The following is a 71276-nucleotide window of genomic DNA, read 5'->3' as shown; positions in this document are numbered from 1 at the left end:
GCAATCATTCTGCATATAAAGGGAAGCTAGGAGGCCATTGAGTGCTGATGTATCCTACAGACACACCTGAAGATCCTGACACCCCTTGACACGCACAGCTGGCGTGAGACCTGAAGAGAGAGACATGATTCTCAGCAGTACCGGCATCACTTGTTACCTTAACCTTAACCGAAACAGTAATGATAATAATACTTACACTTATTCTCTCATTTGATTCGTGTCATTAAGCTCATTTACAGCTGAGGAAGTTGAGACAGACAGAGGTTGAGTGACTTGCACAAGGTCACCCAGCTAGTAAGTGTTTCAGGCAGGATTCGAGCTCAGGTCTTCTTGACTCCAAGTCCAGGACTCTATCTGTTGTGCCATCTGACAATCACTCTGTTTCTGCTATACCCTGGCCCCAGGCTCATATATGGACACAATTAAGATGTGTTGACTGACTGATGAACCGATTCCTGGAAAGACAAGCCAGCTGCAGGAAGGACATAAAGAGAAGCTCTGAGAACAGTTCCTAAGAGCATGAGCACTTTCAGATCGTGCTAAGGAGCAGCCCCTGCTCCCTGCTGATCTGCAGCTTCCTGAGGCTGAAGGGGGCAGGAAAACCACCCCCTCATGGGCTACCTGTGGACATGATTGGAAACTTTCCCAAGCAGAGAAATGCCCTGAGCTATGCTAGGTCATTTTTTCAAGCTTCTAGAATGGGAGCTAGAAGGAACCCTTAGAACAGGGAATGATGGGGCTTAGAATAGGGAATGTCAGAACTGGGAGGGGCCTCAGAACAGGGGATGTCAGGGCTGGGAGGGGCCTCAGAACAGGGGATGTCAGGGCTGGGAGGGGCCTTAGAACAGGGGATGTCAGGGCTGGGAGGGGCCTCAGAACAGGGGATGTCAGGGCTGGGAGGGGCCTCAGAACAGGGGATGTCAGGGCTGGGAGGGGCCTCAGAACAGGGGATGTCAGGGCTGGGAGGGGCCTTAGAATAGGGGATGTCAGAGCTAGGATTGTCTGGAAGCTTAAACTGAGATAATGGATATAAGCATATTGCAAACTTCTAAGTGCTATAAAAATGCCTGTTGTTATTGTTAGCGTGCAGTCACCTGGCCCACAGCAAATACTTCACACCTTTTTCCTCACTCCTACTGAGTTCAAGCCATGTTTATAGGGCAATGGAAGGGTCGGGAGGGGGAAGGGGAGCAGCTATTGTCAATGTTTACTAGGTTTGGGGGTGGAGAGAAATGGATACAAACATAATGTAATCTACATTATTAACACCTTCTTAGATCTAGACAATCAACAAAATAATTAATCACGCCTGATTTATAGTGCTTGCCATTTCCAAGGTATGTCTGCTCACACTGAAAATTTAACAATCGGCTCTCAAGAGCCAGTTAGGGCTGGAGACAGCTGGCTCCCACATACCCACAGCTGAAAGGGACCTTAGAAAGGAGGGCATCACAGTTTGAAGAGACCTCAGGATAATCTAGTCCAACATTTTTCATTTTACAGAAGAAAGAAGTAAGGGTCAGAATTAGTAGGGCCTATGGAAGTGAGAAGGAATAGAGAGGAGAAAAATCAAGAATGAGGATTTTCAAGGATCAATAAAAATATTATAAAAATGATAAAAACTGCTGGAGACGAGTCAGCCACAGGGAGTTCATGTGAGTGTAAACTGTAATAAATAATTCCAATTTTTATAGCTGTTTAAAGTTCATAGCATTTCCCTCACAACAACCCTATGAGGTACAGAGTGTGAAAGCTAAGAATATGACTATTTTGTAATTCTGGGTTTGAGAAAAGAGGCTTGGCACAGTTTTATAAACAAGAAACTGGAAGTTTCAAATCCCAGCTCCCCTGCTTCATGTGTGACCTTGGGCAAGTCATCACCTCTCTGACTTATATGTCATTTTCTATAAAATGAGAGTCTTGAACTAAACATTCTCCCTTTTTAATTATATTTAATTTTTTAAAACTAGCAAAAAACTTTTTTTCTCTGACTCACCTCTCCATTCTCCACCATTAAAAAAAAAACTAGTAACCAATAAACAACCCTTGTAACAAATATCCTTAAGCAAGTAAAATAAAGTCCCACATTAGCCATGTCCAAAAAGCATGTCTGGGGGCAGCTAGGTGGCTCAGTGGATAAAACACCAGGATATGGCCTCAGACCCTTGACATTTACTAGCTGTGTGACCCTGAGGAAGTCACTTAAACCTCATTGCCCCGAAAAAAAAAAGCATGTCTCCTTCTGCCCCCTGAGCAGTCCTATCTCCGGCAGGAGGTGGGTGGCATGCTTAATCAGCATGGGTCCTCTGGAATTGGGACCAGTCGTTACATTGATCAGGGTTATTCTTGAGTCTTTCAAAGTTGTTTGACTTTATAAAGTTGTTATTGGGAGGTCTTTAAGCATGCCTGGCTCTCCTAAGTTGGAGGCACCCATGTGGGAGATGGCAGGGATGCCCTTCTGCCTTCCTTTTGGGATAAATTGTTCTCCCGCTTCTCTGGTGCATCCAAACCATCCATCTGTCATATCCCCTCAGTGCTCTGAGCCCCCATTATCAATGATGGCCCTCTGACTTCTAGGTCCTTTCTGTCTCTAACTACTCTGTTCCAGACAAAGCGAGGGACAAAGTCAGTGGGCTTTATCCTTTGACTTCTCGGACTGCCCATGGTTCCTTCCCAACTTGGAAACATAAAACTGTTATTTGCCCCCAGCTCCAGTTGTGACCCCAGCCAAGTCGCCCTGCTCCATTTCAGTTGGAGGCTATAAAAGCCCGCACAAGACATTTAGCCTTCCATCCCCAGCTGGATGGGGTGAAATGTCAAATATTGCAGGTGTTCAGGCCAGCACGGAGGGATCATGGTGATAACTGAGACTGGAAGGGCCATGGACAGGGCTCCCTCGGCCCCTTAAAGCTCCTCTGGCTTTATCTATGTCTATCCACGTGGGAAAATTTGAGGGAGTTAGCAGTTGGTGACAAACTAAGGCTAGTGAGGGAGGGCAGCACCCTTCAGAAAAGACCAGCGTGTCTGCTAGAAAGATGCTTCACCATTTCGATGGACTTGAGACCTTGTGGGCCTGCCCTGCACTGGAAGAGCTCCCAACCCAGCCAATTGTTCTCATCATATCCCTGCCCAACGATAAAGTCTCCCATACACTCGATGCGGATGGTCCTTTTGGGGCTGTGGGGGCAGCAACAAAGCTCTCAGACTGTCCATCTGTTATTCCTCACTCTCCCTACATGAGTAGTCCACCCCCTTTGTCAAGCATATACATCCTCACTGTCTCTCTGTCTCTCTCTGTCTCTTTGTCTCTGTCTCTCTGTCTCTGTCTGTCTGTCTCTCTGTCTCTCTCTTTCTCTCCCCTCTCTCTCCTCTCTCCATATGTATTTCATTGTCACTCTCTGTCTCTGTGTCTGTCTTTGTTTCTCTGTCTCTGTTTCTGTCTTCTCAATCTATCTCTATCACTCTGTCTTTGTCTCACTCTGTCTCTGTCTCCCTGTCTGTCTCTCAGTCTACGTCTCTGTCTCTGTTTCTCGATGTCTCTTTGTCTGTCTTTGTCTCTAAATCCATCTTTCTGTCTCTGTCTCCTTGTCTTTCTCCCTGTCTCTCTGTCTCTGTCTCTCTTTTCCCCTCTCTCTCCGCTCCCTGCCTCCACAATCCACAAAACTCCCAATCACTCTAAACCTGAATTTGCTTGATATTTTATAGACATCATCTAGGGTGTGACCAACTTTCCTCGGCCAAGATAAAAACATTTCCCATGAAACATAATTCCAGTTTATCAAGGACTTTTTTCACACTTAAAGGCTTTGATTGATTGAGACTCATTCTCACCTCATTGACATATCACTTACATAAAATGGAGTACGGTGATTTGATTTACTCAATCACAACCCACCACCCTTACGTATCTAAATGCTTTCTTAATAATAACTAGCATTCTCTTCACACAAATCAAATCAGATCTAAATAATTGGAAAGATATCAATTGCTCATGGATAGGCAGAGCTAATATAGTAAAAATGACAATACTGCCTAAATTAATTTACTTATTCAGTGCCATACCAATCAGACTACCTAAAAACTATTTTATAGAGCTAAAAAGAATAATAACAAAATTCATCTGGAAAAACAAAAAATCAAGAATAATAACTAGCATTTCTGTAGTGCCTGAAGGATAGGCCTGTGAGGAAGGCAATACAAGGATTTTTCTACCCATTTTACATATCAATCAAATGTCGAAGACATTTTGTGTGCCACAGATTTGTGTGGGGAGTGTTTTATATCAACTATACAACTGCAGTAAATATCCATTTCTAATAGCTAATTAAGTCTGGCTAATTGATATGATAATTATGAAAAAGAAACACACCCGTGGGGTTCATGAACTATAGCATTAGAAAGCCAGCCCCAATTCCTCCAGGCTACCCATAAAACACTGAGAGGCTGTGGTAACTGAACTTTGGGATGCACCCAGTCACTTCGAGTGGGGACTGGGAGAGTGAGTTCCAAAGCATGTACCATGCAAACAATGCCACCTCTTGGCTTAAAATAAAAGCTTTTGATCATTTTAAATAAAGGGTTTTCTATGCTTATGCTTTTAAAAAGATTTTTAACACAGATGAGTGTCATATTTTGTTAAATACTTCTTGTGCATCTTTTGAAATGATCATTTAATCTTTATTTTCATTCAATTAATTATAATAATATTTCCCTAATGTTGAGCCATTCTTCTATCCCACTATGAATCCAATTTGGTCATAGTGAATTATTTTCTGAATATATTGCTATAGTCTCTTTTTTAAGTTTTATTAAAATATTTGCACAGTATTTATTAGTGACATTGGTCTAGAGTTCTTTCTCTGCTTTGTCTCTCCCTGGTTTAGATCATATGTGCCTCTCATGGGGGCAGCTAGGTGGTGCAATGGATAGAACACCAGCCCTGGATTCAGGAGGACCTGAGTTCAAATCCAACCTCAGACACTTAACACTTACTAGCTGTGTGACCCTGGGCAAGTCACTTAACCCCAATTGCCTCACCCAAAAAAAATGCCTCTCATTTAATGTAATCTAATCCAAGAGACAGTTTTCTTATTTCAATGTCCCCAATGGTAGAAGAAGGACTATGCTGACACAGCCTAAAATGGCCCTACCTGAAACTCTGGGCTTGACTACACCATTAACTCAGTCATCTTGGGCAAGTCATTTCCCCTCCTCTGACATTCACTTTCTTCATCTGTAAAATGAGGAATCTAAAGGAAAGGCTGTAGAGTGTATTGGAAAACCACCATAACTTTGAACTCATTAACATAATATTATTATGTAACATTAAGCAAAAGCCTTCACTTCTCTCTAGACTGTAGCTTCCTCCTCTAAAGGAAAAGAGAATTGACCTAGGGAGTCTATAAATTATTTTTTTTTGTGGGGCAATGAGGGTAAAGTGACTTGCCCAGGGTCACACAGTACGTATCAAGTGTCTGAGGCTGGATTTGAACTCGGGTCCTCCTCAATCCAGGGCTGATGTTTTATCCACTACTCCGAGTATATCAATTCTTTCCAGCTCTGGCATTCTATTTTCTGTAGTACCTAACAGTTCCAATCTTTAATTTTCTAAGGTCTCTTCCAGCTCTGAAATTCATTGTTATATGGATCAAATAAGATAATAATTGAAAAAGCACTTTGCACAGCGCCTAGTAGATTTTAAGTCATAGAAAATAATTAAAATATATAAGTAACAATATATAATAAATAATCTATTATTATTATTATTATTGCCATGTGGTATAACTGACAGATTTTAGAGGCATGGATTTTAATCCTGCCACAGGTATATATTGGTTGTGTGATCTTAGACAAGTCACAGCACAATAACTGACATGTCTATAGAGCTTTCAAGTTTGAAAAGCATTTTACAAGTTTAGTAGGAACCCTAGACCAATTGATTCCCTGAATCCACTTGATGAAATTACCACCGACTTTCAGGGACCCCATTTGCCAGATATAAGGCTAAGATAACAGGAGATGAAAGTATATGCCCCTCTCAGACATTGAGTGTCAAAATTTGTTTGATATAAAGAGCTTGAAACTTTCATGTCTATTTGCATATGAAAGGGCAAGGAGATTCAACTAAGGCTTGAAAGAGACAATAGGCATAGCCTTGGGATAGCCACAAGGAGAATTTTAAAACAGGGCTCATGACCTCTTCCCTTGTGTAAAGCAAGGTCAAGGAGAGAATTTCACTCTCTTCCCTCTCCATCCCACCCCTCACACACACACACACACACACACACCCTTCTGCAATAGCATATTGCTGGGGCAGCCCAAGTCCTATAAAGGACGGGCCAGCTTTGGATTCTGAGTGACCCATTTGCAGACTTTGAGGCTGCACATTTGTTTGTGAAAGGTCAGGAAATACAGCGGAGAATTGGCAGGGGCAATTGATGTACCCTTCGGCATGGGTCATTTTAAAACCAGGGATCAGTCTCTGATGGAACAAATCAAGACAATCAATCATATCCAAAGAGGGCTTTTAGGAAAGGAAGATCAGTGGGAGAAGGGATTTCTCTCCCCTCCATCCTCTATCTAGGACTGTGCTTGGAATCTTGTAGGAGCTCAATAAATGTTTGATTGCAGCCGGGTGGTGCCGAAGATAGCATACCACGCCTGGAGTCTGAGAAGATTAATCTTCCTTAGTTCGAGTCTGGCCTCAGACACATGACCCTGGGCAAGTCATTTAACCCTATTTGCCTCAGTTTCCTCATCGGTCAAATAAGCTGTGTGAATGTTGGTGATTATTTTGTTTTGTTTTGTTTTATTTTTTAGTGAGGCAATGGGGGTTAAGTGACTTGCCCAGGGTCACACAGCTAGTAAGTGTTAAGTGTCTGAGGCCAGATTTGAACTCAGGTACTCCTGATTCCAGGGCCGGTGCTCTATCCACTGTGCCACCTAGCTGCCCAATGTTGGTGATTATTAAGGGACTCCTGTCCCCTCCCCACTCCCCCCAAAACTCTAACTGATCTCAATGTCACCCAAAGCCCCTAAAACCTCTCTCTTCTTATAACTTCCTAATGGGAGACAATGTGACGGAATGGGTATAGCCTTGGACTAGGAACCAGGAAGATGTGGGTTCAAATCCTTCCTCAAACATTTACTGTGTGACAGTGAGAAAGTGATTTAACTGCTGTCTGCCTCAGTTTCCTCATTTGTAAAATAGATCATTAGGCCCTTAGCCCCTGTGTCATCAGGTTAAACTAGCTGCTTTGTGTGTTGTTCCTTCTCTGTGCTAATGCCTTCCCTCTGTTAATTATCTCTCATTTTTCCTGTCTTTAGCTTGCTTGTCCTCCCCCATTAGATTGTAAGGTCCTTGCAGGCAGAGACTGTCTTTTGTCCCTTTTTGTACCCCCAGCCTGGCTCATAGTAGGTGCTAATAAATGCTTATTGACTGATTTATAAACATTAAAGTTCTCTATAAATGTCCATTGTTATTGGGGTTTTGGTTTTGTTTTAAGCATTTCCTGAGTATCTAAGATACAGCTTTTGATGTCTGTCCAAAGCCACTTGGGGATTTTGCCCATTTAAGTAAATGGATGCTTATAGAAGGCTCTGCTCTCTGTGCCACCCAATACTCATGTTCCTTTCCATCTCTCTGGGTTTCCATGGCAACAGAGAACTTCGGCTAACACATTTTTAAGGTTATGAATGCATTTTAAAATCTGGCCTCAACTCTGATCTCTACCTCCACCCACCTCCTTTCCAGTCCCAGCAGCATCTATGGCTCCAGGCCAGAATCTGAGCAGCCACCATGTGCACCAGACCCAGCCAGGATGGCCACTGGGTAAACACACGAATCCAGGGTGACCACATCAAGCCCCCTTCTTCAGTAGGTGAGACAGCCCCTGGAAAAGGACAGGGAGAGACAGTGTAAATCACATGTGGGCCAGTATTGCCAGGTCATAGACCCAGGGCCTTTTTAAAAGGGACAACCCACCTCTCCAGTCTCATTTGACATGTCCCCTCCAACCTGCTTATGAGTTCCAGCCAGATTGGAAACTGGACACACCATCTCCTACCTCCAAGCATTGCTATAAGATGTACCCATGCCAGGTACATAGTGTTATACATGGCTCCATGACCAGAACTCTATCTACTGAGCCACCCAGCTGCCTCTAAGAAAACAGAATGGCATGTCCTGCAGGCAGCAGGTAAGTCTACATGACTAGAACACAGAGTACATGAGGAGAAGCCATGAATGCCAAATCAGTCTGGAGAGTTAGGCTGGAGCCAGCTTGCAAGAGGCTTTCAATGCCAGCATTTCTGTTTTATCCTAGGGGCCATAGAGATCCACTGAAGGAATGAGAAGGAGAGAAACAGAAACAGAGACAAAGAGAGACAGATGGAGAGAGACAGAGAGAGAGAAACAGAGATGGAGAGAGACAGAGAGATGGAGAGAGAAACACAGAGATAAACTGAGAGGGAAACAGAGAGTGAGAGAGACAGAGAGAGGAACAGAGAGAGAGAGCAAGAAAGAGAGAAACAGAAATGGAGAGAAAAACAGAATGAGAGAGACAGGGAGAAACAGAGAGATGGAGAAAAAACAGAGAGAGAGAGAAACAGAAACAGATAGAGACAAAGCACAGAGAGATCATAGAGAGAGAAGAGAGGATAGTCCAGGACAGAGTCCTAGGGAACACCCACAAAGAGGGGTGGGACACTGCCCATGCTTCAGCAAAGGAAACAGAGAAGGGGATAGTGAAGGGGAGTTCGTACAGACAGGAGGAGAACCAGGAGAGAGAGAAGTCTCCCAACAGCCTAGGAAAGAGAGAGAATCCAGGACAAGAGGGTGATTCGCAGTGTCAAAGGCTATGTGCAGAGAGGCTAAGGACCGAGAAAAGCCCATTGGGCTTCTTTATTCAGAGATCATTGGTGGGTTCTGGGTTTATAGAATTTCGCCTTCACTGTGTTAATGTGTTGGTTGGGCTTGATGACTTTTTTTCTCTTCCTTATTCTTTGTTACAGGGGACGGCACTGTGGGTAAGGAGTGGGAGGGAGGTATATAGATATGGATATATGTGTCTGTATATACATACATATGGAAATGAAAGTGATATCAAAACAAGATAAGTGATTTTTTTAAAGAACGTTGGGTAACTTTGGAGAGAACAGATTCAGGCAAGAGGTGCTGTCAGAAGCAAGAAGTTGGGAAATGAGGGGGATGTGCGGAATGAAGGCAATGTGTGTAGACAGCTCTTCCAAGGCTGTGAAAGGGAGGGCCTCACTTGAGGGGATGCCAGGGTTAAATGAGTGGGTTTTTTTAAGGATGAAGGAGACGTTGGGCATGTTTGTAAGGCATCAGGAAGGGACCCAATGGGTAAGAAGAGATGGAAGATTAGAATGAAGAAGGGGTAGTCCAAAGGGATCTTTCTAGAGGAAATGGGAGGGGAGGAGATACAGAGCCCAGTGGTAGAAGGTTCTGCCTTCGCCAAGAAGAAGATCCAGTCTTCCTCTCAAACTAGAGCATGGGGGATGATGCTGAGAGGAACCAATCACTATTATTGTCTTGTATCTCCAGTGCCTAGAATAGTACTGGGCATATAGTAGGCACTTAATAATTGCTTGTTAGGGGGCAGCTAGGTGGCACAGTGGATAAAGCACTGGCCTTGGATTCAGGAGGACCCAAATTCAAATGTAGTCGCAGACACTTGACACTAGCCTGTGTGACCCTGGTCAAGTCACTTAAACCTCATTGCCCTGCCCCCCCCAAAAAAAAGAGTTGAACAAAAGCAAGAATTTCCTAAGAATGATATCTATCCAACAATAATTGCTTGTTGATTAGCTGGTGGATTGCCATTACTGTCACCTCCTTCAGGGCACCTACTCGTTTTCATTTTTGACTCTGCAAACACACCTGGGGCCACCTACACAGGAGGCCCATAGCAAGGGCCCCTTGTTGTTCCTTCCCATGTATTGAGTCTGGTACATCTTCCAGGAAGCGGGGGATTATTTCCTGTCAGTCTTTATATTCCCAGCCCCTACTATAGGAGCTGGAAATAAGTAAGAATTTAATAAAGGTAAATTGAGTTAAATTGATCCGAACAAAAATCAGAAAACCAGAGGTTAACCCCATCCCACTTCTGGTGCCTATTGACTCTGTGACCTTGTCTAAATCCCTAAATCTCTCTGGTTCTGTTTCATCATCTACAAAATGATCTCTAAGGTCTCTCCCAGCTCTGACATTTCCTATTCTAAGACTCCTCCCAGCCCTGATATTCCCTATTCTAAGTCCCCTCCCAACTCTGACATCCCCAGTTCTAAGACCTCTCTCAGCTCTGACATTCCCTGTTCTGAGGGCCCTCCCAGCCCTGACATTTCTTGTTCTAAGGTCCCTTCCAGCTCTGAATTCCTTGTTCTAAGGCCCCTCCCTCCCCCCAGCTCTGACTTGCTATGTTCTTTCTGGCTCTATATTCTATATTCCTTGGACCCTCTCTGGGCCTCAGAGGCCACTTCCATAAAATGAGGCAGTTACTCTTGAAGATATATAAGGTTTCCATCAGCTCCATGATTCTCTGAGTCTCTGAATCCCCATTGTTCAGTCATCTTAGCAACCATCCTGGATCAATGATGACCAATCAGATCAGATGTATAGCTGAGGAGACCAGGCAGCCAATGACAAGGTGGGGGGAAGGGAGGGGCCACAGGGACAGGAAGTCTCTTCTAAAGCCCACTCCAGACCCAAAGGCTGGCCAGATGAAGGCAGGGTTGGCCCAGCTGCAAATGGGCAAGCCCAGATGAGATCAGCAATGCCAGGCCTTTGGACCAAGTTACCCAGGGTGTAAGCCACTGCATCCCCTCATGCCAGGTTCATTCCCCTGGTTCTCAAATAAAAGTCTATCTGGTTCTTGAGATGGTCTGATGCTCAATGAAGTCCCAAAGGGAAAGATTTCAGAACTGGAAACCAGGAAGAAAAAGAAGAGAATCCCTACATTTCCTTCATCCCAAAGCATGTTCAAATAAAGAAACACAGGGTTTAGTGGATATTTGGGAATCAGTCTCAGCTCTGGCACAAACTTGCCTTTTGACTTAAACTGTCTGAGTCTCAGTTTCCTCATCTGTAAGATGAGAGCTTACCTCAAGAAATTAATCAATGAGAATTCATTATGTTCCTGTCACGTACCAGGCACTAGGAATAGAATGACAAGAATGCCATCTACCTGCCCTCAAGAAGTTTATATGCTATAGGGGGAGGAGATAGAGACATATAAACACATACATACATATATCTCTCTCAATGTAACTGGGGTAGCATATAATAGTAACAGGGGAGGAGGGGTCACTCAGGAGAGGTTTCACAGAGAAGGTGGCATGGATGAGTGGGAGATGGGTCATATATAAGAAACAGCAAGCAAGCCGGTTCGGCTGGATTGGAGTATGAATGGAAGAGATTAATGTATAATCACCCTAGAAAGGCTACCTGAAACTGGATTAAGAAGGATTATAAACAGCAAACAAAAATTTCTATATTTGATCCTCAAGATAAGAGGGACTCATGGGTGTTTATTGAGTGAGGGTGTGACATGATCAATTAATCAATCAATAAACATTTATTAACTGCCTACTATGTATACCAGGCAGTATACTAAGCCCTAGATCAGAAATGAGCTTTAGCAATACCTCAAAGGGATGCTACAATGAGAGAGCAGATGGGGATGAAGGAGAATGTTTTGAAAAATAAAACATCCCGCTGTATGAGACACCCACAGAACTCAATCTCATTACTTTTCATTTTGACCAAGATTGGAGATCCCCAGCTTGACTCATCCCCCACCTTCTCCTCCAGATTTGATTCTGAACAACTTGTGGCTGATTTTTAAAAATCCCATCCAGCAAAGATAAGAAAGGACACCCACCTCCTGACAGAGAAGTCATAGACTCAGTATATAAAATGAGACATGACTAATTAATTTTCCTTAACTAGGCATGTTTATTAGAAGGGGTTTTTTTCCTTCTCATGGCAAGGGGACTTGGTGGTGAGAGAAAGGAAAAATACTTGTTAATTGACCAAAAATAATAATTTTAGAGAAAAAATATTATGTTCCCCTTGGAACATGGAGATGATGTCGTTTTTTCTCCTGGGTTCTTTATAGAGGCCTGAATCTTTGTCCAGTTTATGGCACAGTCGATAGAGTGTTGGACAGGGAGTTAGGAAAACCTGAGTTCAAAGCTCTGTCTGCCTCAGCTTCCCCATCTGAAAAATTAGAATGATCATAATAGCACCTCTCTCCCAAGATTGTTGTGAGGATAAAATGAGATAATGTTTGAAAAGCACTTTACAAACCTTAAAGCCCTCCATAAAAACTAGTTACCATGATGCTGATCTTGAGACCATTCACCCTGACCAGTCACTAGAGAATAAAAGCAGAGGTGCTTACTACTTGTGACCTTGGGCAAATCCCTGCCCCAATCCATACCTCAGTTCCCTCATCTGTAAAATGAGGGAATTTAACTAGCAGACCTCTGAGATGCCATGAGGGCAGCTAGGTGGTGCCACAATGCATACAACGTCAGGCCTGGAGTCAGGAAGATATGGGTTCAAATCTGACCTCCAACACTTACTAGCTGTGTGACCCTGGGCAAGTCACTTCACCCTGTTTGCCTCAGTTTCCTTATTTGTAAAATGAGCTGGAGAAGGAAATGGTGAATATTTCTGCCAAGAAAACCCCAGATGGAGTCACAACTGAACAACGAAAGAGGTTCCATCCAGCTCTTTGTCTATGATTCTGTGATCCATGGTGGTATTCATGCCCTGCATTTTTCCAGTCCCTTTTGAAGGGATCAGTCCTGGTCTGCCCTGTGAAGGACTCCCACCTTCTGCAAGAAATCTTTCCCAGTACTCTTCAGTCATAGAACCTTCTCTCTGGGATTATCTCCAATTTTTCCTGCCTATATCTTATTTGTACTCAATTATTTGTATGTTTCTTCCATTAGACTGTGAGCTCCCTGAGGACAGGGACTCTCTTTGGCCTTTCTTTGTGTCCCCAGAACCTGGCACACAGTGGGTGCTTAATAAATGCTAGTTTACTGACTCACTAGAACTTCCCTTGTCTCATTGAAAGGGAATCATTGTGTTGCCCTATAACCCTTCTCTTGGGTGCCTGCAGGTAAGTCACATGACCTTCCCTTAAACACCAAAAAGGACCAGTCGTTTTAAGCCTTGGACAGCCCTTTGATTCTTCTGCAAAACCGTCTTAGGCCCATCAGTGGATGATGACAAGAATGAAAAGGGCAGGGCAAGTCTCCCAGATCATGGACTTAGAGTTGAAAGGTAGAAATTATTGAATCTGACTCCATCTTTTTAGAAATGAGCAAAATGATGCTCAGCGGGACCAAGTAGCTTGCCTGAGGTTGCTCAGGTGGTCCTATGTACTAAAACTAGGGTTAGAGCTCAGGTCATAAGAACATAGATTTAGGGCCAAAGAGGAACTTGGAGGCCATCCAGCCCAAGCCCCTCATGTTACAGTAAGGGAAACTGAGGCCTAGGGAAATTAAAAGACTCACCCAAAGTAACACAGTTATTAGACTGCAGAGGGAAGATTTGAACTCTGATCACTGGACTCCAGGGCCAGCTTATTTCCTGCTGTTCCACAAAATTCCTTTTTCTATATTGCCTTAAGTGTGTCACACACCATCTCATTTGAGCCTGATATCAGCCTTGTGGCTAGGGTAATATGGGTATTATTAGCATCCTCATACGGATGAGGAAAATGAGGCTAAAGTAACTTACCCAGGGTCACACAGCTAATTATCAAGCAACCAGCATTTATTTTCTTAAATTTATTTATTTTTGTATTTTAATAGTATTTTATTTTTTCCAATCACATATAAAGACAAATTTTGACATTCATTTATTATAAAATTTTTAGTTCCAAAATTTTCCCTCCTTCCTCCCCCTCCCTGTTCCTTAAGAAGGTAAGCAATTTGGCCTAGGTTATATATGGACAATCATGTAAAACATACTTGCATATTAGTCATGTTATGAAAGAAGAAACAGAACAAAAGGAAAAAAATCAAGAAAAAAGTGAAAAATAGTATTCAGATTACATCAGTTCTTTCTCTAGATGTTCATAGAATTTCCTGTCATGCATCTTTTGGAATTGTCTTAGATCATTGTATTGCTGTGAAGAGCTAAGTCTATCACTGTTGATTTTCCCACAATGTTGCTGTTACTGTGTCCAATGCTCTCCTGGTTCTGCTCACTTCACTTTGCTTCAGTTCGTGCAACTCCTTCCAGGTTTTTCTGATAATCCACCTGCTCATCATTTCTTTCTTTCTTTTTTTTTTTTTTTTTTTTTGGTGAGGCAATTGGGGTTAAGTGACTTGCCTAGGGTCACACAGCTAGTAAGTGTTAAGCGTCTGAGGCCAGATTTGAACTCAGGTCCTCCTGACTCTAGGGCCGGTATTCTATCCACTGCGCCACCTAGCTTCCCCTCATCATTTCTTATAACACAAGAGTATTCCATTCTATTCATATGCCACAGCTTGTTCAGCCATTCCCCAATTGATGAGCATCCCCTCATTTTCTAATTCTTTGCCACCACAAAAAGAGCTGCTATAAATATTTTTGTATAATTAAGTCCTTTTCCCTTTCTTAAGATCTCTTTGAGACACAGACCTAGTAGTACAACCAGGATTTCTTAAGCTCCTAAGATATTGTACTAGGCATTGGAGACACAAAGGCAAAAGGAAAACCTGCCCTCAAGGTGCTTACATTCTATTAGGGGAGACAATAGGTATGTTTGCCAATATACAACAAGGATCATTTGGGGGGAGGCACCAAAAGCTAGGGGCGGGGAGGGAGGGAGATTGGAATCCCAGTCTTCCTGACTCCCACTCTACCTTGCCACCTTTCTACAAGAGGCAGTGTGGGACAAAAGAAATAGAGCTGGATTTGGGGTCCAAAACCTTTGAATCCCATCTCTGCCACATTACTCTGTGTGTCTCAGTTTCCTGTATCTTTAAAAATGAAAGTTGGCGATAGACATAGCTCTTCTCAATAATACGATGATCCAAGATCACACCAAAAGATTCGTGATGGAAAATGCTCTCCTCATTCAGCAAAAGAACTATGGAGTAGTCTGAATGCAGATTGAAGCATACTATTTTCACTCTTGTTAGCGATGGGCTTTTTGTTTCTTCTTTCTTATGTTTTTGTTTTGTTTTGTTCTGATTCTTCGCTTACAACATGACTAATGTGGAAATATGTTTAACATGATTGTAATGTATAACCTATAACAGATTACTTGCTGTTGTGGGGAGGGGGGGAGAAAAATTTGGAATTCAAAATCTTACAAAAATGAAAGTTGAAAACTATCTTTACCTGTAATTGGAAAGAAATAAAATAAAATACTATTTTCAAATTTTTTAAAATAAATTTCCAGGAGTAAAATAACTAAAGATGTTAACATGAAAAAATAATGAGTTGGACTGGCTGATCTCTGAGGTTTCTTGTGAATTCCAGGGAGTACAGCGAAAGGGTTTAGTTTCTTCTTAAAATGGATGCTCACCAAGCCCAGAGACTTGACAAGGCAGTGGGAATGTCGGGGCTGTTTTTTTGTGTAGGATGAGGAGATTAAGTCATCTCTCCTCAGGAAAAGGCTGGGGAGAGGGGAGATCCTTAAAGATGCTCCAAGTTTGCCCAGAGGAAACTCTCAGAAACCCCTCCTCCAAAGAGGGAGACAATTTCCCCGCAGTCCAGGGAGTCTGGGTAAATAAAAGAAAGCTTTTCTTTTGGGGGGCAATGGGGATTAAGTGACTTGCCCAGGGTCACACAGCTAGTAAGTGTCAAGTGTCTGAGGCCTGATTTGAACTCAGGTACTCCTGAATCCAGGGCCAGTGCTTTATCCACTGCTCCACCTAGCTGCCCCCAAAAGGAGGCTTTTCAACGTTGCTTTCAGGTCTTCTCTTTCACCCTCCACACCAAAAGATGCAGATAGAGTCAGGGAGAAAAATTAGAAGGTAATTGATTTGTGACAGAGGGCAGGGAGGTTGAGGGGAGCAAAACTCGGGTAAAGGCTGCCATCTAGTGTCTAAAGCCTGCAAGTGTCCATCTGGGCCACCCCTTGCAGTTCAGTCATGTCTGACTCTTCCTGACCCCATCTGGGGTTTTCTTGGCAGAGTTACTGGAGTGGTTTGCCATCTCCTTCTCCAGCTCATTTGACATATGAGGAAACTGAGGAAAACAGGGTGAAGGACTTCCCCAGGGTCACACAGCTAGTAAGTATCTGAGGTCAGGTTTGAACATAGTTTTTTAAAAGTTTATTTTTTCTTACATTTCAAGTTCCAAACTGTCCCTCCCTCCCCACACCACACTAGAAAAGGCCACCATTGGGGGCAGCTAGGTGGCGCAGTGAATAAAGCACCGGCCCTGGATTCAGGAGTTCCTGAGTTCAAATCCGGCCTCTGACACTTGACACTTACTAGCTGTGTGACCCTGGGCAAGTCACTTAACCCCCATTGCCCCGCAAAAAAAAAAAAAAAAACAAAAACAAAACAAAAAACAAACAGAAAAGGCCACCATTCCACACATATATACACATGTACACACATACGAGCATGCATATGTGCACACACACATATACATAATAACCATGCCATGCAAAATTTTATTTAAAAGTTTTTTCTCTGGAGGTGGGTCGCATCTTCTTTTCATAGGTCATTGATAGTCGATCTGAGCATTTATAATACTTAGTTGTTCACAGTTATTCTTCAAACAATATTGCTATTATTATATACAATGTTCTCTTGGTTCTGCTCATTTCACTTTTCAATATTTCAGGTAAATCTTTCCAAGTTTTTCTAAACATCAACCTACAGCACAGTAGTATTCCATCCTATCATATCCTACACTTGCTCAGTCATTCCCCAAAGGGTGGGCATCCCCTCAATTTCTTTTTTTTTCCCTTAATTTCTAATTCTTTGCCACCACAAAGAAAGCTGCTATAAATATTTTAGAACATGGGTTCTTTTTCTTTTTTCCTGATCACCTTGGGAAACAGACCTAATAGTGGTGTTGCTGAGTCAAAGAGTATAAGTAGTTTAATAACTCTTTGGGCATAATTGCAGATTGCTCTCCAAAATGGTTGGATCAGTTCACAGTTCCACCAACAGTATAGTGTCCCCTGATGCCCTTCTTTAAAGTTAGCTGAGGGGCAGCTAGGTGGCGCAGTGGATAGAGCACCGGCCCTGGAGTCAAGAGTACCTGAGTTCAAATTCGGCCTCAGACACTTAACACTTACTAGCTGTGTGACCCTGGGCAAGTCACTTAACCCCAATTGCCTCATTTAAAAAAAAAAAAAAGTTAGCTGAGTTGGTCTATGGGCAGCAAGCACATAGCCCATCTAACCTGTGCTCAAAGCCCTTCCTGCATAGCCAGACCTACCAGACCTTGTATTTAATGGTATAGCTTTGTAAATTCCAGGATCACCTCCATGCTATCAAGGCTAAAAAAGGAGGGCCTATGTAATGGTGATATACTACTCCCATCTCCCTTAATTTGTTTTTTTTTGGGGGGGGGGTTTGTTTTGTTTTTTTTTTAGTGAGGCAATTGGGGTTAAGTGACTTGCCCAGGGTCACACAGCTAGTAAGTGTTAAGTGTCTGAGGCCGGACCTGAACCCAGGTACTCCTGAATCCAGGGCCAGTGCTTTACCACTGCGCCATCTAGCTGCCCCCATCTCCCTTAATTTAATGGCAGAATGTACGAGCACAAGAAATGAATCAGTTAATCAATCAACAGAGTAGTCACTGTTAAGGAATTTCCCTACAATCCCACAATGTTCGAATAAATCCTTAAACAACTCCAAGGATTACAGGGCTTTGGTCACTGGATAAAAAATACAGGCAACATTTTGTGATTGCTTGAGAGAATCCTTAAATACTTTCAGGCTTGTGTAAATAAACAGCAAGTCAGTGAGCCAGTGGAAAAGTTTTGTATGAATCCAGGATTTGTGCAAATTTTTAAAATTTGTATAAAATTGTGTAAATTTATGTAAATTTACTTCTTAATTTCTTCTATGGAATCATAGCACCCTCTGTATGGTGCTCTTACAACTGCCATCCCAACTGATAATTTGAACATTCAGAGCCGATGACTATTCTCAGAGTTCTAGAGGGAATCTTGTTATACTTCTAACACTGCAGCTTCTGAGCCCACACCAACGTGCTTCCCATGAACAATCAGCCAGTAGCCAGTCATTTCAGCAAAGGAATTCACCAAGATAGTATAGTAAGAATAATCAGTATAAAATATAGAAAATATCAATAGAAATAATCAAGGAGAAGAGTACCAGTTTGGGATCTGTAACCAGAAGTGAAAGAGAAGAAAGAAATTCTTAAAAGGGACTTCTCCTTCTCCATTGACTGATGGTCAATGACTGATGCAAGGGAAATGTCTGCATCAAGAATGGAAAGATGTGGGGCAGCTAGGTGGCGCAGTGAATAAAGCACTGGCCCTGGATTCAGAAGGACCTGAGTTCAAATCCGGCCTCAGACACTTGACACTTACTAGCTGTGTGACACTGGGCAAGTCACTTAACCCTCATTGTGCTACCCCCCACACACAAAAAAAAGAATGGAAAGATGCTCCAAGGACAGATAAATTGGATAGAGTCAGTCACCCAAGCAAAGAACAAGCATAACTTCTCATGGAGGAGAGAATCTGCCAACTATAGATTCATGAAATCAACTGATCTTTGGAGTTCAGCTGAGTGGCCTTCCTAGTAGAGAGCTATACCTAAGGGGAGTTATGTGAGGGCTATATGAAGAGAAAAAGGAATCCTAGCACTAGGAGTCATCAGTTACCACACATGCATAATGTGTGGCAATTCATACTACATGTATTCCTCACTAACATTGCACTCTAGGTTTGAGCCCACTCTTCCCATGGACCTTTGTTTATTTCTGGGAAATGAATCCCTAGATGTGGGGGTGATATTTTATACCAGTTGATATCATACTATCTTGTTAAATGCCTTTGCTGAAATAGACTGGCTGATTGTTCATGGAAGGCACCTTGATGAGGGCTCAAAAGCTACAGAGTTAGAAGCATAACTAGATTCTCCCTTGAATTCTGAGAGTAATTAGCTATCCTTTGAATATTCAAGCTACTAGTTAGAATGGAGATTGTGAGAGCAGTCCAGAGAAGATGCTATATTTCCATCAAAGAAATTAAGAATTCAATCACAAACCCTGTATTCACACAAAACTTTCCAAAAACACAGCTACTGCATGAAACAAGGGACATGCACTCCATGCAGGAAGCCAAGAACAAGCTGGAGGAGAGCCATTGGCAGATGTATTGGGAATGAGCCTCAATAGCAGACTAACAAATTCTGGCCAAGAGACCTGACATTCTGTCATGATAAGCTCAATAAAAGAGTGGTGCTTGTTGGCATTGCTGGTTCACAAGGCAGAATTATTCCAAGAACATTTGAAAAGATAATAAGAAGAAGAGAGGAGCTGAAGACTAATCAACCTCAAAGTTAATTCAATTATTATCTTAACAACTAAAGATGTGGGCAGCTAGGTGGCGCAGTGGATAAAGCATTGGCCCTGGATTCAGGAGGACCTGAGTTCAAATCCAGCCTCAGACACTTGATACTTCCTAGCTGTGTGACCTTGGGCAAATCACTTAACCCTCATTGCTCCACACATACACACACACAAAAAAAAAAACCACCACAACTAAAGTAAATCTGGAAAACATTTTAAAGAACTAGGTAGTCCTCATTTTCAGTCATGTCTGACTCTTCATGATCCCATTTGGGGTTTTCTTGGCAAAGATACTGAAATGATTTGCCATGTCCTTCTTCAGCTCATTTGACAGATAGGGAAACTGAGGAAAACAGAATTAAGTGCACACAGCTAGTGTCTGAGGTCATATTTGACCTTGGGTCTTCCTGATTCCAAGCGTAGTATTCTTTCCACTGTACCCCCAACTGCGGTTGGTATTCACATGGCTCCGCACCATGGTTCCCACCAACCTCTATCCTTAATATGCTCATATCTGTCTATTGAAGTCTCTACCTTCAAGGTCTAGCTCACCTGTCAAGACTAGAAGCATTGATTAAAAGCACCTACCATGGATCAGACACTCTGCTAAATGCTGAAGATGCAAAGAAAGGCAAAAAACAGTCCCTGTTCTCAAGGACCTCAGCATCTAATGGTCCTGCCAATTACTCCTTGAATTCTTCTTCTTTTTTATTTTTTTTATTCCTTGAATTCTTTCCATGATCCCCCAATTCACACATGAAAGTGATCTCTCTCCCTCCTCTAAATGTCATTCATGCTTTGCCTCACCTTTCCTGTGTATTCACCCTATTTTCCCTTGTATCATCAAATAACCCATGACCTAGAACCCCAAATTCTGCCCTTACACAGACCAGGTTTAATCTTAGTAGCTATGCCAGAGGGTCGGTAGCTCTCCATTTTTCTCATTTTGTATCCCAGCCAAAGCTGCCTGTGTATGGAAATTATTGCTTTTTTTTCCTAGGTTCATAGAATTTTTCTTGAAAAGAGTTTTCCTGCTGATTTTGTTTCCTATGTGTTTCTGGGAATGTTGTAAGCCCCAAGAACCTAGGATCCTGGATTTGGAAGTAGAAGAGACTTCAGAAGCTGCCTGGTCCAACCCCCTCATTATATAAATGAGGAAACTGAGGTCAAGAAAGGTGAAAGATCACACAGGTGCTAATTATTCTCCGAGTCCAGCACACTATTTACACCAGCACACTATCTGTTACACCAGCACACTATCTATTTACACCAGCACACTATCTGTTACACCATCCTGTCTTTCAATCCCATCCAGAAAGTGGAAAGTGTAAGTGTCCTTGAAACCACCCTACTGAATTTTAGCTCAGGATACCTCATCTAGGTGAGAACAAGTCTCAGTCACTCAATCAATCCATCAAAAGCCTTTAGTCTGGGAGCAGCTAGGTGGCGCAGTGGATAAGCACCAGCCCTGGATTCAGGAGTACCTGAGTTCAAATCCAGCCTCAGACACTTGACAATTACTAGCTGTGTGACCCTGGGCAAGTCACTTAACCCCCATTGCCCTGCCAAAAAAAAAAAAAAAAGCCTTTAGTCTAACCCGAAAAGGGCCTTCGAAGATTAGAGTAAGAAACTTGACCACACCCAAGGAATCTTCTATAAATTATCAAATGAGTTGAGGAGGAGGAATCCCAGAAATTGGAAGCTTGGGGAGTTTAGCTGAAGCCCCTGAGATGAAATCACCTAGAGAGAAAGGAGAGGCCTTGTCCTCAGTCTTGTCCGCATCTCCCCAACCCTTCTTTGACCAGAGAAGGATTTTTTGCCAGCTCTGAAGGATCCAGAAGATATCAGACCTCCCCATCTTCCCATCGGTTGTGCTAGCCCCGGCATTGTCTGCATCATTAGGAGCCAAAGATAGACTGAACTCATATCTCGCCCACAACCAGCAGTAGAGACGACACCATGTCTAAAAGGGAATGTCTTGTGCACTTCCTTCTCCCCACCCTCCACAAAGGGGAGAAAAGGACTTCTCAACTGACATCCTTGAGTGAGGAGGCTTAAAAGAATCACCTTTGACCCTTTGGGGCTACCCCTAGAACTCTATTGGGAAAAGTAGCCAAGCTCTGGGAAATGGACTCATCAGACAGGGTGGGAGCTGGGATGAATATTTCGGAAGCTACAAAAGGAAAAAGAGAACCCATGCACAAAGGTTATCTACCCAAACAAAGTTGATGAGGAATATTCTCCATAGCTTATCTAAATTCAGGACAGCTGGAGTTAGAGAGTCTTTACATCTTGCCCCCTAAAATGGGCCTTCATCAGCTGTCTGAAATACCACCTGAGGTCTCAGATCAACTTGTTTGTGTTTTTTGAGGGGAGCAGAGGAGTGAGGGTGAAGGGGTAAAGCAATAAAAATGACTCCTTACTTTTACTTAGATACACAATGGTTACCACTAACCATCCTGGCCCTCAGTTTTCCAGTCAGTAAAATTGGATTGGAGGGAGGGTGGACTAGATAGCCCCTGGGTTCCCTTCTAGCTCTAGATTTATGATCCTATGAACCTTCTCTGAGCCTTGGTTTCCCCATCTATAAAATAATGAAGTTTAAATCAATGACCTCTGAGGTCTTTTCCAGCTCCAGGGCTATTATCCAGAAGAAGAAAAGAAGGAGAAGGAGAAGGAAAATGAGGAGGAGGAGAAGAAGGAAGAAGAAAGAAGAAGGGCTTACTTCAAGGTTTGCAAAGAGCTTTACAAATATTATCTCACTTGATCTTCACAACAACCCTGGGAGGTAGGTGCTATTATCATCCTCATTTTACAGTTGAAGACACTGAGAAAAGCTGTGGTTAAGTGACTTGTCCAGGGTCACACAGGTAGTAAGTAGATTTGAACTCAATCTTCCTGACTCCAAGCCCAGTGCAACCTAGCTAGCTGATAGATTTGGAAGCAAAGACCCTCGGTTCAAATCCTGGCTCTGTCACTTAGGATATGATCTATAAGACCTTGGGCAAATCACTTAACTCTGCCTCTCTAAGGCCTCAATTTCCCAATGTGTAAGATAAAGGGGGTTAAACTTGGTAAGCTCTAAAATCCCTTTCAAATCTAAGCTAAGGAATCTGTGACCATAAAACGTTTATTAAGAACATATTAATCCTAGAATTTTAGATGATCTCTGATCTCTTAAGGAAGGTCCATTCTGACATGAAATCCTATGATCCCAAATTTTAGCACCTTTATATGGAGGAGGAAGACGGCGATGAGGGGGACGGGGAGGAGGGGGAAGGGGAGAATGGGGAAAAGGAGGAGGATGGGAGGAGGAGGGGCAGGGGGCGAGGGGCGGGGGAGGAGGGGGGAAAAGGGGAGGTGGGGAGAGAGCACCCTGTTGTTTCCCCCAAAAGAATGTAAGCTCCTTCAGGGCCGGGACCGTTTCCGGACCTCGAGCTCACAGTAGACGCCTAATAGATTCCAGTTTACTGAATGATGGGTTGGTGGGGAGGGGAGGGGAGGGGAGGGGAGGGGAGGGTGGATGGACGGAAGGCCCTCGGCCAGCAGGAGTCCGGGGCTCCTCTGCGTCCAGGCGAAGGAGGCGAGGGGAGTGAGCTTGTGCCTAGGGGCCAGAAGCCGGCAGTAAGATCTCTGCCCACGCCCCTGGGGCGCGGTAGGCTGTAGCGTTAGCCCCGCCCCAGACGCCTCCAGTCCCCTCTTTGACCAATGGGAAGGTGCGTAAACCACGCCCCCTTCGAGGGGCCGCTTTTCCCCTCTGACAGTCTTTGGGCCCCGACTGAGCACCCGCCTCCGCTGGGACTATTGGCTGCCGCTGACGGAAGACGGACTAAGGAAACAGCCAATAGTAGCGCCCCACGGAGAATTTTTCCCGGGGAAGCCCGGCCCTGAGAGTGAAACCGGAAATGGAAGCGACGGACGGGTGAAGGTGACCAATCAGGAACGGGAATCTAAACTGGGGGGCGGGATCAAAGAGGGACTAACTGGACTGCCGGGCCAAAACCGGTAGAGGCAGCTGCAACCGGAGGAACGCCACCCGGAGTGTCGGGAACCCCAGGTGAAGGGGGATGGGGGCCAGAGTCGAGGCCGCGAGTGGGGACCGGGGGCGGCGGGGAGGGGACGGACCAGGGGGATGGGGGTCCCTGGATGTGACATTCAGTGTTCCGGGGCCCCTAGGCTGTGACATTCAGTGCTCCGGACCCCACTGGATGTGACATTCAGTGCTCTGAGCTTCCTCCTGGATGTGACATTCCGTGCTCTGGACCCCACTGGATGTGACATTCAGTGCTCTGAGCTTCCTCCTGACTGTGACATTCCGTGCTCCCAGGATGTGACATACATGCTCTGGGGTTCCCCCTGGATGTGTCATTCAGTGTTTGGGAGCCCCCAGGCTCTGACATTCAGTGGTCTGGACCCCACTGAATGTGACATTCAATGCTTCAGGGCCACCTGGATGTGACATTCAGTGTTCTTGGGGTCCCTTGGCTGTGACATTCAAAGCTTCAGGACCCTCCTGGCTCTGACATTCAGTGCTCTGGGCTTCCTCCCCCAGATGTGACATTCAGTGCTCTGAGGGCTCCCTGCCTGTGACATTCATTCAGTGCTCCAGGGTCCCCCACATGAGACCCTCAGGACTCTCAGGGCTCCCCCTACTTGATGGACCAGTAGATACAAGCGCTGGACACAGGGCCACATCTGGCCTGTGCTGGTTGGGTGACCACTGTCCCGCCAGCTCCTCTCTCACATTCTCAGTTCTAGGCTCTCAGCCCCTGCCCCCTCTGGAGAGCTCCAGAGCTTCCATGCACAAGCACCCACCATGTGCTGGACACTGCGCTAAATCTTCATAAGAACCCTGGGGGGAAAAAAAATTAAGAACCCTGGGAGGTGGGTGTGATGATCCCCTTTTTACAGATGTTGTTTGTCCTTCATTCCCAAAGAGCCCCATGACACCCCAGTGATGTCATGACTTGCAGTGAATTGGATTTAAGTGAGGGAGGGCTGTGCAAGGTCACCAACCTCACTCTCTCCAGAGCCATCTGGGTCCTATGGCAAGATAGACATCAGGATGACCAGAGATGGTCCTGGATGTTTGAGGCAATTGGGATTAAGTGACTTGCCCAGGGTCACACAGATAGTAAGTGAGGTGAGATTTGAACTCAGGTCCTCCTGACTTCAGGGCCGGTGCTCTATCCATTGCACCATGTAGGTGCCAATAAGGAAGCTGAGGCAAGGCAAAGGTGAAGTGACCAGCATGAGGTTACACAGCTAGGAAATGTCTGAGGTTGGATTTGAACTCAGGACTTGCTGACTCCAGGCCCAGTGCCCCCGTGGCCCCACAAGCTTCCCCTTATGAGAGGAGGAAGTTGTGAGGAGAGAGAAAGGATGGCAAAATAATTAGGAACGAGGAGAGAGGGGAGTGGATCAGTGGATCTCTATTGGAAGGCCCCATGTCTTTTTCCAGCCTCCATTTGGGCCACACTGGCTTCCCCAGGCCCTTGAGTATGCCAGGGTCCTTCACATACTTTCTAACCATTCCCGGGTTCTCCTTGTAGATGCTGAACAACCCCGCCAGTGGTGGCTATGCTCACAGAGTGCTCTCCTGAGACCAGATGACCTTCATGTCGATGGCCACGGTGGTGGCGGTGGCAGAGCCGAAATGGGTCTCCTTTGTGTGGGGCCGCTCGCTGTGGGTGGTGGCCCTGCTGGGGGTGCTGCTGGGGTCCCTGCTGGTGCTCTTGCTCCCCCTGGGGGCCGTGGAGGAGCAATGTTCCCTGCTACGGAACGGCCTCTCCTTGCTGAGGAGCAAGCTCGAAGGAGGACAGAGGAGCAGTCACAGGCACCGCACTCCGAGCACAGGGCTCAGTGTCACCACAGGGGGGATCAATCTGATGGCAGTCAAGCCCAAAGCATCTGCAGGTAAGAGACAGCATGTTCTTGAAAAGAATCTGGGGGTCTTAGTGCACTCTAAACTGAACGTGAGTCAGCACGGCAGCCAAATTACACTGTTTAAAAAGATGGGCTGGGGGCGGCTAGGTGGCTCAGTGGATAAAACACCAGCCCTGGATTCAGGAGTACCTGAGTTCAAACACTTGACACTTACTAGCTGTGTGACCCTGGGCAAGTCACTTAACCCTCATTGCCCTGCCCAAACAAATAAAAAAAAAAGAAAGATGGGCTGAAGAGCAGGGGAATTGGGACCCCCTCTGCCCTGATCAGACCATACCTGGAGTGCCGAGTGTTCAGGTCTGGGTTTCACACTTTAGGAAGGACAACGTGGGAGTTTATGAGGCTTGGAGGAGGGCACAGGGAGCACCTAGGTGGGGGAGGGCCAGTCCACTTCAGGTGGCCAGAAGCCGGTCCCTCTGCCTGGTCCACAGGGAAGATCTCAAGGCACCAGAGGGAGGAGTCAGAGACCAACTTGGGCTTGATGTGATGAGAGTGAGTGGAGGTCTCTCAGTGGGGTGGGGACCAAGGGGTGGGGACAAGGTGACAGATTCTCCATCCTCCCACGTCCATCCCCCTCACAAAACTTCATGCCGAGGGAATGTTCAGGCCCTTCCTTGACAGTCCTCCTCTTGGTGTCTGTCTCCTAGATGTTAGGCTTGAAGCCCGAGCAGCCTTGAAGCAGGCACTGGAAATGAAGCGGCAGGGCAAGCGAGAGAAGGCCCACAAACTCTTCATGCACGCCCTCAAAATGGACCCTGACTATGTGGATGCACTCAATGAGCTGGGCATCTTCTCTGAGGAGGAGAAGGACATTCTGCAGGCCGACTACTTGTACACCAAAGCACTGACCATCTCCCCCTACAACGAAAAAGCACTTATCAACAGGCACCGGACGCTGCCCCTGGTGGAGGAGATCGACCAGCGCTACTTCAGCGTCATCGACAGCAAAGTCAAAAAGGTGATGTCCATCCCCAAGGGCAGCTCGGCGCTGCGCCGGGTCATGGAGGAGTCTTACTACCATCACATTTACCACACCGTCGCCATCGAAGGCAACACCCTCACCCTCTCTGAGATCAGGCACATCCTCGAGACCCGCTACGCCGTGCCGGGGAAGAGCCTGGAGGAGCAGAACGAGGTCATCGGCATGCACGCGGCCATGAAATATGTCAACACCACGCTCGTCTCCAGGATCGGCTCTGTCACTATCAGTGACATGCTGGAGATTCACAGGCGGGTCCTGGGCTACGTGGATCCCGTGGAAGCCGGGAGGTTTAGGACTACGCAGGTGTTTGTGGGTCATCACATCCCTCCCCATCCTCAGGATGTGGAAAAACAGATGGAAGAGTTCATACAGTGGCTGAACTCAGAGGATGCCATGAATCTACACCCAGTGGAATTTGCTGCACTGGCCCATTACAAACTGGTCTACATTCACCCCTTTGTTGATGGGAATGGCCGGACCTCCCGCCTGCTGATGAACCTCATTTTGATGCAGGCAGGCTACCCTCCCATCACCATCCGCAAGGAGCAGAGGTCCGAGTATTACCACGTGTTGGAAGTTGCCAATGAAGGGGACGTGAGACCCTTCATCCGTTTCATTGCCAAGTGTACCGAGACCACCTTAGACATGCTGCTGATCGCAACCACTGAACATGCTGTGGGTTTGCCAGAAGCAAATCCCAACCATTCTGGATGCAAACAGACTATTCCTGTGAAAACCTAAATCTGTCCAGCTTGTAAAGGGCAGCAGGGACTCTTGGAGGAATCGCACAGAAACCTGAGCCTAGAGAGCTAAGCGTTCTGGACCTCAGAATGTGTCTGGGTTTAGTTTGGGGTGGTTTTTTTTCCTTGAAGAAAATAAGTTAAATTAAGTCTTGTCTCTATAATAATTTATAAGCTAACTAAGCCAAATTATTTATTTTGGGTTTTAAAAGCAGGCTAAAAACATGAGGCGGTGTAGCCAAACTCTGAGCTGGGCATTAAGAGCCTTGAGGCTTTTTCCAGGGGTGTCCCCATACGGGTCCCTGCACATTCTCTCTGCGTGAAGCCGCCTAGTCTCTGAGACACAGTGTGGACCAGTGTAGAAAGGGGACCGTACTGCCAAGCCAGAGAGTAGGCTACAGGTCAGAACGCAGGGAAGCTATCCAAGCATTTGGTGACTACTTCTGAGGGTGTGGCTCTGGTTTTTGCAGATGCGTGGCAGCTTTCTTGTGGAACGCACAGGTCTGTCTGCCCAGACTGACTTGGTAACCAACTTCTGTCTAAAAAGCAAACTACTGAGATCTTAAACTGGGGTCCGTTGTAACAGCAGGACCTCATATGCCTCAACTGGCTTTTTTTCAAGAAGCCTCTCTGAGCTGCACTTCCCTTCTCAGTTTTGGTGCCAGACATCATGTTTCTCTAAGACTAACAGAACCATCAGCCTGGGTCCCTCAACATTCTTCCCAGTCCCTTCTTGAAAAGAGGAATGTGTTAGGGCAGAAGTTGTTTGGAGACCAGACCACTCCATCTCTCCATCAAGCTGTGAATCCAGGACCATCAGTCTTAATGTCTTCCCTGACAGATCACTCCTAAACACATTCTCTGGAAACATTTTCCATAGACATCATACTGAGAAAGGACACACCTGGGTCTCTGACACAAGAGATCAGTGGAGTCTAATCAGCTGGACCACGCCTCTGGGGCATATCTGCTTGCAACCTTCCTTGCGTTGGTCAGTATCTTTGCCTTTTCTGTGCAATATCTTCTCCCAAGCCTTGACTCCACACCCCATCGTTGTCCCATTAGCCTTTAGAGATACCTCATGCTCAGCACTGGAAGACGGCCCTCACAGTTGGGCCAAGCCCTGGTCCCAAGGCCATGGTTTAAGGGGCTCCTTCAATGGTAGCAGAGCCTTTGTCGACAGTGGGTGGTACCAGGGTCCTTTCTGCTTGCTGAAATCCATCCTTCTACTTTGTCACTGTGACTCCATCTATGTGATGGTGCCCAAGTCAAGCTTCTGCCTTTTGAACCAAGTAAGCATTGTCACAAATGGACACATTGGAAGCCAGCACCACTTAATGCATCCCTTCTACCTTTCTGAAATGCTAGCTTGGCCCCGACTGATTGGAAAAGCTAATTCTCACACAAAATCCAGAGGTTCACAACCCTAGGAATTGTTAAAGACCACTGCCATAAATTGTTGAATTTATTAAACCCTAACCATACAGTGGATTTGGTTCTTCAGACCCCCAAGGCTAGCTGAACCACTGGACAAAAGCACTCGTTTTTATACTACAGAATGAATTTGCACTTTAGCTCGATGTGAAGGATGTTACTATAACAAACCACTTATTCTAATAAAGTATTTTATTAAATACTGGGTTAGCCTCATCATGTGAAAAGGTGCCATCTCATGGTGGACTTAATACTACTTAATCTTAAACATGATGTTTAATTAAAGCCCCACGTTTCAAGACGCAGAGAGGATAACCCTGGCGAGGTCACGCAGATCCAGGAAGCAGCAGTGTGCCTGACTGGATGCCGAATCTGTGCTTCCTCTCTCCACCACACGATGCTGCTGCTGCTCCCCCTGGGAGATGAGGAATTTTAAATCACTCCCTTTACAGGAGAGGAAACCAAGCCCTAGAGAGGCGGGCTTTTCTCTCATCTGGTGGTTGCCAGCCCACATACCCTCTACAGGTGCCTGTTTTCGTTTTCTGAAACCTTTTCAAATCCACAGCCCTAGTTCATTCACTAACTGAAACCGTTTTTCAAATTTCAGTGCAGGCACTTGGCTTTTAAGATACAATACAGTGCTGCAAAGTGCTAACAGAGAACTTTTCAATAGTGTAACATGTGATTTGAAGTTGAATGCAGGCCACAAGCATTTTTAATCATTAATATCTGATCTAAGCCCCCTCAGTTAGATCCCAGTAGAAAGTGAGTTGCTCCAGAATAGGGCCTGTTTAATTTCTTTTACAACCATACCTTGGGAACAGCTAGGTGGTGCAATGGATAAAGCACAGGCCCTGGATTCAGGAGGACCTGAGTTCAAATCCAGCCTAAGACACTTGACACTAGCTGCGTGACCCTAGGCAAGTCACCTAACCCTCATTGCCCCACAAAAAACAAAACACACCATACCCAGCATACAGGGAGCATGACATCTTGCAGCAGATAGACAGTGGTGAGACCTAACCACCTCCTGGTTTGTGATGCTAATTATAATGGGGGCTGGAGGGTGCGGGGAGGAATGCTGAAGCCTAGAGTTGTTTCTGGGGAACATAGGTGACAAAGTCAAGTAAGCTCATGTTGTTATGTTCCAGTTTGGGTCATGTGTTTGATAACACCCCTAAACAGACCGGCCAAAAGTGATGAGACTCTCAGGCAGCCTCTGACAAGCAAAGCAGGTCAACATAAACTGGCCCCAAACACAAAAAACTGCTCCTAACCCACCTGGTCCCTAGATCACACCTAGTCCAAAAGAGAGATCCTTTTAAAGGACCTACAACAGTCATTTCACATTTCTATAGCAAATAAACACTAAGGCTCCAACAAGAGCCAGAGCCTCAATTCCAGGCCAGGGTTTCCTCCTGCACGGCTTGACTCTGCAGCCCCTTTCACATATATATGTGTATGTGTGTGTGTATATATATATATACACATTTATACACATGTATATATACGTGGACAAAATACTGCCCTGGCTGACTAGTTAATTAATTAATTGATCAACCAGTAAAGCAATTTGGAGGTTCTGATTAACATTCATCTCACTGGCAAGTGGTCTCTGGGCCCCAGGCTGGCCTGAAACTCTGCCTGCCTACGGGGCTTCATCTGTAGGATGGAGATGGTAAGACCTGCCTGTTGGCTCAGGAGGAGGAAGGTGCTTTGTAAGCTTGTCCATAAGTAACATGCAATTTCAGTTACAAGCCACCTTTAGGAGGTGTTGAAAGGACAGCCACTCATTTAGGTCACAAACACAGGAGCACCACAATTCCTAACTGCATTTTTAAAAATCCAACTTTAAAACAAAGATTAATTTGGGGTGATTGTGACGGTCAGCATTGCCCCGGAGTTCTCTGAACTAAGTTTCATGCAGTGAACTTAAGAACTGACTTCTTAGGATCCGGCAGAGTTGGAGGAAAAGGGTATTCTCAAAGCATAATAACCAAATGAAGATCAGTTTTTAAAGAGAGCTTTTTAAAAATTACCAAAATCAGAGGGGGGCGGCTAGGTGGCGCAGTGGATAAAGCACTGGCCCTGGATTCAGGAGTACCTGAGTCCAAATCCGGCTTCAGACACTTGACACTTACTAGCTGTGTGACCCTGGGCAAGTCACTTAACCCCCATTGCCCCACAAAAAAAAAAAAATTACCAAAGTCAGAGGAAAATGGGATTGGAGGCCCAGAACATGTTTCTCCTCTTCGAGACTACGTTACAAATAAAGCAAGGGGTCCCACTGTGTTGAAGTGAGGAGGAAGAGAGAGGAAGACTGTGCAAAAACCTTTTAAAGATCACTTCAGTTTAATAAGTGAAGTTAAATGGAGGAGGTGAGTTTGCATTTTGACATCATATATAAACGAAACCAAGGAGCTGAGGGTCTCAACGAGGGGGAGTACAATTCCTTGGGCAAACAAAGTAGATGTGACCCACGGTGGCAGCACACACAATTCTGAATACAAAACAAACATCTCCAGTCTCCCATCCTTAGGAAACTCAAAAATAAGGGTTTGACATGTCATTTACAAATACACAATATAAAAACAAAGACCACTTTGAACAGAACATCAATCCGATCCACTTTTCTCTAACTTCCCTTCCCCTCCCCCTACTAAAATAGGCCATTGTGGTGAATTCTGAGCATCTGCCATTTTGTCTTTGCCAAGAACGATGGGCTGGTCTGCTCTGTGAGGCATGAAATGAGAATCCTGTAAACGCAAAAAGCTGCCCCGAGGAGCGGAGCCCTACAAGGACCATGCTCCAGCCCCACACCTCCCGTGCCCGCCTGTAAAGTGAATATTTCCCTTGTGTTGCCCACCCTCAATATGAGGGACCATTTAAAGCCATTTCTACCCACACCAGCCTTTTCTGTCACAGTCAGAACAAAAGAGCCCCCTGGCTTGGTCCAGCCCCAACCTGTACTTCGATAGACTGAACGGGACGAAGTAGTATTTACAGAGGATGATTGGGGGGGAGGGGGTGTTCCCCTCGCCAGCAGAAATAAGGACACAAAATGGCTTCCTAAAAGGCATTTTCACATTTCCCATAGAGTCCGATTCACTTTTTCAGGAGCATCTTGGCAAAGTCAGCATTCGACATCTTGGGCGCCTCTGTGGGTGTTGAAGAGGGTCCAGGTGGGCTCTGCAGTGTCCCATTCTCAGTCTTAGGGCCAGGATTGCTGGGGCGTTGCAATGCCCGAGGCAAGAGCGAGAGCTGGGTCCTCCCCTTACCCCGCCTAAAAAGGGAAACGGTTTCATGAAGAGACTAAAAATTGTAACTCAGTGCTTACTGTGGTCATGAAAGTGGGGAAAAGCCCTTAAGATATATAAATATAAATGAGGAACATGCCAAGTGGAAAGGACCCAGCCTAACCTCACAGACACGTTTCTGGCTGGGGAATTTGGCAATGACAGCGACTAGTCTGAAGGCCCAAGGGGCAGAGGCAGGGCTCGGCAGCCCAACGTCTGTCCCGCTCTACCTCGACCTCCCTGCCCACATCAGTGGAGGAAACGTCAGCCTGGCCTAGCCGGCCCAGACTATTCCTTGTGGGGAGCTGTGCCCCCAATCACCAAGCCCCTCGCTCCCCAACTGCCAAGACCCAGGCTCCCCTCTGAGATGAGCACTCACGCGCCGTACACCTGCCGGGGCACCAGGGCCCCTGCTGCTCTCCCAGCCTCAGGTCTGTCAGGCATCTTCCTCTGGGGAGGGTTGCTGAGGGCCACTTTAATGACGCTTCCTTTCATTGTCATCCCATCCATTTTCAACACAGCCTGAGAAGCCTGAGCCTCATTCTCATATTCTACATAGGCAAGGCCCTGAAGGAGGAAGGATTGCAGCATCATAAAAATGAAACTCACCTCTACAGAGCCAGGCCCAACCACCGGGTCTGAGAATCTCAAGGGAAGAGAGAAAAAGTGAGAAGGAGGCGGCACCAGGCAGCCCCAGGCCTCAGCCTACCCTATGAAACGGGAGTCATCACAACGACTTGGCTGCCTGATCAATAAGCCCAGAGATCTCAGCTTGTGGGTAAGGACCCACCACTAACCAACTGCGAAGACATCTGGACAGCAGCCTGGCAGACGCTAGGGTGAGACTGCCATCTCATCCCACCCACCCAGGGAAGCTCCAAATGGGCGTATGGTTCAGAGGTCAGACACAGGCTGAACATACAACCAACCAAAGGACAACTGACCTCTGGGATCTACAGGTGGAAAGCCTTCATAACCAAGTAAAAAACGGAGGACACAGAAGATAAACTGGACAATTCTGACTGCTTAATTTTTTTTTTTATACCAACACCCCAGGGCAGCTAAAACTGAAAGAGAATAACTAACTGGAGGAAAGCCCCTTCACAGCACATTTCTCTGATAAAGGGCTCGGTGACTCAAACATTCCCCAGCTGACAAATACTCAAACAACATGAGTGAGCAGTTCTCACCTCCAACCTACCCCCCACAAGAAAGGATGTCCCAAGTCACCAGGATAAAACCGTACATTAAAGCAATTCCACTTCATGTTCATTCCACTGGTACGTGGACAAAGGAAGACACCTGTCCCTGGCGGGCAGGCTGCACATTAGGGCACTGTCTGTAGCACTGTGCTCAAAGGCCACTTGGAACCATGTCCCCAGGGTGACTAACCCGGGCAAAGCCTCCAAACCCATGGGGCCTGATATCGGGTCCCAAAGAAAAAGCTGCACAAAAACATGGGCAGCACCACTAGACTTGAGAACCACAGAGTGCCCACTAATACAACTGTGCTTGCAGACATGATGGGGAGGACCATTTCAAAGAAACACGGAAGACTCGTCGGCACCAACGCTGGAAAAACAAACCACTTGGAGAGCCTGTTAAAGAAACCTCCTCCACAAAACACCTGCAGAGTAAGCACGGGAAGCATCTCATGGGCTTCTGGTAGTTCTTCCCTGTCACTCCTGACCACACTTTTTGTTTTGCTACCCTGCTCTTTCTCCTGTCACAAGGACTAATTTCACAGAATCACAGAACGTGGACACTGAAAGCGAACTGAGAAATCACGCAGTCCAATGTCTGTCTCCCAATGAAATGGCTACGGCAGAACTGGCTTCAAACCCCATCCTGAGGTGTGTCCAAAGGCCCTGAAGCACTGACATCAAAGGCTCGACAGGCAGGCGACCTCATGTGAAACGAGGCCATGGAAAGTCGCTGTCCTCTGAAGAGCCGCACCCCCCCCCACCCAGCAAGGATCCTCCTCAGTGTGGCTCTTGGTGCCAGGCTGCAGATGGCGCCACCCGGGGTTACACCCGAGAACCCTGTGCCTCGTCTACCTTGGGTTTCCCGGCGCGGTTGGTGACCAGCCTGAGGTCTTTCACACCTCCGTGAGCTTTGCAGACGTCTTCTAGTTCCTCCTTTGTGCAGGAGAAAGGCAAACCAGAGATGAACAACTTGTGCTTTTCCAGGGCCGTGCTATACCTGAACACCTGCGGAGCGAGAAGCACAAGAGACGGGACTGAGATGGGACTTCAGGCCCTCGCAGGCGAGACCAGTCCAGGCACGCAGCCGTCCAAGGTGACCCGGCCAACTCAGACTCGGGATCCCACAGCAACCCGGTCACTGAAGGGGCAGACGGGGACACAGCAGAGGCCCAGACTAACCTCCAGAGGGAGGACAAGAAGCCTAACAGTGGCACCCCCTCCTTTCCCCAAAGGTTTACCTTAAAGTCTGGATTCTTGTTCTTGTCTACACAAGGAGAGACAAACATGGGCCTCCCCTCCACAGTCTTGCGGTCCAAGCCCAGGGCTTGCAGGGCGGCCTTCTCCTCCTTGAACTCGACGTAGCAGTAGCCCCGGAAGTCCCCACGGTTGCTGAATATGGGACGGATCTCAGTGACCTCCCCACAGGCCTCAAAGAGGGGCCTGAGCTTCACCTCGGGGTCCCCCAGGCTGTAGGGCAGGTTGCTGACAAACACAGTGACGCTGTCTTTACTGCTATCGTGAAACACTTTGGGCATCTCCTTTCTGATGGCAGCCGCCTTCTCCTTCTGTTTGGAAGGCGGATCGACTTCCATCACCGTACTCCTTCCAAAGAGCCCCAGCTCCAGGCCCGGGGCCTCCTCCTCGGCAGTCAAAGGAAGGCCGCTCCCGGCTCTTGGTCGCTTGCTCGGCTGCTCTACGGTTCCAAAACAAGAAGGACGCAGCTGTAACGCCCCCTCCTCCCCCATCCCCCGTGAGTAGCCAGCCCCACCCCGGCCATCGAAGCTGCAGCTGCAGGACAAGGGGCACAGGTCTTCCTGAAGGCCATCCCAAGCCACAGCCTGTGTGTGTACTCCTGGTCTACGCTCCTGGCACACAGCTGCCCACATCTCTCACAACACCCTCCCCTTGGTCTACTCTACACCCGCTGTGTAGACGCCCGGCTCTTCCTGACTCACTGGTCAGAACGACCTTTCACTGCTTAGCAAAGAAAGCGCTCCTGCTGACAAAGCCGCACCAAGAACCGCCAGGGGCCCCAGCCAGTGAGCGCGTGAGTGTGAGCAGCACTACCTTCCTCTTCCTCCCCCCACTCGTCGTCCTCGTCTTCCTCAGCCTTGCGCTTGTCCCCTGCCCTGCTTCTCTTCATCTTCTTGGAGGCCCTCTTCTCCGCCCGGGCCCTCTTGCGCTGCTCGGTCTTTTCTTCTTCTTGCTGGGCCAGAGCGGCTTCCTTCTCAGCAGCCTGCAAACGTGAGGCCAGTGAGGGGAAAAGGGACAGAACCCACTGCTCTGGCTGCCAGCCAAGGAGAGGGGAAAAGGGGAGGAGCCTTGATTACCCACTTGTAATGGGCAACATGCTCTCCTGGCTCTAAGGGGGAAAGAGAAAAGACAAGGGGGTCCATAAACCTAATCCACAACTGCTGGCATGAGCTCAAAGGTCCCCTCTTAGAGACACCTAAGACTTCAGGGCTTTGAATGGTTCTCCCACAGCAAAGAGCCCCCCACCCGGCCCCGCGAGGACCTGCCATGTCTGTCCTAGGGGCACCGGCTATCCTCAGATGCTGCAGCAGCCAGGTCTGTCTCAATGAACATTACTATCAAAAACTCACCCACTAAGAAGACACTCAGTTATTCTGATAATGCCTAAGAGGCAGACCTTGGTCTCCCAGAACATCTGTAAGACCTCTGCAACAGAGGAATTTAATGTGTCCTCCATTTTTGAACACCAAACTGAGCAAATGCTCCTTCTCTGAGAAGTACATTTCAAAAGAGGTTGTCTGGAGCTTCTGATGACGATTCAGGTAAAACATCCTGCAATAAGGGCAATTAGCATCAGTTCCTCAGCAATCCACAGAAGAGCACTACCTTGACTCTCTGCTCATTAACTCGAGCTAATCGGTTTTCTGTTTTCTGCACTGCTGAATCCCAGTCTTCCAGAGTACCTAAGTGAGAAAGGCAGTAAACAAGCTTGGATTTCCTGGAATTTCTGAAAACTTAATTGAGGAAATTAAATCTCAGCCACCTCTCCACACTCCCAAAAGAGAACCAACCAAACAGACTCAGCATCTCAGACCTGGGAATCCCTCTTCCGAGACACTCAGTCCAGCCCAACAGCCCAGCCATAGAGCAGTCCAACAAGCAAACCTTGTGCAGAGACCTCCAGGGAGGAAGGCACCTGCCACACGCACTGAGGCAGCCCCTTTCTAATACTCCTGACTTAGGAAATATTTCCTTAAAGGGATCTCCCCCACCATTATACAAAAAAGGGGGAGATTAGTCAAGTCCCCAGGGCCTTCCACTAACTAGCTGTATGGCTGTGGGAAAGTCTAAGTCTTAAGTACCTTCAACTAAAAAATAAGGAGTTCAGACCATGATTTTTCTTTCTTTTTTTTCCCCTTGTGAAAGGTGGGTTATTTTTTTTTTTTTTTTGCGGGGCAATGGGGGTTAAGTGACTTGCCCAGGGTCACACAGCTAGTAAGTGTCAAGTGTCTGAGGCGGGATTTGAACTCAGGTCCTCCTGACTCCAGGGCCAGTGCTCTATTCACTGCGCCACCTAGCCGCCCCGGGTTATTTATTTATTTTTAAACACTTTTATTTATAGTTTTCGGTTAACACCTTAGACTGTGATTTCTAAGAGATCGCTGGCATCTTCCAAATTTAAATACTCTAAGAAACATTCAACCAGTTTAAGCTTTAAGTTGGAATTTTGAAGAGTAGTCAAAATCTCCTCACTGGAAAACTGGCATAACCAATGCCTGAAATGCCAAGATGCAAAACATACGGCTTCAATGCCTAAGAGAAGAGTCAACGCCATTAGCAGCAAGTCCCACAGGATATCTGTCATTAATGTGGGTAGTAAAGCAGGTGTTCAAGGGAAACAGGTTTCTCCCTCAAAGAGACTACCATTCTCTTCTATTGCCTAAGGGAATTCTTTGCAGAGGAAGCAGACTACAGTATGAAATGCTGCATACACCATCAGACTCAGATGATACATTCATTGGTTGTGCTGAACTATTTTTAAAAACTCATTTATTCTTCTCTTGCAAGGGATGCATTGTACATTTTGTCTCAATAATTTATCTTGAAAAATACAGCCAGATTTCTTTTTTTTTTTGGGGGGGGGGGGTTGTTACAGGTAACAAAGTTTTTGTCTGAGAGGTGACTTCACTTTTTTTAAAAGATGAAAATTTAAAAGCAAGGGATGGTACACTAGGAAGGGGATTGATAAATTTGTAAACAAAGGTAATATAAAAAGAAAATGAGAAGGGGCAGCTAGGTGGCGCAGTGGATAAAGCACCAGCCCTGGATTCAGGAGTTCCTGAGTTCAAATCCGGCCTCAGACACTTGACACTTACTAGCTGTGTGACCCTGGGCAAGTCACTTAACCCCATTGCCCCGTAAAAAAAAAAAAAAGAAAATGAGAAACTTTTGAAAGATATCAGAATTGGATCCACAATTCAAAGTATAGAAAATGTCACATTTTCATAATTTAATATCATTAGAGATTACTTTTTAAAATTATGTTAGCAACATTAAAAACTTCCTAAAGGCTCAATAATCAGAACTCTTTAATGAGATAAAGGTATTGGCTAAATAGAATTTTCACTGCCTGTATGAAGTTATTACAGCCAAGTCAAAAGCTCTAAGAACCTTAGTTCTTCAACTCTAAAATATGGATAATGCTTTTTGTAGGAGAAAACACCCTTCATTGCAGTCTCTACTATCTATTGGTAAAACGTTTTCTTTCTTCCCTACATTTGCTACAAGCCTGAACAGCAAAGGCAGCAGTTAGTACAAACAGAAGCATCTCTCCTTCGATCTGTGAAACCATTTGCCTTGAGGCCCACAGGGATTTGGAGTTCACAACTGGCCAGCCACTGGCCCCTGTGGCCCTTCTAAGGCCTGACAGCTAAGACCCAGATTAGAGAAAGGCCCAAGGTGGGACTTAGCTGAGATTTTTTCCTACAACAGCCTTTCTCACACACTGTGAAAGGGATTCCACCCCTCTCAAAGCATTCTGTAACGGGCAAGCTCTAGAGAAATGGGATTTACTGCTACCTTACCAGGTTTAAACCGTGTTTGCTCTTACATATTCTTCTTATTGTATGCAGTTATATTTAATTACTATTGAAGAGGAACAACTGTAATCTAGCCTCGTGGGAAGATTCCTCTGATATTTGTTCCATTATCATCCCCAAGAGCAAACTAACTCAAGTCAATTCGCATCTCTGGGCCTTAGATTCCTCTTGCAAAAAATGAGGGCCTGGAAAGTCCCTTCCAGACCTAAAAAAATTCTGTCATCTTTGATCACTAGACAACTTAGGTTCCTCACTGACAACATGGGGAAGATGCTAATGGGGGGGCTTGATGTCAGACTCGAAAGAGGAAAGAGAAGAACACGCTCAACCTTCCCAAGTGCAGCATTATTGTTTCACAAAGATCAGAAAAGGTCACCCACCCGTCCTGGCACTGAGCAGCAGGTAGGTCAATCAGTCTGAACCCAAGAGCTTCCCAGGGCCACACCTGCTCACCTTCGATCCTCTCCAGGGTGAGCAGCACTTCACAGACGTGCTCCGGGTAGTCGCTGGCACACTGCACGGCCCGGTGCAGTGCCTTCCGACAGTGCTGGGTATCGCCATGTGCCCTAGAGCACACATAACAACAAAGAAGTGGCACCTCCAGCGAACAAGGCGGACAACCCACAAAAGGAAACTTCCCATCCCCTGCTGGTAGCTCTTCAAGTGCAAACAACCCCAATGTCTTCCCTGAAAGGGCCAGGTTAATCCTGAGGCAGGCTGCCGCACTTTCATCTGGACGGCCTCCTGGGTTTGTCACATGGAGAACTGCCAGGTTTAGTATCCAGTGACTCAAGGGACCACGACACATCCATGTACCCAGGGACGGGCCACAGGCAGGTCAGTTTTCACCAAGGACTAAGATTTATACCAGCAATTACTCTGTGCCAGGCACGTCCTCTGCGCTCCTCATTTGCTCCTCAGTGCCCTGGCACACCCGCCCGCTGGGAGCACCTCCCCCATAAGATGACCTGGACAGTCTGTAGTGATCTTGTATAGTCGGCTGCAGGGCTGTGGCCTCCCCATGAGCTGGCTGGAGCAGGCTTGTTTGACTTTTTCCTTTGTGGCCCTAGCACTCGACACATAGTAAGTCAGCAGTTAACTGTTTTCTGTGTCTGAAAACATCTCTTCACAAATTTTAGAGAACACTTTCCCGCCTTCCCTGGTGACCCGGCCTGCTGCCTTCCCATCATGCTCTGAGGCTCCCGTACACAGCACAGATGCCCCCACGGTCCGCTCACTTACCGTTCCAGGTTGTAGTATTCCAGCCACATGTTGGCGTACTTTGCATTTCCTTTCGTCATAATGCTATCCCAAAGTTCTCGAGCTTTCTGCATGTTGTTACAAAGGCGAGCCTAAGAGACATACAGGAGAACAATGGAAATGTCAGAATACTCTGGCCTGAATGTGAATGTACTCAGTAAGTAAACTGAGGGTGGATGAGCCCACAAGCCCAATTAGACCCAACAGATTCTCCCTGGCTCCCACACCTACAAAATGTGAGCAGCAACGCTTGGGCAGATTCTACAGAAGCACAGAAAATTGGAGGATCTTTACTCCAAGAATTTAGCAATAGTGACTGAATTTTACCTTTCACTTTCACTATATAATCCATATGCAAGTGTTAAGATATCAAGAAGACTTTCTGGTTCTGTCTTTTAACTAATGACACTTCATTCATGTCTGTCTGGTAGCTCATACTTCATTTTTTACAAACGAAAAAATACTAACATGCCATCACATCATATAACTAGACTACTCAGAAGAGTGCAGATCTTCACTTGAGACTCAATTATTCCAGTGGCTACTAACCAGACCCAAATCCTAATGAGGTAAAATGGCGAGCCTTTAAACAAAAACATACCTCTACTCTTGCCCAGTTCTGCATGATGGTACAGGAAGGATCTCCACTTTCACTGAAACCTTCGAAGAAAATAAGAAAAAAAATGAGCAAAACCACTCCAAGACAAAGAGCCCCAACCCCAAAGGCCCCAGGCCAAGGCAGGAAGTGTCTTACGTTCCTCCACTTCTTGTTTCAAATACTCCAGTGCCCGAGCAAAAGCAGCTCTCAGCTCCTCCAGCTCTTTACTCGAATCTGCAAGACAAGTTGGAAAAATGAAAGGGTGTCTTGGAGGGAGAGAAAGCTTCAAATGCCTTTCTCTCTTCAACTACCTTTCACTCCTGGTCAATCGCCCCACTCACAAGGAACTCGGCTCTTTGAGCAGGAACACTCCACCAAAGAGTGCACAGGGCAAACACAAGGACCATGTGCTCCAAAGCAATGCCCCATTTAATTTGTGAAACTCAATTTTACTTTTCTTAGAGACCCCAAGGCAAAGGAGGCAGTTCATCAAACGAGAGCTTTGAAATATCTTCCCAAGAGAAATAAGTATCTGAATCAGTGTGGAAAACCCCTGCTGTGCCAACTCCATCTGTACAACTCAGGAGTCTTTGGCATTGCCAGAAGCCCTCAGAGGGGAAGTGATTTACGCTGGGTCACAGAGCCATGATGGGTCAGGGGTAGGACTTCCTGAGTCCAAGGGTGGCAGTCCTCTATCCCTCAAGCCATGCCGCCTGTCTCCCTTCACTTCCCTTTTTGCTTGGCATCACTTCCCCTGTTGGTCTTATCAGCCCTCAGAGGGTTGTCCAATTCTCATCTCTAGGCAAATCAAAAGATCAAGCCCTAACCCCTCCCTCCCTCCCTCCCTCCCTCCCTCCCTCCCTCCCTCCCTCCCTCTCTCTCTCTCTCTCTCGCTCTCGCTCTCGCTCTCGCTCTCTCTCGCTCTCACTCTCGCTCTCGCTCTCTCTCGCTCTCTCGCTCTCTCTCTCTCTCTCCCCTTCCCTCTCTCTCTCCCTCTCCCTCTCTCTTTCCCTCCCTCTCTCTCTCCCTCTCCCTCTCTCTCTCTCCTGAGTGCCAGGCCCACACACCTTGTGAACAGTGAAGTCCTGATGTCCACCACAGACATCATTCTCTTTCCCCAAACCTCCCATCTCCCAGCACTCTTCTTAGGGCGAGGGCACCACATCCTACCAATCACCCACAGCTCTCAACCTGGTGTCCTCCCCTCCTCTCCTCTCACCTCGCTGCCAAATCATTTTTACCCATAAGACGGTTCTCTCGTCACTCTTTCCATCTCCACTGACAGGCCCTCATCAGCTCTCCCCAGGACTACCACAGTGGCCTTCTGATGAGTCCCCAGACCTCAAGTCTCTCCCTACTCCAAACAATTCTCCTGCTCCCCAAGTGACTTTGCTCTGCTCTTTCTCACCTCCTGCTCAATGACCTCTAGTTCAGGTGGGAAAGGGAATAAGGCTTCCTCAGACCTGCCCCTCCTCCATCTCCTGCTGTGCATGTGCCCTGAGGGAAGGCCAGGGCCTGGAGTGCCCCTCCCCATCTGCCCCAGGAGATGCCCCACTGCCTGCTGGACTGCCCCATCTCCAGGCTCCGGTGAGAAGAGGCCCTTCCTCTCACCTGTGCCTTCTCTCTCCTGCTGCTGCACAGGCCCACTGAGGGAAGGCTGCTAGAAGCTGGCAGAGTGACGGGCATCTGGGCCAGCACTAGATACCTTCCACCTCCTGCTGCCTACCTAATGCTTTGGTACAAACTGGAGCAAACTTCCCTTGGGCCTCAAACCATCCCTCTCCTGCCGGCCTGTCTACTCCATGCTGAACATCCTCACAGCTGGTCATACCTGACACCAATGGCATCAAACTCATACAAAAACCCCTTCGGGATACCTCCTAAGACAACCACAAACTGAAATGACCTACGTAGCACTGTCCTCTTACTTATTTAAAATTCTGGGCCAATGCCCTGGTTGCTGCCCATGCCGAAAAGGCTCTTCCCTGCACCTCCACCTTCTAGACTCGGCTCACACCTCACCTCCTACAGGATGACTTCCCAAGGCTCCTAGCTAGGAGGGCCTTCCCTTCTGAGGGATGCCCTCCTATCTGCCCTGCGTGAGTCTTAAAGGGACTTTGCTCCTTCACTTTGGCTCTGCCACTAGAATATAAAGTCCTTGAGGGAAGGGGTGACTTCTGCCTGCCTTCGTTTGTATCAGCACCGCTCCTCACCCCCGGCCCACACAGCCAGTGCTCGATAAACACGTGCCGCCAAATTTTTCTGGTGCCAGTTGTAGTACCCACAATTCCCATTCTTTGGCAATGACCACACTGCCAGAAGAACACAGTGTCACCAAGACAGTTTTGCTCCATGAGGGAACAGCCTGTGACCACGGGACACCACTCTGACCTGCTCTCTTCTACCTATTCTCAGCCCAGCCCAGCCCAGGGTCTGAAAGTGTCTCTCCAGCTGAACACCATAGTCTGAACAGGCAGCCCTGCTCATCTACTTGTCCTTCTCAGGAAGCAGACGAGTCACCTTTAGGAGGCATGGGACAAGTCTGACCCTGTCCATCAGGACAAGATCTGGGAACAGAAGAGCATGTGGGGGGGGCTCACCCCTAGTGTCCTTCTCGTGTGGGACTCTCCATGACCATGACAAAGAGCCAGGCATCAATGGAGAGGGTGGATGGAAAGACTGGTGAAATCTTGGGCTGTAGGGGATGGGACGGGAGGGGATGCAGCACCAGAGCTATAGAGAAGAGGGGAGAGACTGGTTCTGCTTGGCCTGGAGTGCCACCATACAAAGAATTCTTATAGACTATGGGTTAGACAGTAGAACTGGCAACAGACAGAAGGATGGGGAGGGCAGGGGGCGCTGTGCTCTATGGAGTCCTCGTCTTACCTATCTCTGTGTCTCTGTGGGAAGCCAGGGGGCCACTCATGCACTGAACCCCAACTTGGACTTACAAGGAGGTCAACGCTGATCTGACCTGAGTCCTCTAGTGGGGGGTCACCTTCGCCATCAGACAGGAAGCCAGCTGAGAGCATCAAGTCCGTCAGGCCTTGCCCAGGTTACAGACTACAATCCCTGGTCATCCCTGGCCCTTCTCGGCCTCTCTCCTACCATCATTCTGGGGGCCCACAGTTTAGAGGCCCCCAGGGGTTTCACAGTGAGGGCTCTATATTCAGAGTCATGGAATCCTGAGGGCAAAGCCAGTCTTGGACACTTACTGGCCAGCTGTGAGACCCTGAAATCTGCCCTCCCTCCCCACCCTGGACAATTGATGAGAGCCCATTTCCCTGGGCTACTGTGAGGACCCCCAAAAGCTAACAGATGCCAAGCCCTTGGCCAACCTCAAATAAAGGTTCCAGACACAAGTTAGAACTCTTCTCATTATTGGGGTTCAGGGCTTGTCACAGCCCCACAACTCCTCACACCTGGCGGCCAGGCTGTGCATGGGCCCTTCCTCGGTCCTCAGGCCATGATTTCTACCAGCATGATGATGCCCAGGAGAAGGGCTGTGGGGCACACATGCAAGCATGCACAGGAGTGGGTACAAGCACAGGCATGCACGCTCGCACGAGCGTGCGCGCGCGCACGCGCGCGCGCACACACACACACACACACACACACACACACACACACACACGAGAGACAACCAAGCAGGACTTGATGTAACACAAAGATGCCTGAGCTACCACCTCCCATCAAAGCCCCCCAGCTGTAGTATTTTTGCTCTTCCCAAGTGACCTGCCCCATGTTTTGTACGCCACAAGCATTTAGCAAACATTGGCCGAGCTGAACATATGTGAAGTGTACCCTACCTTGTTTAAAATCCACTCTCCTCCTCAGGTAATCGAGGTATGCCTGCCAGATCTCCACATAATCTGTGGCCTGAATAAAGCCGGCATTCAATGCTTTCTCAAAGTTGTCTGTGGTCAGAATAAAAAGGCAAGATCAGTTTCCACTCTGAAATAATTAACTGGCTGCCGTGTCTATGACCTTCTGCCCAGAAAACAAGAGTAAGTTCTGTGCTACTCAACGAGCGGCCCGTGGGGCATGAAATAAACACAAACAGTCCTGGGAGCACAGCTGAGGGAGCTGCAAACTGACCTGACCATTCTGCTGACCCTCAACTAAGTAGGACAACAGCACCCATGCCCTGGGGACCCCAGGTGCCCCACGGCTTGACCCATACTCCAAGGAAACCAAAGGCAAGAACAAACAGCAGCCCCTTCTGTGGTAGCAAAGGCCTAGAAATAAGGCCAAGGTCCCCAACTGAGGATGGCTCTACAACCAGTGGGGCCAAGGAACAGGAAGACTTGTGTCCCTCGTGCAAAGGTAAGTAAACCAACACAGGCAATCCCACAGGATGACAACTACCACAGAAGCCCCACCAAAATCACAACTGAGTGCTGTGAAACGATCAGAGACCAAGCTTGGACTCAGAGGAGGAAGAGGAGAATGCAGCTCCTCCTCCCCCGTTCTCTGCAGAAGTTGGGAGAGTGGGTGTGAACACTGACTGCCTCGTCCACTTTTGCTGGGTTGTTTTCCCCTTCTTTTTATTCTTAGTTATAAAGGACAGCTCTGAGAGAGAGGGAAGAACCTTCTGGGAAAGGGAAACAACGTAAAAGGAAAGTGCACCCATCACAACAGCTTTTTCATAAACTCACTGAGATGACCATCTTCAGCATTTCTCTGGGCTGCATTCCAATACTAGCTGGAGATAAGAAGCGTGGCAGGATCAATTATGCGAATGAGACTTCCCACAAAAACATCCTTACCAGAAACTATCTGATGGTCCACTCCATGTCTTTCCATGGCTAAGAGGTACCGATTCCACAGTCCAACTGTCCAGGGACAGTTTCTAACAGCACGATCATGTGCAGACAAGACCAGATCCTTCATTTTCAACTGCCGATCCTACAACAAATAATTCCACCGTGGGATGGGATAGTGTCCAATTTGGTATTCTAAAGTGACACAATGCTGCCAGTGCTTAATTAATATCAAGTGATTTCTTACAAGGATGGCCAATTACTTCATTAAATTTCTTTGTAAATGTCTAGTAAAGCATTTGGAAATCATCACTTATGCTGAAGCATTTCAAGCAGGTGAATCAATGTTTTGCTTCCAAAGTCAGTCTAGGAAAAAGCTGATCAATTTAGTATTTTCAGAAGCATTTTAGAATTTAGGAACTCGGCCAGAAAAAAAGAAAAAGAAAAGATGAGCAGAGGAAGAGATTCTCGATGGAGAAAGAATGCAGCAATTTCTTAGAATTCTCTTCACAATTTTCTTTCAATAACCTTCTATGACTAAAAAGTAAAGGAAAGTGAGACCATGTTGCTGCTCTTACCAGATACTGATTATAGCGGGCCCACAAGTCTGGGACGAGGCAGTTCTCAGCCAGTGCACGCTCAAAGATTAACTGAATGCGAGCAGGATCTCCGGCTTTCAACTCAAATTCGATATATGCTTGATACTCGGCTAGCTTTGGTGTCTCCGCTACCAACTAACACAGAAACATTTAGAACAAAAATTAAAACAGTTACAGTTAAGGAGAACAAGCCATGCTGACACCAAACCAGAACTTTAAAGGCTGACAGTGGCCTGACCATCAGACACACAATGACAAGTCTAAAGCTACCTTGTCTGACGCACACCCACAAAGGACTGTCAGCTAGGCTGGTGCCAAGCATGCTGCCAATTCATTACCAAGTCTATCCATCTGGGAATGCAAACAGCACCCAGCTGTATGACTGACAGACAGGCCAAGAGAGAAATAGTAAGTCTGACACTATTATGTGCCTTATTACCAAAAATCATCAAGAACAGACTCTGGAATCTTGAATCAAAACTAACAGACCTCAGTAGTAATCACCAGTTTTACTGGGGAAAATGAAACTCAAGGACATTTAGCTAAAATCTTAACAAGAGGAAGAAGTGCACAAGCCAACAAAAGAAATCTACTGAAATGAAATATAAAAACTTGATAAAATATATGCGACTATGATTTGTCAGCACGTCCCATCCCTCCGTGGACCCAGCTTTCTCCTCTACCAGGGTGGGAGAAGGGGGATGGGGGGAAGGTGTGAAACTGGGCTCTCATCCTGAATATTTCTCCGAGCTCTAAACTTCTACAATTTTAGGATTTTTTTCCAATCAGGATTCTGTGACTCCAAAACATAAGAAAAGACGATCTGGTACTCAATAGGAAGCTTTTGTTTTATTTTGTTAAAGCTAATATAGACATTAAAAAAAAAAAACCTCACACTATTGGACAGCTAGGTGACACAGTGGATAAAGCAAGGGCCCTGGATTCAGGAGGACCTGAGTTCAAATCTAGCTTCAGACACCTGACACTTACTAGCTGTGTGACCCTGGGCAAGTCATTTAACCCTCACTGACCTGCAAAAATAAAAATTAAAAAAAAAAAACCTCACCTATTTTGGGGCAGCTAGGTGGCTCAGTGGATAAAGCACCAGTCCTGGATTCAGGAGGACCTGAGTTCAAATCTGACCTCAGACACTTGACACTTACTAGCTGTGTGATCCTGGGCAAGTCACTTAAGCCCAAATGCCCCGCCCCAAAAGAAAAATAACAACAACAACAAAAAAACCTCACTATCAATACACTTCAAAAAAGTAGGATTTTAGTTTTAAGATCATTTTTGGTTGTGTAAATTAGAATGTTTTTGTTAATGATTACTAAGTTTGGCACCATGTTTATTTTAAGTGTATGGTCCCACATTTATGTCTCCTAAAAAACCAAATGACCAGAATGTTTTGTTTAATTTCATTTTCTGGTTCACAGATTACACATAAAGTCTTTCCTAGTTTATCTTCATTGAAAATCTGAAGCAAGGACAAATGCATTTTTTTAAATCATCCAGGGTCTCAAAATGGTCCAGGGTTCCCGCTCTTCACCTGCCTTTCCTGCCCCAAGATCTCATCCTCTGTAAAACAAGCCTAGCACCTGCAGAACATCCTTCACGTGCAAAAAGCTCCTCTGTGGCAAAGAGGCAGCAGGCACTCACCAGGGCCTCCTCGTAGGGTTTACATTTCTCCATTTGCTGTAATGCTTTCTTGTAGTTCTGCGTGACGGCCTCCGGGACTGGGTCATCTGACCACTCCTCGTACTCCGCGTAAGTGGCTTCCATATCTAGGAATGGATAAATCCAGTTCAATGGCGCTGGCTGCTGGTTTCCAACCAACTCCACTCCCCCTCTCCATCGTAACCTGAAAACTGAACTCAGCATGCTCAAAGTGAAAAGCGGGTTACAAGCATCAGGGTGGTAGAGCCAGAAGGACCTGAGAGGCTGTCCAGACCAATTCCCTCATTTTACAGATGAGGAAACTGAGGCATCAGAGAAACTGAGGCAAGGTGGCTTACACAGTCAAGTTACACAGAGAAAAAGCCGCTGTGCCAGGATTCACATCTGGATCCTCATGCCCCAAATCCCAAGCTCCTTCCACTGAGCCTCACTGCCTCTGTACAGCACTGAAACCATCTCAGGACAAGAACACAAGCCAACTTCAGAGCTCAGGCAGAGGACTGCCAAGAATGAGAGAGAGGCAGAGGGAGCTGGCAGACTCACTCGAGCCAGGCCTGGAGTCGATGCCTCTCAATCCCAGTGCTGGCTCTTCTCTCTCCCATGTGGCAGGGCCTTTCTCACATCTTGCTCTCAACAATTCTGTGCACTCAAGACCTCAAACTCTGGGCACAGCCCCTAGAAAGTCCCTGCTAAAGGGTTTCTGTAAAGGCCAGGCACAAGAAGCAGAAGCAGAGAGGGGCAATGTGGGCCCAAATTAAAACAACACCTCATCTCTCCGAGCCTCCCCATTTATAAAATAAAGGAGTGCACTAGTTTTGACTGCTAGTCTTTCTAGCTCTAATATCTATTTCTATGAAAGAAAAAGCAGAAAGAACAGAATCAGAATTTCCTTCACCACTATTGCTTCTGTCCTTCATTAAAAATGTTATTGAATCTAGCTACAAGCCACATAATAATGTGCCAAAACTTTGCAAATTACAGAAATAAACCCCAACCCCAAATCTAGAGTATTAATACTACCAAACACTTCAATTTTAAAATTCCTCAGTCTCTCTCCTTCCTCCCAAGACGCCTCCACCCTACCCCCTATGCCCCAGTGAAAGCACAAATCAATTCTTTCTAGTCACTTGTGACATAGAAATGCCTGCCTTTCACCTCATCCAGCACCCCCTCCTTCCATGAAGCAGGTGTTCAGAAGCCCCGGGTAGAATTCTAGACTCAGCTTTGCCACTCACTAGCCATATGACCTCGAGTGGGGTAAACTATCTCATCTCTAAAATGAGGATAAAAATGTCTTTCCTGCTAGGAGCACAAGAGACAAAGGAGCTTCTGAAAGTCAGAGGACACTATGCTAATCCCAGGTGACTCACCTAGGAGTGGGACCCCCAGCTGGCGGCGGAAGAGCGTGTGGATTCTCTCAAGCTGAAGATCCAGGGCCTGCTGTTGTTCAGGCGTCGAGACGCTGCCAGGAGCAGGCTGCAAGGGCAGAGCAGGACCAACACGTGTTTATTCCTCCCATTATTTCCAAGAGGGATTCCTGTTTCTCTCTCTCTCTCTCTCTCTCTCACACACACACACACACACACACACTCATGCACGTGTGCACGCACGCAAAGAGGCTGTCTCAACCTAATTCCACACAAATTGTATCTCTTCCCTCCCAGGAAAAGAAATGCTAACAAGAAGCTCCAACCCAACAACCTGGACCCAAGGGTGGAGAAGGCATTGTATTTGTGGACAGAAACCCAAGTAGCATTTCAGCTCAGCTACTCAGACAAGTCAGCCTCCCTCCCCAGCCTCAATTTTCTCAGTTGCAAAATGGGAGGAAACACTGTTGTCAGGCTCAAAGGAGATCATGGAGGTAAAATGCTTTATAAATCTTAAGCAACTATACAACCATCAACCATTACTGCCAACTGTAACTTCGATGTACGTACTCTTTAAAAACAAATACAAGGAAATGGTGGTGAATTTTCTTCCTTTCACAGGGTTACTATGATATGTAATTTGAAAATAAAACCTTACCAAAGCAGCATTACTTTCAAACTTCAGAAACTGATACAGGAACCCAGAGAAGATGGTGTAAAGGCCTAGAGCCGAGCATCTTTCTTAGGCTGACAAAGGCACTGGGTTACGGGTCACATGTTTAGAGCTGAAAGCAAACTTTAAGGTGTCCTAGTCCAAACTACTCACCTCTGGTGGGGAAACCGAGGCTCCAAACAGGGAAGTGATTGTGGGGCCCGACATCGCCCGCCCAAGGATTAATAATGGGGAGACCCAAGACCCAAACCAAGGCCCCCAACTCTGAGGCCTTCACCCCGGCCCTGCATCTCCTCTTATGCTGTGTGACACCTGTGTGGTCCACGAGACCAAGCTAATGTCATCTGTCCTAAAGGAAAACCAGTGCCCGGCCATGCCTGCGGGAGCCAGGGAAGGCTGAGCACAAGGATACCAGGGCTCACCTGGGCTGTTCTCAGAATCGCGCTCTCAAACTCGCGATACGCCTCCCACAGAGCTGCTCCTTTGGTCACATGTAAGCCGACTGCAGTAAGGGCTCTTTCAAATATGGAACGAACCTTCTCCATGCCACCTTCCTGACCAATCCCACCAATTGAATACTGAGCATACTCCAGCCAAATTTCAGGACCTAAAATAAAGAAAACTGTACTTAGTTCTGGGCAAAAAAGACTCAGGGGAAAGAAGTTAAAGATGATGTTAATTCCTAATCAAAAACCAATTCACATCTTCCTTCCTCCTACAGAACACCTAACTCACAAAATAGGTAACTTAAGCAACATCAGCAAGACTGGTTCTTGAAAAAAAGCTTCAAAACATCAGAACACACCCATCCATTCCTAATACTCAAATCCAGTCATCTCATAATAGACCAATTTAGAAACTGGAATTTTAAAGAAATTTTTTAAAATTTCCTTCAAGTAATATTCTCTGAGCATACGCCATTGCATTAGGACTACAGAAGAAAAAAACCCAGATGCACAGTTGCAAAGGACTCCAAAAGCTCCTAATAGTGACACGCACTCCCAGATTTGCTCCAAGGACTGAGATGACACATTCCAAAGGGTTTCCATCCCCATAAAGCACTGCATAAACAGAACGATTACACTAAGTGCCCTGAGAGGACAATTTCTGACCAAAGCCACACAGACGATTGCAATGGCAGCTATGGGAGAGAAGCTGGGTTTTCTGACACCTCCTCCAAGCAAAGAGGAGGTAAGACTGACCTGATTATCATAAACGCAACATTCACGGCCTTCAAAACCCTTTCACATACATCATCACATTTGAGACTAACGGTCACTGGGCCTGAAGAATTTTAAAGTCAACATATAGAAGTCTCCAGTGCAGCTAACACTGTACTGCTGAATGAGAGAAGCCTAGCAATTGTCAGCCTTTGAAAGTGCTGACTATTTCAAGGTTTCTGCTGATCCTACAGCAGAACAAGAAAATCCAGTGAGGATTACAGGAGGAATGAGCCTAACAATTCTTTTGATGGTCGCAAGGGGCTGAATTGCAATTTTCTGATTTAATGACTTAACCAGAAAAAAAAAAAAACGCTTCAGCCTCATTGCTATTATTTTACAATCATTTTAACCTTTAATGTGTCCACAGAAATAATAAGGAATAAAATGGTGAATGACTATTATAGGACATTTTAAGAAAGAACAGTTATTTTTATGAATCCGATTCTCTCAGTGAAAAGGTTTTGCTGGCTAAGGTAAGAGGTGGGGACTGACATCTCACAGAACCAGAAAAATCATCTTTTTTAAAATGTTATTTTATAAAGACACTTCTACATAAAGTAATCATACATGCTGTAAATCATATATTCCATAACATGTAGCTTCTATATTTATATGGGTGATTGATTTATTATATAAAAGGCTCCCCCCAAAGAGTAACTCCATGGTGCCCCTCACCTGAATCACCAAGAAAAGTAATTCATTCTCACTCTGTTATTTTCTACCTCAGTTCTTAATTTCTCAAGTAAAACAGCAAGGCCTTTGCTGGTGTTTTTCTCTTTTTCCACTGTGGGGAATGAAGCTTTTCTGTGCATGTTTAACTCTGTTTACCACTTTTGTATCAGGGCTTTGGAGGAGACTTTTTCATTTTCTTTCCTTTTTTTCCACCTTGTTCTAATAATCATTTCAGAACTACAAGTCCAGCTGAATGCTTTTGCTTCACAAGCTGAGTATCATAAACACAGTGGACTCTGATGACTCTGGAAGATAGCAAGGCTGACAACTTTGTGCAACTCTGCCTCACTTAAATCCAGTTCACCGATGAGTCAAGAGATCACTCAGAAGTCAGTAGTCCTCTTAAAAACAAAAACAAAACACAATCAAATGCCGTCTGCAAAACCAAATGAGGGGCACCTAGGTGGTGCACCAGCCATGAAGTCAGAAGCACCCGAGCTCAAATCCAACCTCAGAGATTTGACACATTAGCTGTGTGACCTGGGCAAGTCATTTAACCCCAACTGCCTTGCAAAAAAAAGCTGCCAGCAAAACTAAATGAGACTGTTCACCATTGGCTTTTTAAACACAAGTCTTCATCGTTTCCTGACATTTCTGGCCTTTAGTGTACCATCCACCATGTGTATTGCTAGGAATTTTACAGATTCTCTGATTGCTATAATCACTTCTGGTCTCAGTTTTGGGAGAGCACAGGTGACAAAGGCCGAGATCAGTGGCCTGTATGGATCAGTGAATGCCTCAGTACAGTTTCTTTTTAAGCCTGTTTCATTTCATCCAAAATTGCCTCTTTCTTACCAGGCTGTACCTCCAACACTTTTCCCCCAGCTGGGTGAATTGCAGGCTTGTAAAGATGGAATGTTTTCCAAATTTGAGATACCACCTGACACCTATCAGACTGGCTAATATGACAAAAAAGGAAAATAATAAATGTTGGAGAAGCTGTGGAAAAAATGGAATACTAATGCATTGTTGGTGGAGCTGTGAACTGATCCAACCATTCTGGAGAGCAATTTGGAACTATGCCCAAAGGGCCATGGGACTGTTCATACCCTTTGAACCATTGCTAGGTCTATATCCCAAAGAGATCATAAAAAAGGGAAAAGGACCCACATGTACAAAAATATTTACAGCTGCTCTTTTTGTGGTGGCAAGGAATTGGAAACTGAGGGATTGCCCATCAACTGGGGAATGGCTGAACAAGTTGTGGTATATGAATGTAATGGAATTCTATTGTGCTGTAAGAAACGATGAACAGGCAGATTTCAGAGAAACCTGGAAGGACTTGCATGAACTGATGATGAGTGAACTGATCAGAACCAAGAGAACATTGTACACAGTATCAACAACACTGTGTGCTAATCAACTATGATGGACCTGACTCTTCTCAGCAATACAATGGTCCAAGATAGTTCCAAAGGACTCATGATAGAAAATGCTCTCCAAATCCAGGGAAAAAAAGAACTATGGAATCTAGATGCAGGTTGAACCACACTATCTCTTTTTGTTTGTTTGTTTTACTTTTTTGAGGTTTTTCCTTTTTGCTCTGATTCTTCTTGCACAGCATGTCTAATGCAGAAATATGTTTAATGTGATTGTACATATATAACCTATATCAGATTGCTAGCTGTCTTGGGGAGGGGAAGGAGGGAGAAAAAATGGAAACTACAAATCTTATAAGAACAAATGTTATGGGGCAGCTAGGTGGCGCAGTGGATAGAGCACCGGCCCTGGAGTCAGGAGTACCTGAGTTCAAATCTGGCCTCAGACACTTAACACTTACTAGCTGTGTGACCCTGGGCAACTCACTTAAGCCCAATTGCCTCACTAAAAAAAAAAAATTTTTTTTTAAATGTTGCAAACTCTCTCTACATTGGAAAATAATAAAATACTTTTATGGAAGAAAAAAAGATTATAAAGAATAAGGAAGGTTCAAAAGAAAACATATAAGAAAAAACTTGTAACCCACACTTTTGCAAGGGTGTATTTTACACATATTTTAACACTTTTAAAATATATTTATCAATTATGCTCAAAAAACCCACAAATGTTGAAACTATCTCTACATGTAACTGGAAAACAATAAAATACTTTTATAATAAAAAAAGATGGAATGTTTTTTCCCAGGGCTCTTCTACCAGCATATTCATCTGCTCCAAAATCGCTTTATCTTTTGTAAGAATATTCCATTATTGCCCTTGCTTCCACATGCTGCAACATCTTCCGCTTCTGGCCTTTAAAACTTCTACTATTCCTGCAGCTTGGGATTTATTTCTGCACGTGACAAATTTCCTAATAACACTTCTGGAACGTCTGGCCTTACTCAATTCATCGATCCTCTTCTCTTTTAATTCTTCAAATGTCTCTTTCCTCTGTTCCTCATTATCACACTGAATGGAACAGTAGGTAATACAGCTTGAACTGAGCAAATGCAATACTTTAAATCTTGCCCTGAATCAACTTCTGTACTTCATCAATTTTCTTCTCTTTTTTTGGTCACAATTTTTTTTTTCTTAGGTATTCCCAAATTTCCTTTTGCTTTGAGCATGGTGTCACAGCTGCTTTTATCACTAAGTCGTCTTGTAGCGCTTTCTTTTTCAAGTCATCCCATGTGGGTTTCTCAGCTTCTCTCTTCACCTTTTCTTTGCCCTCATGTTGACCTTTCTTTTCATCTCCAATATGTTCCTTTCTTCTTTACTCTTAAGTTTCAGGCCAGTTTTCTCAGACTTTGGGTTACTTTTCTCAAATTTCTTGGGCTACCTCTTTCTTCACCCTTACTTGTAACCTTCTTTGAAGTTTTAGAATCAGTCGTTTTAAAATGTTTTTTCCTTGTGACATCTTTTGGTCCTTTCCTGTGAATTTTTTTTCTTTTACTTTCTTCTTCGATAGCAGCAATTTTAAGAGCTGCAAGGCTTGACAAAAACACTGTTCCTTTCCTTCCCAGCCCACAGACATGCCACCACCTCAGAATGGTCACTGAGGCGATTTCCCCTTCTACCCTCTGGGCCCACCCTCCCCCTCTTCTTCCTATAGCCACAGAAAGTCATTTCTAAAACTTAGAAACTAAGCCTCGAAAAAGACCAAAGACTTTGGTGTTTTTTTTGGTTTTTGGTTTTTGGTTTTCTTAGTGAGGCAATTGGGGTTAAGTGACTTGCCCAGGGTCACACAGCTAGTAAGTGTGTAAGTGTTAAGTGTCTGAGGCCGGATTTGAACTCAGGTACTCCTGACTCCAGGGCCAGGGCTCTATCCACTGAGCCATCTAGCTGCCCCCAACCAAAGACATTTTAAGAGACAAAGCTTAAATTGAGAAATCTATTTCAGGGCACCTAGCCCAAATCATCCAGTGGCTGCTTTTCCATCTACAAATCAACATCTACCACCTGGTCTCCTTTGGTCACCCTTGGATGGTATGGAGGTTGGCTGTCCCCTAGTGAGGGGTCCTGGAAGGAGAGGCCCACAGGCCCATCCTTGAAGTTTTCCAGCTCAATAGACCTACTCAAAGCTTAGTTTCCCCTGAAACAAAGACTCTTCCTTCCTTTTTAAAGCTTTTTAAATAGCTGTTTCAATACAGTTCCCTTTTAATCCTATGTATTATGCATTTAAAAGCATTATTCCAAGCAGGGATCCATAGGTTTTCACTAGACTAACAGAGTCTGTGACACCCCAAAGGTCTTTAGAGAAACACTTGTCACCCAAAAGGATGAGACAGGATCATAAAAACCCAGTTACTGGGGCAGCTAGGTGGCACAATGGATAAAGCACTGGCCCTGGAGTCAGGAGTACCTGAGTTCAAATCCGGCCTCAGACACTTAACACTTACTAGCTGTGTGACCCTGGGCAAGTCACTTAACCCCAAGTGCCTCACTTAAAAAAAAAAAAGAAAAAGAAAAACCCAGTTACTGACCAATTCAGTGCACTCTAAGACAAGAGAAAAGCGCATCTTAGAAAGTTTTGAAATCGTGCACCTCCTTGAAACTGACCTGTAGACTGATGTACAAAACTTTAAGTCATGCTGTACCAGTTTCCCCCCTACAAAAACGTCTTCCTTTTATTTTACAATTCCTTCTCAGTCAAGGCCACGGAACCAACAGTAAACCCAGATACTGAATTCAAGTCTAACACTGCTGATCTGGTATCTCAAAAGCAGGACTTGTTTCACAAGATTTAAAGGGTAAAACCCAAGAAAAGAGACAGTGTTTTGCCATACTGTGTTACAAGGACACAATGTATACAGAAAGGTTTAAAAACTTACAAATATAGTCTTTTACAGCCCGCTCAAAGAGTTCATATACTTTCTCCCGATCTGAGCCATCTGATGCAATCTTGATCTCATCCTTTAGCCAATCCAGCCAGATTTCTGGGGGAAAAAAAAAAAAAGTTATTCTTTGGATTATCATCAATCAGTAAACATTTACTAAATGTCTACTATATGCTAGGCACTATGCTAAGCCCTGGGGATAAAAAAGAGACAAGGGACAATCCCTACCTTCAAAGAGTGTGTAATCCAAAGGCAGTAAATATATTTAAACAGGAAGAATAGGAAATAATTAACAGAGGGAAGGCCCAAGAATGAGAGGGGCTGGGAAAGACTTCTGGTAGTAGACAGAACTTTATTGGGACTTAAAGCCAGTCAGGAGGAGGACATGAGGAAGATCCTTCCTGGGGTGGGGAATAGTCAGAGAATGTCCAGAGTGAGGAGACAGAGGCCAGCATCGCTGGGTGGAAGAGTATGTGCTGGGGAGTGAGGTGTAGCAAGACCGAAAAGGCAGAAGGGGGCTGGGTTATGAAGGGCTTTGAACATCAAGCAAATAATGCTGTATTTGATCCTGGAGACAATATGGAGTCAACTGAGTAGGGGTGACAGGATCACACGTGCACTTTAGGAAAATCATTTCAGTGGCTGAATGGAGAATAGACTGGTGTGAGGAGAGACTAGAAGCAGGCAGACCCACCTGCAGCTATTGCAATAGTCCGGGGCTGCACCAGGGTGGAGGCCTATTCAAGAGAGGCTGCAGAGATGAGGCTGACAGGCCTTAGCAAAAAGACTGGATAGAGGGGCTGAGAAACAGTGAGGAGTCCAGCAAGACATCTAAATTGTAAGCCTGAACACTGAGAGAATGGTGGTGCCCTCAAAAGTAACAGGGAAATTTAGAAGGGGGGAAGAGTTAGGGGAAAAGAATGAACTGCTTCTTCGGACATACTGAGTTTAATCTGTCTACTAGACAACAAAATCAAGATGTCTAAAAGGCAGTTGAAGTTGTGAAATTACAAGTCAGCAGAGAGGTTGGAGCAGGCTAGGTAGGTTTGAGAATCATCAGCATGGGGGGGCAGCTAGGTGGCACAGTGGATAAAGCACCGACCCTGGATTCAGGCGGACCTGAGTTCAAATCCAGCCTCAGGCACCTGACACTAGCTGTGTGACCCCGGGCAAGTCACTTGACCCTCACTGCCCTGCAAAAAAAAAAGAGAATCATTATCATAGAAGATGGTAATTAAATCCATGGAAGTGGATGAGATCACCAAGTGAAACAGTATAGAGAAGGGGACCCAGGACCCTGTCGGACACCTATAGTTAGAAAGCATGATCTGAACACGGATCCTGAAAAGAAGACATAGAGAAGGAGTGGTCAGACAGGGAAGAGGAGAACCCTGAGAAATGGTGTCATGAAAACCTAGAGAAGAGACTATCAAGGAGGAGTGAGCAACAGTATCAAAAGCTGCAGAGTCAAGGAGAAGGAGAAGAAAAGGTCATTGGCTTCGGCAATTAACAAATCACTGGTAACTCTTTTTGGTGAAATGAGGTCAGAAGTCAGATTGTAAGGGATTAAGAAGAGAGTGAGAGAAAGTGGAGGCATCTACTCTGGACAACCTTTTCAAAGACATAAAGGGCTGAAAAGAGATTTTGCTGTTGTTGAGTCATTTTATTTATGTCCAACTCTGTGACCGCATTTAGGGTTTTCTTGGCAGATAATGGAGAGGTTTGCTATCTTTCTCCTGCTCATTTTAGAGATGAGGAAACTGAGGCAAACAGGGTGAAGTGACTTGTCCAGGGTCACACAGCTAGAAAGTGTCTGAGGCCAGGTTTGAACTCAGGAAGATGATCTTCCTGACTTTAGGCCTGATGTTCTATGCACTGTGGCACCACCTAGTGGCCCAGGAGAGACACAGGATGATAACTGGGATGGAAAGATCAGGTGAGGGTTTTTTCAAGATTGGGGAATCATTACCAAAGATAAAATGTAAAGATGCTGGACAAACACTGTAAGACTAAAATTTTTCTCATGGGACTTATGTAAAATATCTCTGATCTATAACAATCTGACAGGATTTAAAACAGTAAGTTTTTTAAATTACTACCCTCAATCTATTTATAGCTTTATGCAGCTGAAAAACAAATCATTCAAAAATTAAATATAAAGCAACTGTTACATTTTGCAAAGTACTTTAGCATCCATTTCCCTTGATCCTAACGTGGAAGGCTAACCATCAGTATTCTCCATGTAGTGAAGAAGAATAAAGGCTCAGCTCCAATCAATGCAATGACCAACCTATCTCCAGGGAACCTATGATGAAGCCCATTTACCCCCTTCTCACAGAAGTGATAGGAACAAGATGCAGAAAGAAACATACACTTTTTTAATAGAAAGCATGTGGACTTCTTGAACTATGCTTATCTGGTAGAAGTGAGGGTTTTTTTATCTTTCTTTCTCTCAGTTTTTAATTGGGATTGGGGCTGTCAGCAAATAGTGATGCCAAAAAAAGAGACAGAACGACTATAATTATTCTTAAATGCACAGAAAAAAAATATAAGGAAATTCAGAAGGAAGCACAAACAAGTCAGACAGTTTTGAAACTTAACACATGGAATATTTTATGTAGGTATATATATATATATAAAATTTTTTTTTTGCGGGGCAATGGGGGTTAAGTGACTTGCCCAGGGTCACACAGCTAGTAAGTATCAAGTGTCTGAGGCCGGATTTGAACTCAGGTACTCCTAGCCACCTAGCTTCCCCCTGTAGGCATATTTTTAAATCAAGTAGGAAATTTCATATACAATGCTCTTTCTGTTCTGCTAGCTGTATAAAAATGCCTTTTTTTAATGTTTTAAGTTCAGATTTTTTGTGAAAAAAAAAATCTTTTGAGAATAATGGCTTAGAGAGCTCCAATTGCTTATCTCAAGTCCCACAGCCCAGTCGCTAGGGTGGCGATGGGTGGGATCTAGTTCAGGTCTCTCAACACCTAAAGCATTGCTCCCTCTCAAAGTATAAGATATTCAAAACTAATGATCAAGAACAGAATGGCAACTCACTGTCATGTTACAGAGTTCACGGGGCAACTAGGTGGTACAGTGGATAAAGCACCAGCCCTGGATTCAGGAGGACCTGAGTTCAAATCCGGCCTCAGACATTTGATAATTACTAGCTGTGTGACCCTTGGCAAGTCACTGAACCCCCACTGCCCAGCAAAAGTAAATAAACAAAGAGTTCGAAGCCCTGTAGCTCTCAAATAGGAACATAAATCGACAGTTTAACCTACTATTCTTTTCAGAACAAGTTCATAAAAGTGGTAAAGCAGCTTAACAAGCAGCAAACAGAACAGGAAGCAGGGAATGGAAAGACGGGGGAGGGGAGGACTTGAGAGAAAACACAAATAAAAACGACCATACCCAGGATACTTAAATAATTTCATTTGGAAAATCTAAGGGGAAACTGATCCTTTACTTATACAAATTTATGTAAAATTCCAAGAAAGAGAAAAAAAGAGAAAAGAGAAAAAGAAAAGCGGCTCACCCAGGGCATCTGCAAATGGGAGCGTCCTCAAACTAGTCCCCACAGACTCAGTAGGGATCATTGAAATCCATGGGGTAATCCCTAACACAGATGCCAAATTTAATTAAAGCTAGTCGAGGGAATTATTTTTATTTTTATCGAATTCTGCATTAGAATAATGCTGGACAATTCCAAAGCTCACAAACCAGCAGATGGACCATTTCACAAATTTAATGGCTGGCAAAAGCTTCAATTTCCCACAAGAAGGTATGCTAACATATACGTCTTTTGCACAGAATAATGATGCTGGTAGTGATCACTGTTTATAGTGTACACAAACACACACACAGACATTAAGAGATTCCTGGGTTTTCTGACAACGGAAATTAGTGTTTTAAATGTGTGTCTTATTAGCCAGGCATTATCATGAATATTATGAATACTACTGTGAGTCAACTAGCACTGATTAAGCGCCTACTGTGATCCAGGCAGTGAACCAAGCACTGGGGATACAAAGAAAAGCAAAAGACAGTCCCTGCTCTCTGAGAGCTCCCAATCTAATGAGGGAGATAGGCAAACAAACAAGCTCCGGGCTGCACATAATCAGCAAAGAGGAGGTCCCTCCCTTCAGGGGACACCTGTTTTCACAAGACCACTCAGCCCAAAAGCTGAAAAATCTGACCATTAAACTTTCCTACCAGACACTTTTACTGGAACAAAGTACTTAACTGTCTACTCTCAGCACATATTCCCTTTGAGAGAGAACTGAGAGCTTCCTAAACTCTCTGGCCCATCTGCCCCGCAAACGAAAAAGTGCTCTGGCTTCCTATAACACATTCCCAGTTTAAATTCTGAGGAACAGGTGGCACTAGAAACAGTCCCAGTTTTACCTTCAGTAAGAGGGAAAAGTTCACTCATTTTCTGTCGAGCCCTTCTCAGCTTGATAAGTTCCCCTTCCTGCCGGAGCAGCTTTATCAGGTCCACATGGCAATTGTAGTCAAAGGCATTGATGGAAAGCTTTAACAGAAAGATATTTTCTAAGTTAATTTAAATGAAATCTGAAGGAACAAAAAGTCAGAAAACCAACTGGAGGCCTTTACCACAGCATTTTAAAAAGCTCATCTTTATGTCACAAGCAAAACAAATCAGGTTTGCATAAACCGAAGCAGAACCGAGAAAACAATGTCTACAAGAAAAGCAATGCAAAGGAAAACAAGGCTGAGAAGCATCCCCCCTCTGACCACCATGGTGACCTCTCCTGACTTCTGAGGACTCCTATCGCCCCCGTGGGCAAGACGATGAGGCTTTACTGAAGTGTACTTGTTATAAGGGACTGCTCTACTGGATAGGAGGTGTGCTGAAAAATAACAGTGATGTCAAAAAATAAAAAGCATCCATCGAATATTTTAAAAGAAAAAAGCCGCTGAATAATAATCCAACATTTTTCAACATTCCCTAAGGGAAAGGAAAAGATGCAACAGAGCCGGGGGGAATATCTCATAGAAACATCAAGTGTTAATACCTATTCAGACCAACTTCTATTCCTGTTAGCTACACAGGCTGGTCAAGGGAAGGCCGACCGTGCCTCACAAGGGTTATCTAGGCCTCGGCTATCTGGCCATTTCAACAACCAATTTCCATCCATGAGTGACAGTACACAAGCTCTACAATTAAAAAAAAAATCCTGGGTTAAAAAACACAACCAGTTTCCTTACAAAGGATTAAAGTGGAGGTTTTCAGAGTGACAAGCACAAAGAATGCTTTTAATTCAAATTAAGAATCATGTTATTATCACTACAATAAAAAAGCACTTTGCAGCACTGGGGAAAATCAACCTATCATGGTATGCATTATAAGATCAGTTCAAAGTGAGCCCCACCCCGCCTGAGCTTGCTGAACTTAAAAAGCAGCCCAGTGCCCAGGGAGGCCTAACTCTGACTCTGATGCTGGTCTGATTATGGAACCTCTCAGGGTTTAAGGCTCCTCAATTCTAGAGGGATGAAAAGATGACAGGGCTTTAAAAAGTACCATACAAATTTAAAGTGATGTTGCTCACTGAAAAAAACAACAATAAAGCATGGTTTATAAGGAAAAATTCTGAGTTTTTATATAGCAGTAACTTTTTTATCTCACCTCAACTTCACTTTCTCTTGATAAGATACATAAAAACATTTAACAGGCAATTATAATCAGAGTCCTCTGGAGGTCATCTCACGCCACCTTCTCCTTTTGCAGAGAAAGCTGAGGCCCAGAGCGGTTAAGTGATTTAGCCACAGCAGCAGATACTAAGAGCAGAGCTGTGATCTGAACCCAGATGTTCAGGCTGGGGAATCCTGGGCTTCGGCAGTGTCCCCTCTGAACCAAAGCAAACTCTGGCACCGAGCACGACGGATCTGATGTGTTATTAGTAGTATCTGAGGCTCAAGGAGAAGTGGCGTGCCCACCACAGGCTCATGTGCTCCGTGCAGAGCCAGAACTCAGCCTCAGGCTCCTGGCCCACACTCCTTTTCATTTCACTATAGAAGGGCATTGAGAGCTGGTGTGTGAGGCGAGCGCCTGCACCTGGGAAGGTCCCTGGGCCCACCACCGCCAGCTGTGCATGCACATAGCTACATCTGCATGGCCTTAAGAAAATCACCAATCTGGACTCAACTCTTCTCATCCCTAAAATGAAGTGCCTCTTTAAGTGACAAGAGCTGTGGTTGTTTTAGAATAACAAAGTCATCTATGTATAGATGGACCTGAGATAACAGCCCAGTTCAATGGCATTAGCCACGAGTTCACACCCAGGCTCTGCTACTTCCTCCCTGTGTGACCCTGGGCCAACCAATGACCCTGCCCCCCTGGACCTGTTCCTTCATCTGTAAGATGAGAGGGTTGATTAGGCCAGATGCCCTCGGGGATCCCTCCAGTTCTGCACGTGAGATGCCGTGTGATGCGTGTGGATGAGAGTCCCATGTTGAGATTCATTTCAAACAAGACGCTCTTCTCACCACACACACATCTGCTCTCCTTGGACCTCCCTGTGCCACATCATCCAGCCAAACGGATGCTCCACAGGAAGGTGAGACGGAGAGAATCCTGACCAACTCCAGAACCACACGTGGCACAACCATCAGGAGAGGGACAGCACCCTGGAGCTCCAGAACTAAACACCCATCGGCCCAACAGCCAAAGGGAATAAAGGCCGGGCAGCTCATGTTTCTGGAATACTTGGAGGTTCTTGGGGATGCTGCTCTAAGGCCCACAAATACCAACGTGTTCAAGCACAGCGTCATCCTTTCTCCGGTAACGTGACAAACAGATTACTCGGTCCCATCAAGTCCACTCTGGCTCCCCAGCCTGTCTAGCTCTTCCTCACTGCCCTGAAGTTTAGGGGAAAGAGCACTGCGCAGGGGCTTTGGCATCTTTAGGAGACTGGGAAGGACTATCTTCCCCTGAGGCAAAGCCCCAGCCTCAAAAGCAGGCAGCATCTGGGCAGTTGGGTGGTGCAGTGGATAAAAGCACCAGCCCTGGATTCAGGAGGACCTGAGTTCAAATCCATCTCCGACACTTGACACTTACCAGCTGTGTGACCCTGGGCAAGTCACTTAACCCTCACTGCCCCACCAAAAAAAAGGGGAAAAAAAGCAAGCAGCATCCCACCTGGGGACAGCCCTCTATGGGTCAATGGCTTCTGACCTGAAGTGGCTCCCATTCAAGGGCCAGACACTGATGGACTTCCCTCCCTCCAACTCAAACCCATAAATCGGCATTCTAGGTCTTCTGGTCCAAGGATTCCAAGTCATTACAATGAGGGAGGAGGGCCCTGGGAAAGGCAGCACCCCGGCCTCCCTTCAGGAGGTGCAATCTGCATTGGGGGGGGGGGGGGTACTGTCAGACGGGAGGGCTTCCTTCCCTCGGTCTTCACCAGGTAGGAGAGGAGAGGGGTCCGTTCACAAACAAGAAAAGGAGCTTCAAGGCTCCCGGGGCCCGGCTCCCTGAGCTAAACACTCGCCACTAGGCTGCAAGGCCTCCTCAGACAGCCCCTGCCCCCTCCTGCCATGGCAGCCCCCTTACACCCAACTCCTCCCCTCAGCCCCTCCTCGGCCCGGCCCCTTCCCCCCCTCCTCCTGCGGTCCGACTGATCCTCGGTCTATCCCGCGTGCACCCCGCATTGGGGGGGAAGCTCCCCGAGGGAGGGGGACCCCCCTTTCTGCCGGTCACGCCCCATCCTTCGCGTCGCAGGCCCCGCCCGGCCGCACGTGGGTCTGGCGCGCGGCTCACCGCGCGTGCGCGGGCTCCGGGGCAACAGGCCCAGCAACGGCCGCCGCACCGCCCCCTCCCCGGGCTCCCGCCCCTCCCCCCCGCGGCGCACCTGCTCCTCCAGCCGCTGGATCTCCGCCTCGTTCTCCTTCTCCTCGTCGTCGTCGTCGTCGTCGTCGTCGTCGTCGTCGTCGTCCTCCACCGAGGAGCAGCCGAGGTCCTCGTCCTCGTCGCCGCCGTCGCCGCCCCCGCCCGAGTCCTCCGACTGCGCCTCGTGCTCCGGGCGCCCACGCGCCGCCGTCACGGCCAAGGCCGTCGCCGTCTCCTCGTCCTCCGCTTCCTCCGCCGCCGGCGCCTTCGCCCGGGGCCCAGAAGCGGCCGCCGCTGCTGCTGCCGCCGCCATCTTGCGCCGCCCGCGTCTCTTCCCCGCGAGCCCGACGCCGACGCCGCGGTGACGTCAGCGCTGACGCCGAGGCTGCCCGGGCCGCGCCGGACCCCGATTCTGCCGCGCCGGGCCGTGAAGCTGCCCGGGGCGCTCGGGCAGCAGGACGGCCGCGGGGCCGCCGTGCGGGCCCACGGAACTCTTCCCTCAGCCGGCTTCCCCTCGGACGAGAAGGGACTGCAGCTTGCCGCGCCCCTCCGGGCGTGACGAGGGGCAGCCTTCCGGGGCCTTGGACAGGAAGCGGGGGCCACAGAGGAGGTCAAGACGCCGCAGGGGGCGGGCCGCGCAGGCTTTGACGCCATCTTGAGAAGGACCAGGGCGCTTTACCTCCCGGTCCCTACGGATGCCCCGGGCGCGAGCTGCGGCAGGGGCGCCCTAGCGCCCGAGGCCCGGGCTCAGCCGCGGTCCGTTGCGCAAAACTGCTGCGGCCTCTTCCACCACTGTACCCCGCCCGGCCCCGGCCCCGAGGCCCAAACTGTCCTCCTCCGCTGGGTTCTTAGTGTAACTCTCCCCCTCCGGGTGGTCCTACTGCTGACCCAAGCTGGTCCCGGAGAAACTGCCCTGGATCTGGAGCCTGCCGCTGCCTTGCCCTGTGACCCTGAACAAGTCATTTCCTTTTGTGCTCCTTGGTAAAAAGGGCTTATTCTTGGAGCCATCCCAGCGCCCGCATTCGGAACCGCACGTTCCGGAGCGGGAAGCGGCCTCCCATCCCCGAGCCTTGGTGCCGGCTCTCCTCTGTGCCTGGAATGGCCTTCCTCCTCACTAACTCCCTAGAATCCCACATTTCCTTGACAGGGCAGGACAAATGCCTCTTGGCATGTATCTTTGTCTGGTCCGAGGGATGGCTGTTCCCTTTTAATTTGGAAAGTGGTATTTCTTGTCCCTCTCGATGCCTGGTATCACTACTTGACTATGAAAATAGCATCGGGCCAGTTCAAGCGATGGCGTGACAAACGGCATGTCATTCAGTGCCCTGACTGAAGGCCTTCCATATCATCTAGCCATGTTCAAAGGGACACACACAGTCTATGAATAAAAGGGCAGTCTAATACAGCTAGGTAAAGGACCCTTCCTCTCACACAAAAAAGTTCAAGGCCAAGGCTATAGAAGTGACTGAAGATGCCAGTTTATCAGCTAACCACAGTAAATCTTGATACGTATATGTAAGGAGGACTTAGGACATTTCCTGAAGGTTTCCCTTCCCTAAACTCACAAAGTAAAGGGCAGAAAACTCAGGTAATAAGGTGTTAATATTTAAAGTAAGCTCTGTTATCACTTTATGAAATATGGAAAAGTTTCCCTATCTGAATTGGAAAGGAAGCTTTGCCAAGCCCCTGGTAGCTTTAAAAGAAAGTCTCCACCAGGCCTGTCTATCCATGGAAGAGTAACGCCAGTTCCCATGAAAGCCACAGAAAGCCACAATACACAAAAGAAAGCACACAAAAGACTTGGTATAGATCATTTTAATTACAAAGTGCTCCTTAGAGAAATAAAAAATATCCAATGTTCAGTGCTCATGGCTGGATCTTGTCAATATGATAAAATGACAATACTACCAAAATTAATTTATTAATTTTAATGTTAGTCAAATTATCAAAGGAAAAATTTACAGAACTTAAAATAACAATTCATTTGGAAAAATAAAAGATCTATAATATCAAGGGAAATAAAAGTTATTTAAGGGGGCAGCTAGGTGGCACAGTGGATAAAGTATTGGCCCAGGATTCAGGAGGACATGAGTTCAAATCTGGCCTCAGACACTTAACACTTACTAGCTGTGTGACTCTGGGCAAGTCACTTAACCCCAGTTGCCTCACAAAGAAAAAAAAAAGTTATTTAAGGATGAAGGTCCAAACTTTCATAAAGTAGCAGTCATCAAAACCATCTGGTACTGATGAAAAAACAGAAAGATAAATCAATGGAACAGTCTCCTAGATAAAGGAGAATCAGAAACAATGCAACAAAGGATTAAATAAACTAGAAAACATAAATTAGGAAAAAAATCCCTATGTGACAAAAACTGCTGAGGAAACTACAAAACCTTTGGGCATAAATGAAGCTTAGATGAGCATACCATATTTCACAAATTCAATATGGATTGTGACTTTAATATTAAAGATCACATCAGAAAAATTAGAAGAAAAGTAGATTGGGGGCAGCTAGGTGGCGCAGTGGATAAAGTACTGGCCCTGGATTCAGGAGGACCTGAGTTCAAATGAGACCTCAGACACTTGACACTAGCTGTGTGACCCTGGGCAAGTCACTTAACCTCAATTGCCTCACTTTAAAAAAAAAGAGAAGTGGTCAAATGGAAAAAAAAAATCTTTGTATAAAATTTCTCAGATAAGAGTTTGGTATCTGATATTTAGACAACACATACATATATAGAGAAGGTATCCCACAAGTCCTAGTAATTTTTTGTTGTTTTTTTTTTTTTTTAGTGAGGCAATTGGGGTTAAGTGACTTGCCCAGGGTCACACAGCTAGTAAGTGTTAAATGTCTGAGGCCAAATTTGAACTCAGATACTCCTGACTCTAGGGCCCATGCTCTATCCACTGCGCCACCTAGCTGCCCCAAGTCCTAGTAGTTTTAAGCTGTGAAGCTACTAATTATAAACATAGAGACATTAAAGCTGCACTAAGATTTGTGAGACAGCCTGTATGTTATCACTCCCCAATAGAAAATAGGAACAGTTCTGAAAAGAATTGAAAACTATTAATAACCACATGAAAGAATTCTCTAAATAACTAATAAGTGAAAGGCAAATCAAAACAACTGAAGTTTCACCTCACAACCAAGAGATTGGCAAAGATGACAAAAGATGGGAATAGTGCTAGAGGGGGTTTGGGGAAAATAGGTCTATTAGTGCATTGTTGATGAAACTGTAAATCAATTCTACCAACACAATTTGGAATTGTGCAAATAAAGTGATTAAAATGCCCATACCCTTTGACCCAGAGACTCTGCCATAAGGAATATACCCCAAATGGACCATTGATAAGAAACTCCTCACACAACCCCAAAATATATCAGCATTTTTTTGGTAGCAAAAAACTGCAAAGTAGATGTCCATCATTTGAACAATGACTAAACAAATTGTGGCATATAATGTAAAGGAAAATTTTTGTGCTATATATACATGACAAATATATATATATAATACATGTATATAAACATATATAATACATGACAAATTGATGAATACAGAAAAGCATGGGGAAAGCTACATGAGCTGATGCAGAGTGGAGTCAGCAAAAGCATGAAAACAATATACACAATGACAAGAACAAAGTTAATAGAAAGAACCACCACCACCCAGCAACAGAGAAAAATTACAAAAAGCAAACCTGGCTCAAAAAAAATAGATTAAGGGGGCAGTTAGGTGGTGCAGTGGATAAAGCCCTGGATACAGGAAGACCTGAGTTCAGATCCTACCTCAGACATTTGACACTTACTAGCTGTGTGACCCTGGGCAAGTCACTTAACCTTCATTGCCCCGCAAAAAAAAGAAGAAGAAAAAATAGATTAAAGGAGACCTTGGCCCATAATCTGAAGAGGTGGGAAGTGAAGAGGTATGAAACATTGCCTATATTTTCAGACTTCTTCAATGTATTGATCAATTTTGCTGATTTTTTCTCTTCTTCCTCTATTCCATTTGTTTTCCCATTCAAAAAAAATATTCCTTGTTATACAGCACGAAGGGAGGGATACCTGAGAAATTCAGGCAATGTAAAAAACAAAAGACATCAATTCAATTTTATTTTTTTAATTAACTTTTTTAAAACAGCCATGGAGAAGTCTGTGGAACTGGAAGAGCAGACACAGAGGTAGGGGTAGCTACCATGAGAAGAGCCAGGACTCCCAGAGGGTTGAGCAGATACATGAACAAGGATGCTGGGTTGTTGAACTGGCCCTGCACACCCTGACACCCCCCCACACACACACACACACCAGTTATTCTTTATTTCCTTTCTCCCCCGGATTCCCTCACAGAAGCTGAATGCTTTACCCTCTAGACACAGGGAAGGCTATTTCCTAAAAGTCACGTCAACAAGTCTACAAGCATTTATTAAGAGATTTACCAGTAAGGGATTGACATTATTAATAATTATTTTCTCACAGGTTTGAGACAGAAAACTTTGGCCTGAAGCCCAGCTCTCCCACTCCCTGTGCAGTGACCTTGGAAAAGTCACTTCACCTCTATTCTATGGCCTCAGTCTCCTCCTCTTGGGGGTTGGACTACCTGAGCTCAGGGGTCCCTTCTTGCTCTGACTGTGTTTGTTCCATCAATGCCACAGTGAAGGACTAGGGATAAAGACAGAGCAAATGACCAGACCGGGCAGGCAGTGCTTCATCCTCAGGGATGATGAGTCTCAGACAAGACAGAATTCGAACATGAGTATGTTTTGGAAGTTGCTCCCTTAAAATGCAAGGTAGGGGCAGCTAGGTGGCGCAATGGATAGAGCACCAGCCCTGGATTCAGGAGGACCTGAGTTCAAATCCAGCCTCAGACACTTAACACTTACTAGCTGTGTGACCCTGGGCAAGTCACTTAACCCCAACTGCCTCACTAAAAAAAAAAAAAAAATGCAAGGTAAACTCCTCCAGCATGAGGGCTGTCTGTCATCCCTCCCAGTCAGACATCCCTAACAGACAGCAGCTAGAAGAACCAGGAAATGGAAGACTTCCCATCTCCCTACCATGCTGTACACAGGATAAGCACAAGAAATGTTTACTGAATAAACAAATAGCATATTCAGTTCAACAACCACCTGCTCCCTTCTTCTTGAAGCCAAGAACATAAAGGAGCCACGCTTTGGCCATAAACACACGCAAGGCCCATCTAGAATCCCAGGATCACCCAATGTTAGAGCTAAAGGGGCTTTTGGGGTCATTGGTCCACTTTAGAGACCACTTAGTGAACATCCCAGACTAATGCTGGGGATCTGATCCAAGCCTGCTGCTCAAACCCCAGCCAGAAAATAGGCTTGGCCAGCTCAGGTTAAAAGAATGCTTCCTAAGAGAGATGCTTTAATGAATCAGCATCATTGACTGAAGACAAGGAGACCCTCCTTACCCAGGCCCAATCAGGCCATCTTCCAAACAGCCCTTTCTGGTTCATTAAGGTACCTGCCACATTTGTGAAGTTAAATCCATCTACCTCAAAGAAATGCTTCTGAGGAAAGGCTCTGCCAACCTTCTGTTCTTAGAGAAATGACTTGAGCAGCTAGGTGATGTAGTGAATAAAACACTGGCTCTGAATTCAGGAGAACCTAAGTTCAAATGCGGCCTCAGACACTTCACACTTACTAGCTGTGTGACCCTGGGCAAGTCACTTAAACCTCATAGCCCTGCAAAAAAAAGGGGGGGGGGCAGGTATTTGGCACAGCAGATGAAGCACCAGCCCTGGATATTCAGGAGGACCTGAGCTCAAATTTGGCCTCAGACACTTGACACTTATTAGCTGTGTGACCCTGGGCAAGTCACTTAATCCACACTGCCCCACAAAAAAAAAAAAAAGTTTGGAGAAATGACTTAAATGCTATTGTTATAATGTCACTAGTTTGAGGATCTGTGATGTCACTGATATGGACACGTGACCCTGTGGTAAGATCACAGACCTAGAGCTGGAAGGGACTTTGAAGGTCAGAGTCCACGTCCCCCATTTTACAGATAAGGAAACAGAGGCCCAGAGAGGTTGAATCCATGCTCTAGGTCACCCAGCTAGAAAGTGGCTGAAGCAGATTTGAACCCAGTTTTTCCTGACTCCAAATCCGGCCCTCCAACGCCTGTGCAATTTGTATGTCTTAGCGTAAAGAATTAATTGTAATTTCAGGTTTTTACGACCCCATCTTTTGCCTAGAATCTTTTTTAAAAACCTTGGTGCGCTCACTGGCCTGGGCTCTGCAAACCACATGGTGCTCCACCTACTGGTTGTAGCCATTGCCATGGCACTGGCACCTCACATCATCACCACTGGCAGATGCCTACATGGGCCTGGCAAAATTATAATGATTGGAAGCCCACTGAGGGCAGTCATATGACTGTCAGAGCAGTCAGCCCATTGGCTGAGGTCTGCGTGTGGTCAGCCTGGGGTCTACTGGGAAGAAGGGAGGTTTTTCACCATTCTAGCTGGTACCTGGAAGGCAACAGGACGCTGCTGTGTGTTCTCAGCTGATTCCTGGGTGGTGGTGTTGTTCAGGTTGTATAATTTCCCTTTTCCCATTTTATTTCCTTTCCCTTAATCCTACTGATCCTGTTTGTGTTTTTTTAAGTTTGTTCTTGTTAAATAAATCCTGCTCTGTCTTGAAGGAGGCTGTCGGTTTTCTTCCTTACCCCAATATTGCGGTGAGCCGCCTAGCTAACACTCCCCAATTAAAAATCGGTCCCTATATTAGTACATGGTGTGAGAGTCAAAATTGGATATACGGAGCATTAATCTCCCCCTTTAAACTTTCCCTTATATATCTCCCAGGCCAATAAGAAAAGGAGCCTCTGAGCTTTAATCTGTGAGGGATCAGTTTTGATTGCTTGGGAATTAGACAACAAAGGTGAAACCAATTAGGGAAATTAGTAGAAATACAGGTGACTAGTCTTAGGTCTAAGATTAAGTCTATTAGATCCCAGAGATTAAGCTGGTTTAAAGGAATTTAGGATTGGGGCAGCTAGGTGGCACAGTGGATAGAGCACCGGCCCTGGAGTCAGGACTACCTGAGTTCAAATCCGGCCTCAGACACTTAACACTTACTAGCTGGGTGACCCTGGGCAAGTCACTTAACCCCAATTGCCTCACTAAAAAAAAAAAAAAGGAATTTAGGATTTCCCTTTATAAAACTCACCAGCACACCCAAAGACCAAACACCAAACACGTGCTTCTGAACTCCTCTCACCAGCGCGCCACCACGGCTAAGTCAACCGAGAGAGAACTTCCGTTCCAGCCCTCACTTTTAAGTTGGCGTCCGGGAAGTTCCTTGAGTTTTTCCTTCCCAAAAGGGGAGGTCCTTCAAAAGCCACTTCAGTAGCATGCGCAATCTCTCAAATGATTCAGCTAAAGATTCCGATATTAATCTTTACCACAAATAATTTTTACCACAATGGCTTTTGAGTGGGAAGTTCATTGCCCAGTGATGATGACTCTAGTGACAAGCAACTCTGAACTCTGGCAGGTCCTTGGATGGCAGAGATATAGCCTATCCCTGAGCCTGTACCCAAAGCCTTGATGTCTTGGTTCAGACCTGCAATCACTTGTTTGAGAATCTAGGATCACCTCCTCCCCCTAAAGAGGCACTTTACTATGGAGACATGACCTTGGGAAGGTCACGACTACCCCTCGGCCTCAAGCTCCTTATCTATAAAAGGAAGAGGCTGAATGATAGACACTCAAGAGTCCCTGACATCTCTAGCTCTGTGACAAAATCCAGCCATTTTCTGATGTCTCACGGTAGGCAGATGTAGAAATGAGACAACAGACCCACTAGAACTGCCACTCCTATCAACATCTGAAGCACCAGGTGGTTCCCACCTCTCTTTCCAGCTCTATTTTACATGGCTCCCATCCTTGATGCATGCTCTGTTCCATTTAAATGGATCTACTAGCTCTTCATTGAGCATAAAGTTCCATGGGAAAGCAGGGTGGTGCAGCAGAGTATGAGAATTGGAATACCGCCCCCTGCTGGAGAGATACTGTAGGGAAGCCCCACCATGACGAGAAGCCTA

At 45.9% G+C, this 71276-nt stretch overlaps 2 protein-coding genes across 3 annotated transcripts; one reads left to right on the top strand and one right to left on the bottom strand.

Moving 5' to 3' along the window:
- The first annotated feature begins 23499 nt into the window (after positions 1 to 23499).
- FICD (FIC domain protein adenylyltransferase) lies at positions 23500 to 28844 on the top strand. Of its 2 annotated transcripts, XM_043980909.1 has the most exons (4): positions 23500 to 23594; positions 25090 to 25453; positions 26131 to 27194; positions 27932 to 28844. In XM_043980909.1, exons 2-4 carry the CDS (start codon positions 25147 to 25149, stop codon positions 28055 to 28057), a joined length of 1497 nt encoding a protein of 498 aa, XP_043836844.1. In that variant the 5' UTR covers positions 23500 to 23594; positions 25090 to 25146; the 3' UTR covers positions 28058 to 28844. The 2 variants fall into 2 exon arrangements, with proteins under 2 accessions (XP_043836844.1, XP_043836836.1); XM_043980901.1 differs by having other exon boundaries at positions 26131 to 28840.
- A 2124-nt stretch (positions 28845 to 30968) lies between these two features.
- SART3 (spliceosome associated factor 3, U4/U6 recycling protein) lies at positions 30969 to 63561 on the bottom strand. Its single transcript, XM_043980896.1, has 19 exons — positions 63231 to 63561; positions 59764 to 59890; positions 55354 to 55458; positions 49572 to 49756; positions 48480 to 48585; positions 47092 to 47216; positions 45412 to 45567; positions 44840 to 44978; positions 43880 to 43987; positions 40227 to 40304; positions 40074 to 40132; positions 39455 to 39564; positions 38666 to 38778; positions 36000 to 36076; positions 35208 to 35376; positions 34379 to 34833; positions 33993 to 34145; positions 32315 to 32502; positions 30969 to 31922 (listed from the first exon to the last, which is right to left on the bottom strand). Exons 1-19 carry the CDS (start codon positions 63519 to 63521, stop codon positions 31745 to 31747), a joined length of 2922 nt encoding a protein of 973 aa, XP_043836831.1. The 5' UTR covers positions 63522 to 63561; the 3' UTR covers positions 30969 to 31744.
- Between the last annotated feature and the right edge of the window lie 7715 nt (positions 63562 to 71276).

Source organism: Dromiciops gliroides, chromosome 1, assembly GCF_019393635.1.
Source record: "Dromiciops gliroides isolate mDroGli1 chromosome 1, mDroGli1.pri, whole genome shotgun sequence".
In the NCBI taxonomy this organism is placed as follows: Eukaryota; Metazoa; Chordata; class Mammalia; order Microbiotheria; family Microbiotheriidae; genus Dromiciops; species Dromiciops gliroides.
The sequence above is the reverse complement of the archived record's forward strand: the minus strand, read 5'-3'. Positions and strand labels throughout refer to the sequence as shown.

Bases quoted from the DNA above. Each gene is read 5' to 3' on its own strand.
- FICD (XM_043980909.1), top strand. From the start codon at position 25,147: ATGACCTTCATGTCGATGGCCACGGTGGTGGCGGTGGCAGAGCCGAAA. The intron at 25,454-26,130 runs GTAAGAGACAGC...TCTGTCTCCTAG, and splicing joins CAAGCCCAAAGCATCTGCAG to ATGTTAGGCTTGAAGCCCGA. The intron at 27,195-27,931 runs GTGAAAACCTAA...CATTCTTCCCAG, and splicing joins GATGCAAACAGACTATTCCT to TCCCTTCTTGAAAAGAGGAA.
- SART3 (XM_043980896.1), bottom strand. From the start codon at position 63,521: ATGGCGGCGGCAGCAGCAGCGGCGGCCGCTTCTGGGCCCCGGGCGAAG. The intron at 59,891-63,230 runs GTGCGCCGCGGG...TTTCTGTTAAAG, and splicing joins TCCAGCGGCTGGAGGAGCAG to CTTTCCATCAATGCCTTTGA. The intron at 34,146-34,378 runs GTAAACCTTTGG...CTCGCTCCGCAG, and splicing joins ACAAGAATCCAGACTTTAAG to GTGTTCAGGTATAGCACGGC.